At 36.1% G+C, this 72,089-nt stretch overlaps 4 protein-coding genes across 14 annotated transcripts in view; all 4 read left to right on the top strand.

The window, feature by feature from the left end:
• The window catches only part of LOC136229507 (putative disease resistance protein RGA3), a 3,292-nt gene extending 2,655 nt beyond the window's left edge, over nt 1-637 (top strand). For all 3 annotated transcript variants that reach the window (XM_066018348.1, XM_066018347.1, XM_066018345.1), the window contains one exon: nt 1-637. This exon is cut by the window's left edge. The gene's annotated coding sequence lies outside the window, so the exon portion shown is untranslated.
• Nucleotides 638-36,411: 35,774 nt separating this feature from the next.
• On the top strand, nt 36,412-46,923 carry LOC136229437 (pentatricopeptide repeat-containing protein At2g20710, mitochondrial-like). 8 transcript variants are annotated; one of them, XM_066018222.1, is made up of 5 exons: nt 36,412-36,799; nt 38,792-41,067; nt 41,152-41,202; nt 41,369-41,538; nt 44,874-46,923. In XM_066018222.1, exons 1-2 carry the CDS (start codon nt 36,512-36,514, stop codon nt 40,241-40,243), a joined length of 1,740 nt encoding a protein of 579 aa, XP_065874294.1. In that variant the 5' UTR covers nt 36,412-36,511; the 3' UTR covers nt 40,244-41,067; nt 41,152-41,202; nt 41,369-41,538; nt 44,874-46,923. The 8 variants fall into 8 exon arrangements, with proteins under 8 accessions (XP_065874294.1, XP_065874292.1, XP_065874289.1 ...); XM_066018220.1 differs by having other exon boundaries at nt 38,792-41,081; XM_066018217.1 differs by having other exon boundaries at nt 38,792-41,202; nt 44,874-44,929; nt 46,765-46,923.
• Nucleotides 46,924-50,000: 3,077 nt separating this feature from the next.
• LOC136229960 (pentatricopeptide repeat-containing protein At2g20710, mitochondrial-like) lies at nt 50,001-55,508 on the top strand. Of its 2 annotated transcripts, none has more exons than XM_066018841.1 (2): nt 50,001-50,395; nt 54,008-55,508. In XM_066018841.1, the coding sequence occupies exons 1-2, from the start codon at nt 50,102-50,104 to the stop codon at nt 55,412-55,414; spliced, it is 1,701 nt and encodes a 566-aa protein (XP_065874913.1). In that variant the 5' UTR covers nt 50,001-50,101; the 3' UTR covers nt 55,415-55,508. The 2 variants fall into 2 exon arrangements, with proteins under 2 accessions (XP_065874913.1, XP_065874915.1); XM_066018843.1 differs by having other exon boundaries at nt 50,195-50,395; nt 54,055-55,508.
• An 11,314-nt stretch (nt 55,509-66,822) lies between these two features.
• On the top strand, nt 66,823-71,247 carry LOC136230281 (pentatricopeptide repeat-containing protein At2g20710, mitochondrial-like). The gene is made up of 2 exons (XM_066019300.1): nt 66,823-67,128; nt 69,322-71,247. Exon 2 carries the CDS (start codon nt 69,334-69,336, stop codon nt 70,726-70,728), a length of 1,395 nt encoding a protein of 464 aa, XP_065875372.1. The 5' UTR covers nt 66,823-67,128; nt 69,322-69,333; the 3' UTR covers nt 70,729-71,247.
• The last annotated feature ends 842 nt before the right edge of the window (nt 71,248-72,089 follow it).

The raw sequence follows: 72,089 nt of genomic DNA, 5'->3' as shown, positions 1-72,089 counted from the left end.
CAAATAGTTTATCCATGCTGTCCAGGGGATTTCAACCATCCGTGATGGAACTTGGTGCAACCGTTCGCACTCCCACCAATCCACTTTGCTCGGGACAATGTTGTGCAAGCTTCAATTTCCAAGCAAGATGTTCTAATGACTTCAAATTCCTGATGTTGTCTGTAACTTTCTTCATATTCTCACAGTAATCTAAATAAAGACAAGCCAGTCTTTCCATAGGTTCAACAATTTCTGGGAAACTTTCGAGTTTTGTGCATTGAGAGAGTGAGAATTTCAAGAGACTTGAGCTTGCTGATGCTGCCTGCTTGGTAGACTTACAAGCTATGAAGCACGGACTCTTCCCCGGGGTCGCCGTGGCCATGTCGGACTTGCCGGACTCGGGGACTCGCCGGGACTCGGCGGAGACACGGCGGTGTCATGGGACACGGATGGGACTCGGCAGGGACACGGATAGGATTCGGCGGGACACGGCGGGGACTCGGCTAATGGTGAAAATATGTAAAAATTTATGACTTTTTTTTTTTTAAATCTTTTAAAACCTATGGTTCAATTACAAAATTTGACAAAAAAAACCTAATCTGCATCTAATTCTCACCTGTGTATCGTGATTATAAACGCTTAGAGCTTCTTTATCTTCTTTCTTTGATTTGTTTTGTGATTTAGCAAGTTTTTTTTATATATTTTATATCTAATATATATAGAATTTGTCGTCCCGCCGCACCTGTGTCTCATATTTTCTAAAAATGCCGTTTGCCGTGTCCGCACCCGTGTCCGCATCCGTATCCGCACCCGAGTCGGTGCTTCATAGCTTACAAGCTTATTGCAGCGTATCATCTCCAAGATCTCAAGGCTTGTGAGAGATTATATGGAGGAGGGAACCTGTTTTATAAGAGATATAATTCTCTTATATTCATAGGCACATTACAACAAGGTTTGTGATATTTGAGGCAGTTCAATACAACAAGATAAAACGTCATTGCCAACTCTTCAGAAAGATATTCAAAGATATTCAAGAGTGGGTTGAGAGGAAGTTTCACTTTATCTTTGGAGTTTAAGAGATTGTTTTATTTACGAATAGGCGAGAGTAAGTGTAATTATATATCTTTGTTTGTTTTGAAGTATAATTGAAGAGCATAGTAAGTGAGGGTAGATGAAAATGAACTTTTGGTAAAAAAAAATTATACTCTAAATTGAAGGGGAATCATAATACTATTTTATATGTAATTACAGTATTAAACCATCATTTATCTTACATTTTATTCAAATATAATACGTTATTTCATATACACCTTCATCTTACATTACTTTACTTTAATTACACTACATCCAAATAATGCCTAAAGAGAAATTAGACAAAAGAATTTTAATATTGTAAGATGATCCATTCCTACAAAAGGCATCAAAGTCTAATTGCAGCAACGAAAGAAAGATGTTAAAAGTATTTTCCAAGTAAAAAGTATTTCATGTTTAATATTAGAGGTGACAATTTGTGATATGAGATGATAACGTGACATAACATGGCATGATTTTATATAGATTTTGTTACGAGTTAAACGTGTTAATTGTGTAGTGTTAGCAATAACAATTAATAAAGAAACAAAAACATAAATAGAATAATCCATTATGACACATGACAAGGTTAATCTAATAGTTCAATCCGACATTTGCATTCAGTATAAGAGTATTTCTCTAGTTTATTGTTAAAGATTTGTAAAAGGCTTTAACTTATAGAACTTTTGACCTCACTATGCTGATAACTCTTTTAGATGGCGGTTCAAAACCGTCGTCCCCAAAAAATATAAATTGTTGCAGGATTCGCTGTCGTCTGATGGATCTTCAGATGATGGTTGGGTTCTGTCATGTGAAGGAACCACATATTGTTGAAACACCTTTCCACAAGATTTTGATTTGACAAAATCATCCATGATTAAGAGGCAATTAAATTCAATACGCTTTGATTTAATTGTACTAATATGTTTGTTCAATGTTGAGTGCAAAAGTATATACATAAATAAATAAGACAGGTTAAAAGTCAGCATACGCCAAAGCTGAGTAAAACTGAACTCAGCATAAACGGATAAACGCTGAAGTAAAGCAGAACTCAGCATGTGAAGTTCCATTCAGATCTATCAGAACGAAGCTGACTAAATCAAAAGACAATCTCATCATCCAAACAGGACCTCAGCATAAACGTTGAACATCTTACAGAAAATGAATAAAGCTGAGTGGAGTAGAACTTAGCGCCAGAAGCTTCCTCAAAAGGTATCAGAATTAAACTGACTAGAAGACTCCTTCAGAAATATACAAACAAGAACGGAGCTGACTAAGAAGAAACTCAGCATGAAGAATGTGCATTCGAAGAAAACGAATGAAGCTGAGTATCAATCAAATAGCCTGAACATTCCGTTTATTAGAAGACAAAGTCTGCCGATGATCTACACCAATGATTGAAGCCTCGATAATACAAAGAAGGCAAATTCCAAGAATCATGGGACGTCGGATTATTGGTAAAAGACAACTGTCACTAAAAGACAAAGACTGAAGGAAGAAGACAAATCTGACGCCTGAAGAAATCAGAGAAAAGGGATGGAGGTACAGTCTGGAGGCAACCTGCAAATGTTCCCCAAAAGAGCCGTTTTGGATTCAACGACTACATCATATTCAAAGGATCCAAATACCAGATCCTTCATCTATAAAAGGACAATGAGAGTTCTTGGATACATATAGAAGAAAAAAAAAACAGAAGCATCAAAAGAAGAAAAATACAAGAGAGAAAATCTCAAAAGCACTCAACAACAAAAGAAATCTTACACCAAACTTTCTATTCTTTGTGTAAATGCTAGATTGATTGTCTATAATCATCTAAAGTGTTCTTTACCTGATAAAGAACAGTTCGTTCATCAATTGTTATATTGAGAGTGTATGCTGAGTGCTTGGTTGTAAGCATTCAGTGGTAGAAAAATCTGAGTGCTTGGTTGTAAGCATTAAGTGGTAGAGAAATCTAAGTATTGGGTTGTAGTGCTTAGTAGGAGCTGAGTGGACGAATAGAGGACATACTCTTGCATACTCACTGCCTTGTAAAGGGTTTGTGCTCTACCTTGAAAGAGCTCAGTATTGGATTGAAAATCCCAGGAGGAACTGGGGATTGGACGTAGGCAGAGAGGCCGAACCAGGATAAGTCGTGCTGAGTAATTTCTAAACCTTCTATCTCAATATAAATATATATGTGCATGTGTTGCTTGTAAGAGTTACTCCGATCATAAATTGTCAAAACTGAAACTGAGTAGATATTGAGTGCTGAGTTAGAAACTGACTCTTTAAGTGTCATTTCCTAACTCTCAAGTCAAGCAGTCTTAGTCAGCATAAGGACTAAAACTGTCTGACTAATCATTCACCCGTGCTGACCAACACACTGAGTTATCAAACTCATAAAATAACTTTAAGTCAGCATAATTAAAAGCGAAAAAGTTACATTAGTTCCTAGCCCCTCCCCCTTGGAACTAATCACTAGGGACCAACAAGTGGTATCAGAGCCTAAGCTCTCTACTCAAAGATCTAACAATCTTGAGCTGATCCCAAAAAAATGGGTGAAAACAGCACTCGTTTCCTCCCAGGAAACCAAACAACACAGATAATCACTAGACCTCCCCTATTCTTTGGGTCTAATTATACATTTTGGAAGAATAGGATGAAGAACTTTATTCAAGCCACAAATATGAGTGCATGGCTTGCAATAGTTCAAGGTCCACACATACCTTATAAAACTGTTGACAATGAGAAAGTTATCAAGAGTGAAACTGAGTGGACAGAGGATGACCTCAGAAAATTACAAAATAATGCTTCGGCTATCAATATGCTTCACTGTGCTCTAGATGCTGCAAAATACAATAAGATTTCAGGTTGTGAGTCAGCACAGGAAATCTGGAAAAAGCTGGAAGTAACTTATGAAGGCACCAGCAAGGTCAAGGAATCCAAAGTGAACCAACACATGCGATTGTACGAGCTGTTCGAGATGACCGACAATGAGGACATCTCAGCAATGAATGCCAGGTTCACCAACATAATAAATGAGCTTAAAAGACTCGGCAAGAATTTCACTGAAGAAGAACAAGTGAAGAAGATCTTACGAAGTCTTCCCAAAAGCTGGCAAGCCAAGAAGACAGCTGTAGAGGAAGCTCAGGACCTGACCACATACAAATTTGATGAGCTGATCGGATCCTTGCTGACTCATGAAATTTCTATGAAAAACTTTGAAGCTAAAGATAAATCTGAGGATAAGAAACAAAAATCACTGGTGATGAAAGCTGACTCCACAGAAGGTGAGTCAACTGATGATGAGGAAATGGCCATGTTTACTAGAAAAATGAAAAAGCTGTTCAGAAGAAATGAAAGAAATAGTAAGCGGCCATACAAGAAAGGAGACAGATATAAAGCTGAGCCCAGTGACACCAGATACAAAAAGGACAGCTCCAAGCCTGTCACATGTTATGAATGCCATCAAATTGGGCATATTAAGTCAAGCTGTCCTAGTCTGAAGAAAGACAAGAATGGAAGCAAAAAGGCAATGATGGCCACGTGGAGTGATAGTGATGAATCAACATCATCCGAAGCTGAGCAAAATGAAACAGCCAACATATGTTTCATGGAAGATGATGGAGCTGACCAATATCAATCTGAGCAAGCCGACCTCTCTGAAGATTCTGAGCAGGAGAAAAACAACAATGAGGTAACATCCTTGCTTTTACTTAGAAAGGAAATGGTAAATGCCCTGAGTGACTTATATACACTAATTAAGAAGTGTAACAAAAGAAGTAAGGCACTCAGCAGGCGATGTGACGAGATTGAGGAGATCAAACTAAGTGATCTTCGATATCTCCTCCAGGACAACTCAGACTTGCATACCAACATGCGAATCTTACATAAGTTTGTCACAGAGGTTCAAACTGAGTCAAGAAGACTTAGAAAGGATGTCACAACCTTACAGAACCTAATAAACGGTTCAACTAAGAATAAATCCCATGCTGTGTACTCAGGTACTGGTCAGCATAAACAGTTCACTCAATGTAGCTGTTGTGGGAAGAAAGGACACACAAATGTTGTGTGCTGGCATAACAAACAGACTATCCAATGTGACTTCTGTGGTAAGAAAGGTCATACCACCAAAGTATGCTGGCATGCTCAGCACAACAATGCTGACCATACTCAATATCGCCCTCAAAGGGTAGCTATGTGTGGCTTTTGTGGTAAAAGTGGCCATACTACAAATGTATGTCGTCACAAGTTAAAATATGATTTTGCACCTGTTTACACTAACAAGAAAGGACCCAAAAAGGATTGGGTACCTAAAAATGAATAGTTTAAAATGCAGGTCAGCTTGACATGCGTGGAAAAATCAAAACTCTGGTATATAGACAGCGCATGCTCAAGACACATGACAGGTGATGAAACGCAGTTCATCACACTAGAGCTTAAACGAGGAGGTAGTGTAAGCTTTGGAGACAACAAAAAGGGCAAGATAGTCGGCTCAGGAACTATCGGAGGTAACCCTAAAATTGAGTCAGTCTCCTTAGTTAAAGGTCTCAAGTATAATCTTCTAAGCGTAGCTCAGCTTTGCAAGAGTGGAAGGAAGGTTATCTTTGATGATGCTAAATGTCAAATACTCGAGGGAAAAACAAATGATTTAATTTTAACAGCCCCTCGTATAGAGAATGTTTACATGTTGAATTTAGAAAAAGAATTTTCAAAAAGTATATGCTTGGTGTCAAAAGAGGACAACTCCTGGCTATGACATAGGAGACTTGGGCATGTCAGCATGGATCTCCTTGCCAAACTAGCTAGAAAGCAATTAGTTGATGGATTACCAAAATTAAAGTATGAAAAAGATCAACTTTGTAATGCTTGTCAGCAAGGTAAACAAATCAAAAAGTCATTCCATAGCAAAAAGGTTGTCTCAACCAAAAGACCATTGGAATTACTACATTTGGATCTTTTCGGACCTATCCAGCTACTCAGCTTGGGAGGTAAGAAATTTTCCTTAGTTATTGTAGATGATTTCTCTAGGTATACTTGGGTTATCTTGCTAAGTAGCAAAGATGAGACATTTGAGGTGTTTACCATATTAGTCAAAAAACTTGAAAAGGAAAAAGACCTAAGAGTAGCTCACATTAGAAGTGACAACGGAGGAGAATTCAAAAACCAATGGTTTGATGAATTCTGTGAAACTAATGGTATTGACCATAATTTCTCTGCCCCTAGAACTCCTCAACAAAATGGAGTTGTTGAAAGGAAAAATAGGACAATAGTAGAAATCGCTAGGACAATGCTGAGTGAAAATAGGCTTCCAAAGTACTTTTGGGGAGAAGCTGTCAATACAGCATGTTATATATTGAATAGGGCATTGGTAAGACCTATATTAAAGAAAACCCCTTATGAACTTTGGAAAGGACGAAAGCCTAATATTGGATACTTTCGTGCCTTTGGGTGTAAATGTTTTATACTCAACACTAAGGATAATCTGGCAAAATTTGATGCCAAAGTTGACGAAGCGATCTTTTTGGGATACTCAATAAACAGTAAAGCATATAGGATCTATAATAAAAGGACTCAGGTTGTAGAAGAGTCAGTCCATGTAGATTTCGATGAAACTGACCCTGCAGGAAGAACAACTCAACACACAGAGGAAGAACCTAACTCAGCTCCTGCTGACCAGAATGGACATGATGAATCATCAATTCAAGAACTGACCAAAGGTAAAATAAAAAATGAAATTACCTTTGCTGACCAATTTGTCCCTGCAGAGATTATAAAAACACCTATTCCAAACAACTCAACATTACCCAAGGAGATAAAAATTCCAAGAGGACACTCAGAGAAGTCCATTCTTGATGATGCAAGCAACAAAGTAATGACCAGAGATCAGCTTAGGAAGTTCCTTAGCAACGTTGATTTTGTATCAGTACATGAACCAAAGAACTTTGCTGATGCTGAACATGATGAGTATTGGATCAACGCTATGCAAGAAAAGCTCGATCAATTCACAAGAAATGAGGGGGATGCCATTTCCTTGGAAACTGTCTAGTTTCATGGTTCAGCAAGAAGCAGTCATCTGTTGCTCTGTCTACAACTGAAGCTGTGTTACTCAAGTCCTATAAAGCAACAACTTGAGGATTATGAAGTAATAACGGAGACAATAAAGATCAAATGTGACAACAAGAGTGCCATTGATCTATCAAAGAATCCAATCTAACACAGCAGAATGAAGCATGTCAGCATAAGGCATCACTTCATCAGAGATCACGTACTAAAGAGTGAGATCAAGCTGACTTTTGTACCAACAGATGAACAGCTCGCAGATATCTTCACTAAGCCATTGGCTCGTGAACAATTCAACATACTAAGGGAAGGTATCGGTATGTCTAATCCTCCTCAATAATCCTGAGTATCTGAATAAATGTTGAGTGATTGTCATGCTGACTGATATCAATCTAGTGACTGCTGCACATTTAGCTTAATAATCTATGCTGAGTAGTTATAAAGGCTAAGTGAATATTCTTGCTGAGTAGATAGACTTATTGAGTAATTACCTTATGCTGAGTAAATGTACATGCTATGTGATGAACGTATGATGAGTCACGAAGAGATAGGAAATTCATCTCCGAAGAATTAAATACTCAGTATCATATTCGATTCATATTCTAGCAAACTGAGTAAGTGTCCACTTGCACCAATAAACAATGACACGTGTAACAAATCATACATAGGAAAACGCAAGCAATGATGAATACCCATGCGCCGAACCTGTCATAAATGGCAGAATCCTTGTCGATTAGAGTCCCAAGATGAAGATGGTCAGTTCATTAATGATTAGAATCTCTATAAGTAGTGGAAGGATCCCCACTCATTGCCCTTCACGCCTACGATTCTCTGAAATCGAATTCTCCTCACTCCCTAAACCTTAAAAACCTTTCTCGATAACAATGGCTTCCGGCAAGAATGAAACCCCTAACCTCACCACTCAGCCTGGCCAAACCTCTGACAAAACTACTCAAGCTGACCTCGCTGGCTCTTCGAGGCAAATCGAAAGGAATATGATCAAGGTTCACCAAAGGGTCAATAACTTGGAAGTATTGAAATGCAGATGGTTCTCTCCAAGTTTCGTCACTTCAGAGAAACTGTTCTGTGACTGGATCGAGAAGAATAAATGGACCGGTCTCTTCTCGCTCGCCGGAAAAACGTACCCCAGGCTAGTCAAGGAATTTTACTCTAACCTGCTTGTTGATGAGGATGATCCTGACCACTTGGAGACTACAGTCAAAGGTCAGAAAATCACTATAACCCCTGCCTATCTAGCTACTTTGCTTGATTTACCAAACGAAGGAATAGAATTTAGGACAACAAAAAAGAAGATACCAAAAGAAAAACTTGACAAGATCAAGGGGTTCTGCAAACCCAAGGATCATAAAGGGGAAATACCCAGCACGTGTATGGGGCAAGACCAAAAGATGGCTCACTACATGCTGACCAACTTCATCTTCGCCAAACTCAATTCAGTCTCTTCTGCCTCAAATTTTGAACAGTGCTTCATATGGCACATGTTGACCTACACTCCACTCAACATGCCCGTCTTTATGGTTGGGGCTCTTCAACGCAGTGTAAAGAAGCTCAGGCTAGGGTCTTTAATCACAAAGATCATTGAGGACAAACAGATTGAAACAATCAATGAAACTGACACTGAGGGAAGCGAGATCACAGCAGCTCTGCTGGTAGGACTGTTGCACAGTCAACCATTAAAGGGATATGAAGAAGTTGCTGGTGATGAAGCTGAGCTAGACACTGAGCCTGAACATGAGCCTAAGAAAGAAGTGGAAGTTCATGCTGAGTCACCTAAGGAAAAGAAGACGAAGAAGAGAAAGAGCATTGAAACATGCGCTAAAGACATACATGTTGTCCCAAAGAAAGTGAGACTAGTGTCTCAAGAAAAGGTAAAAGCTGACAAAGCTAAGGAAAAAGCTGAGGCAGAAAAGAGAAAAAGGCTAGAAGAACCTGAAGATGAAGAAGAGGATATTTCAGAATCCCCTTTGATGAAAAGGAAGAAGATCAATTCCTTAAAACCAGTTGAAGCTGATCCCCTAGATAGGGGTGTATCGTCCAAAGGTCATGGAACTGACCTAGAAAAGGAAGCTGAGAAAGCAGCTGAGCAACAAGCTGCGAAAACCATTGAAAGGGAAGCTGAGACAGACACTCATATTGAGGAAAATGTCCACACTGAGCATGAAGAACATACTAACATTGAGCAAACTCAGAGCGATATGGAGCAAAGAGATGACGAAGACGAAAATGCTGGTGTTAAGGGTCATGCTGAGCACTTACTCATGGTTGAGGAGACAGTTAATACTGATGAGGAAAACATTGATGCTGATCCTTCTCCTCCCAAGGAACAAAAGCTCAAGCGGCTTAAGAAGAAAGCCCATAAAATTCAAGTCATTGACTTTCTTGCAGATTCTCCTCCTCCAGAACAATTCACTGAGCTACAGTTCGCTTATTTTGCAAACGACCCTGAGTCTCCCATAAAGGAAAAACAAGCCTCTGTTACTCAGGATGAGGAACAAGCCAAAACCCTTGAAGATCCAAATCCAACTGTTCAAGAAAGAACAAACATTGCCTCAACTTCACCCACTCAGGATGAGCATGTCAACATGACTAATCAAACTTCACCATCAACTCAGCCTGCTAACAACTCAGTTCCTGAAGGCAATATGCACCAAAGTCCAGTCATCAATCAAGGTGATCATTCTGGCAAAGAGCAAACTCCTCCACCATCAAGCTCAATTCCAGTCTCAGAGACTAATGAGGCTCAATTTACCTACTTGAATGTCACTGAGTCAGGTCGACGCATCATTGCATCTGCTCAGTCCTTGTTTCAAGAATTGCAACCTCCTCAAGCTGACACTGCTAGACCTTCTGATACTGAGTCCTCCCCACTACCTGGCATCACTCAGCTTCTCAATGAGATAAAGGGACTCAAGGATCTCGTAAGTGTTATGACCACCATTCAAACTCAGCAACCACGGTAAGATCAAATCACAAAGCTGACTGAATTGGTTCTCACTCTGGTAAACCATCTAAATTCACTTGAAGGTAGAATTCAACAACTATCCGAAGCAAATCCAGGGTATGCCACTTCTGCTGACCTTCAAGGCTGTTTTGCCAAGTTAACTACGGAACTGACCAAATCAAGCGTGCCTAGCAATGCTGAATCTGCCACCTCTGCTGAACTTCAAGAATGCTTTTCCAAGCTTCATGCTGAGCTGACTAGTACGCGTGACTTAGTATCTTCCTCCTCGCAGTGTACAATTGACCAACTGAGTGAAGCCGTCAGCCTACTGAATCTCCACAAAGCACAGATGGATGTTGATCCGATCTCTAACAGTGAACTTTTGAGCTTTTCTCAGACAATTATAAAGGAGATGAGAATCAACAATGCCCAGCGCATATTTTATGACTCTGCCTTGCTAAAAATGTATCACCAATCTTTCGGTCAGCTCACAAGCTCCCTCACATGGCTTAGCAAATCTCATCAATGCATGATCAGCATGATTAGAAGTTCTCTTCGGGTTCCTCAACATGTCCAAGATGACAGTGTTCCGATCATTGATGGCTTGCGCGAAAGCACCTTAAGGCTCCAGCGTTACGCAACTCACCTCTCTGCCCATGCTCGCACTGACACATTCATTTATAAACCTGATGATGGCAAAACGGGGGAGACAAGTCAAGGAGGAACTCAGCCTGCAGGAAATGCCTCAGGAAGTAAAGACAAAGGTAAAGGAATAGCTAAAGCCGATCACCAAGCTAAGAAGAAGAAGAACTAGACATAGTCTAGTAACTGATTAGCACTTAGCATAGAAATCCTCACATCTGTGTTTGCTTTATTTTCTTGTTTAATCTATGCCAAGTACCATTTCCTCAAACATAGTCGATAAAATTGAACAAACAAGTTAAGAAGTAAAACATACTTCTAATATTTTTGAAAGCTGACTTAAAATTCGAAAAGTTCAGATCTTGAAAAATCCAACAGTAAACTAAGTCAGTATACACAAATGTCTTAAAAATAATTCAATTAAATCTTAGAAGGTTTAGAATTAAGTTAAGACAATATGTGCATCCCTTACGGGGGAGTCATTTCAAAAATAATTCAATCATGGGGTAACTTATAACTGAGTTCCATAATCATGTATTTTGCCAACATCAAAATGGGGGAGTTTGTTGAAACACCTTTCCACAAGATTTTGATTTGACAAAATCATCCATGATTAAGAGGCAATTAAATTTAATACGCTTTGATTTAATTGTACTAATATGTTTGTTCAATGTTGAGTGCAAAAGTATATACATAAATAAATAAGACAGGTTAAAAGTCGGCATACGCCAAAGCTGAGTAAAACTGAACTCAGCATAAACAGATAAACGCTGAAGTAAAGCAGAACTCAGCATGTGAAGTTCCATTCAGATCTATCAGAACGAAGCTGACTAAATCAGAAGACAATCTCATCATCCAAACAGGACCTCAGCATAAACGTTGAACATCTTACAGAAAATGAATAAAGCTGAGTGGAGTAGAACTTAGCGCCAGAAGCTTCCTCAAAAGGTATCAGAATTAAACTGACTAGAAGACTCCTTCAGAAATATACAAACAAGAACGGAGCTGACTAAGAAGACACTCAGCATGAAGAATGTGCATTCGAAGAAAACGAATGAAGCTGAGTATCAATCAAATAGCCTGAACATTCCGTTTATTAGAAGACAAAGTCTGCCGATGATCTACACCAATGATTGAAGCCTCGATAATACAAAGAAGGCAAATTCCAAGAATCATGGGACGTCGGATTATTGGTAAAAGACAACTATCACTAAAAGACAAAGACTGAAGGAAGAAGACAAATCTGACGCCTGAAGAAATCAGAGAAAATGGATGGAGGTACAGTCTGGAGGCAACCTGCAAATGTTCCCCAAAAGAGCCATTTTGGATTCAACGGCTACATCATATTCAAAGGATCCAAATACCAGATCCTTCATCTATAAAAGGACAATGAGAGTTCTTGGATACATATAGAAGAAAAAAAAACAGAAGCATCAAAAGAAGAAAAATACAAGAGAGAAAAATCTCAAAAGCACTCAACAACAAAAGAAATCTTACACCAAACTTTCTATTCTTTGTGTAAATGCTAGATTGATTGTCTGTAATCATCTAAAGTGTTCTTTACCTGATAAAGAATAGTTCGTTCATCAATTGTTATATTGAGAGTGTATGCTGAGTGCTTGGTTGTAAGCATTCAGTGGTAGAAAAATCTGAGTGCTTGGTTGTAAGCATTCAGTGGTAGAGAAATCTAAGTACTGGGTTGTAGTGCTTAGTAGGAGCTGAGTAGACGAATAGAGGACATACTCTTGCATACTCACTGCCTTGTAAAGGGTTTGTGCTCTACCTTGAAAGAGCTCAGTATTGGATTGAAAATCCCAGGAGGAACTGGGGACTGGACGTAGGCAGAGAGGTCGAACCAGGATAAGTCGTGCTAAGTAATTTCTAAACCTTTTCTCTCAATATAAATATATATGTGCATGTGTTGCTTGTAAGAGTTACTCCGATCATAAATTGTCAAAACTGAAACTGAGTAGATATTGAGTGCTGAGTTAGAAACTGACTCTTTAATTGTCATTTCCTAACTCTCAAGTCAAGCAGTCTTAGTCAGCATAAGGACTAAAACTGTCTGACTAATCATTCACCTGTGCTGACCAACACGTTGAGTTATCAAACTCATAAAATAACTTTAAGTCAGCATAATTAAAAGCGAAAAAGTTACATTAGTTCCTAACCCCCCCCCCTTGGAACTAATCACTAGGGACCAACACATATGACATAAGTCTATTGGTACGCTGTAATATTACTCGTGTTCCGATGATAGCTTATTATTACAGTCACCTATATGAATGAATAAAAGATACAAATAACAAAATCATTAATATAAACAAGTTAAAAACATTATATGTAAGGATAAGGTACCAAAATGGGCTTATGGTTTTTGGGAAAGTATCAATTTAGGTTCCACATATAAAATAGCACCAATATAGGTTTAACGTTTAAAAAATGGTATCAATTTAGGCCTCGATAACGGATTGTAAGGAGTGAGAAATACCATTTTTGTGGAGTTAAGAAAGTAAATAGGACATTCTATGAGTTTGAGGGGTGATGGGTAAATGGACAAGTTGATGGGGTGGGAAATACCACTTTTATGGAGTTAAGGGGGTAAATAGGATATTCGATGAGTTTGAGGGGTAAAATGACCAATTTGGACAAGTTAAGAGGGCTGGATGAGCATTAGGCCTTTAAAAAAATGATACATATGAGAATAAAATAATTAACTTAGAACAACTAATTCCCTGAATTTGTCAGTATAGATTGACTCTCTGAACTTTGATAGTGTCTCACCAGCTTCCTACTTACTATCATGAGTTACCTGAACTTGTCTATAAAAGTACATTAACTCCCTGAATTTTGCAGGTGTCTCGCTAGCTCCCTAAACTTGTTTATTCCGTAACAACTAATACAAAAACCATAATACTAACTCTCGATCCTCATCCATTCGACCTCTCATACTTGCAACACTAACTATTATAATAGGTTAAAAGAGGTGGAGACAGGGGGACCCATGAGGCTCGGGCCCCTATGCTCACTGGAACCACCATGTCCATAAGTAGTTTCGACCCTCTCTTGTCTCCACGAAATTTAAGGCAGTGGTGGTTTTGACCCTCTGTTTCCAAGAGATAATGATCGAGTGCTGAATTAGCACCCAAAATTGGTCCACATCATGTTAGACCCTCTCTGAATCCATAATTCCAAATCTGGAAACAAACAAACTAAATCAGGGGGATAATAAAATTGTTTTTATTTCACGTGCGTGTAAAGGGAACTGTGCTACAGTTTGAAAATATATATATATATGAGAATAAAATAATTAACTTAGAACAATCTAAAATATAGTGATCCCTAAACTTGCTAATTATATAACAACTAAATACAAAAACTGTAATACTAACTCTTGATCCTCATTCATTAGGCTGGCTGGCAGCGTGTACAACACAAGCTCATCCCGTTATGTGTTTTTAATTCTATAAATAAATGAGGTTGTCAGGACTAGAACCCTCGACGGTTTGGTCCTACAGACTGTAATACCATGTCATGGAACTAATACAACTAAAAACTCAAACCGATAGTTAACGCACAATTGTAGATTTTATACTGATATTTATACTAATTGGATTACGGGGTAGCAAATATTTCGAAACAAGAAGAGAATGAAGATGGAAATAAAGATAATATCGAAAGAATTAATCAAGCCATCTTCTCCAACACCATATCATCTCCGCCATCTTCAATTTTCCTATCTTGATCAACTCCTTCCCCACATTTTCGTGCCGTATATTTATTTCTACCCTAAAATTTACAGTATTAACAACTCAGAAAGATGTAAGCTATTGAAGAACTCATTATCACAGGTTTTAACTATATTCTACCTAATTGCAGGGCGTGTTAAGAACTCCCATATAGACTGCAATGACGAAGGTCTCCTATTCGTGGGAGCCAAAGTTAATTGTCAAGTCTCTGATATTCTTCGAGATCGGAACATTAATAACAACTACTGTTTTGTTCCTACCCGGCTCAATTAATTGCTTCCGCTAAAATTATCGCAATACCTCCAACAGGCAGGTTATTGCCAGATCACCTTCATCAGTTGTGGTGGAATAGCCATTTCAGTTTCATTGTCACATAAAGTTTGTGACTATTTGTCATTCATTACATTCCTAAACTGTTGGACCGCCATTGCTAGATGAGACACAGACAAGAGCCCTTTTATGATTAACAATATTCCTCCTTTTGGTGCAGCTATGCTCTTTCCGCCTATGGACGCATTTGGCGTTGATCACAACGTATTGAAAGCCAAGGAAAAACTCGTGGCCAAGGCATTCATGTTCGGTAATGCTGCAATTGCAGAACTAGAAGCTCAATATACCGCGATTAATGGCAGAAGTTTGTCGCGTGTGGAGGCGTTAACCGACTTTATCTGCAGTCGATTCATGGATCCGCCATTGCCCATGTTTTCCTTTGGGAACTATTCGATTCCCCATGATTCAACATCAAGTGTAAACGCGGAGTTTATAAAGAAGCTTCAAAACAAGGATGAACAGATAAATTTCTTGAAGAGAGAACGTACGAAAATTTTGGATTGGGAAAACCTTTATGGACAACAATAACTCCAATGTCTACCAGGAATGTTATCCTTTTTACTTCCAACAGAAGATGTGGGTTGGGTATGGAGGCATTGGTTACTTTAAAGAAGGAAGACATGGCTAAGTTTGAGCTCGATAATCAGCCTTTTCAACATGTTTCAACTCCACCATTGAAACTAGATGCTCATTCAAGGTTGTGATTATTCAAATTATATGTTTTTCTTATAGTGATTTTCGTTTTGGTTTTCAACTATGTTGCACACACTCCCTTTAGTACCGTTTCTATGTTTCGTGTTTGTGGTTGAAATGCTATTTTTGTTATGGGTCCAGTCCATATTTAAAGTCCATTTATTATTATTTTTGGCTTCTTTGAGAAGCTTAGGTTAAGATATATTTAAGTGAATGAGTTGCCATTATTGAGATAAGTAAAGGAAGAAGAAAAGTCACACAAAAGAAGAAATTCGTTTTTGCTTCTCTTATAGCAGGCTAGTCTCCGTTTTTGTGGATTCCTGAAGATTGAACCGTCTGATCGTAACGAGTTTTGGACAGGAGCTCTAGACATATTGTTCCTTGTTCTCGCCGTTTTGATTATCGTTCGGAGGTCTAGAAGGTCTGTTCGGGTTTGGGACAGATTGGTTGTCAGATTATCTCTTTTGTTGTATTTGTTTTCTTCTTGTGATTTCTTATTGTTCATGATTGTTGTTGATGGATTATAAACTTTTGTAAGAATTTGTTGGATTTGTTTTGCCCTCAATTTTATCATAATAAGAGAAGAATGATGGACTCCTGAAAAGTCCAGTGGTTTTTACTCTTCACACCGAAGAGGTTTTCCACGTATAAATCGTGTATTCTTTGGTTACGTTTATTCTTCCGTTCTTGCTGGTTTATTTGCTATTTTTTGTTGGAGTATTGGATTGTGCTGTGGTTGATTGTCTTGAAGATTGATTCTTATGGTTATTGTTGTTAATATTGTATCTGTATTTTTGGGTCCTTCAATTTTGTGAAGGTTATGTTTTAAAAATAAGGTTTTTCGTATGTGTTTCTAAGTCCAAGTTGGTGTCCATAGTCGTGCAACATAGGTTTTCAACAAAATAAATAAATAAAATTGGGTTTTATGTGTTCTTAGTATTATCATTAATTACAAACTCAACCGTTAAGATATGTTTGTTTCGATAATTTGTGGAATCCAACTTTTTATTGTTAAAAAATATTAAGTATTCAACCTTTTCATATACTAGTTTGTTATCTCATGCAGTGTGCGCAGTGGCGAATCCAGGATTTGAGGGGGAGCAAAATTCTACGTAAAAAAAATTTAGATAAAAAATGTAAAATTGTTCAATTTTTGGTGATGAAAAATGCAAAATCGTTCAATTGTCATGCATTATTTTCATGATTTTTTTTGATAAAAAACGTAAATTATAATGTTTCCGACTCGTAATCATCCATTTTTGGGATTCTCGGGTTGTTACGCATCAAATATCCCTAACGTTTTGGGTCAGGTGCAATTTTACCCCTAACATCTAAAATTCGTTTTTTAAATTTTGAATTTTTTTTTAAAGAAAAAGCCTAAACGGATGCGCCACTCAGTTCCATCATACGGTGGAACGAGCGCGGAACCCAGTTCCACCTTACGGTGGAATGGGTACGCCACCTGTTCCACCCGATGGTGGAACGGGTGCGCCATACTTTCCACCTTACGGTGGAAAGTATGGCCTACGACGTTGCCACCACGGGCGGAACGAACAGTTCGTCCGTTCCGCCCGTGGTGGCAACAGCGTCGGAGTTCCGTTTAGGCAAAAAAAAAAAAAAGGTTCCGCCTCCGATTTCGGAGGCGGAACCCGTGATTTCGGACATATTTTTTTTAAAAAAAAACTTATCAGAAGATTCATTAAGCCTTTTCCCCTTCCTTCCTTTGGCGGTATGTCGTTTTAGGTCGGGTTTTATGAAAAGATTCAAAAGCTAGAGAGGATTTGAGAGTTTTTGGTTATTGGTTTGAAATTGTGAGGAGGGCATAAATGTCAAAAGAGTGCGGTGGAAAGTATAACTTTTGCGGTATATAGCAATACCCATATTACAATTAGGTGCACATTCGGAACACCTCAAACACACGAAACCCATTTATTATTAAAAATATAAGAAAAAGTTTAATACATAACTAAATAGCCCAAAAAGAGCCAAAACTAACTGTTTGGCTCTTTCGTGGGAAATTACGGGAGTGCCAGATAATTATAGTATTATCAAACTATGGAGTGAAATTGAGTGCGCTTGCTAACTTCTAATTATCAAAACGATTGTAAGGAATAAAGAGACCGTAAAATTCCTAAGATTCGATTATCAGAACAATACCGACCTTACAGAAAATGGTTGAACAATAAATAAAATAAAAATGTACTGGAAGTTGGAATGAACTTTACACTTGAAAATTAAATCTAGGGAAACAATCGAGAATTGTAAAAATGCTGAAGTCTAGAGATAATTTGCTAGAGTTTTTGGTAGTTGTTGTTGAGTTGATTCATTGGTTGGTTGGATGGGCTCATTTCATCGTGATTCCTTCCATTTATAAATGTTGGAGGTAACTTCCTGCTTGTTTCCACTAATCTACGTTCTCCACCATATTGAGTAACCTCCACTTTAACTTTCATGATGGATTGATACGTACACTTTCTGATTGTTCCTGCTTTTTAATTGGCTCACGAAAACACGTTAAAATATTAGCTGACACTTGGTTCTCCTATGTTTACTTTAAGTTCCCCCTGATGTCCACTATAGGAAGTTGATTTCCCATGAGGTACATTATGATTTCCCATGAGGTACACTACATGATTTCCCATATGTTTACTTTAAGTCCCCCCTGATGTCCACTATAGGAAGTTGATTTCCCATGAGGTACACTATGATTTCCCATGAGGTACACTACATGATTTCCCATATGTTTACTTTAAGTCTCCCCCTGATGTCCACTATAGGAAGTTGGTTTCCCACGAGGTACACTATGATTTCCCATAAGGTACACTACATGGTTTCCCCTAATGTAGACCATGGTTTCCCCTAAGGTACACCGTCTAGGAAGTTGGTACAGTATTTTAGATGTTTCTCTTGAGGGAAACTGAGGTTCAATCTAGGAAATCCTAAGTGAACGATGTACTAGGAAAATATGAAAATTTTCCCGAAATGAAAAGTTTCCTAAATAGGCCTTTTAAGAAAAAGTTTCCTAAAATGTTCTTTTAAGAAAAAGTTTTCTAAAAAGAAAAGTTTATCTCATGAAAAAGAGTAAACCAAAGTATGCAATAAAAAAACTTTATTTTTGGTGCAAACAATTGCCCCCCTCAAGCATAAATTTGAGGAACGTAAATTTCATGCTTGATTCTTCAAAAGCCGTGGTGTCAGCTTTTAAAAGTGTTGCATGATAACTCTTTAGGTGACACAAAATATATAGGCCGTGGAGTCAGCCTTTGTATCACCTTCATACTAATATCTCATTTCCTCAATCAGAGGAATTCTCACCAGCCTCAACTTCACCTCTTAATTCTCCATTGACTTAGCATCTCATCGCTGCTTTTTTTTCTTGGCTTGTGAAACTCAAAGTGGCCAACTTGACGGAGGCCATACTCATATAGTTTTTGGACAGCTTCTCGGATGATCTCCGCAGTAACTAGGGGAATCTATTGAGGGCTGCCAATCTGTTGGTGAACATAAGACACATTAGGAATTCTAGTGTTTCTCCTGTTTCCTCTGTGGTTGCACCCCATCTCTCCAATGATATGGTGGCCTCCTGTCTCCTCGTGATATGAAGCTGTATGGGAGGTAAGATTAGTGTTTTCAAAACATTGAGGAGCAGGTGACTTACTAGAATTTTCTTGGCCTGCAGAACTAGGGGCCTTATTTGAGACAACTTCCTCCCTCAAATGTGGAATCTGACACTTCTCAGCGATGGACACACCACATCCTTCATTGGACTCCAATGAGCCTTGAGGAACATGGTTTCCTCCACTCTTGATGCTCCCTAGCTGTGATAGCTTCTCGAGTATCTTGTCCATCTTCTGATTCATATCGCTCCTTAGAGCTTCCAGATTCTTTTCAATGGAATTGAAATGTCTATGCAAGAATTGTGAATTTTGGATCTCTCTAGAGATCCAAGTGTGTCCTCTAGGGTTAACATTATTTTCCCCTTCAATTCCTCCCACCATATGTGGAATATTGCATGTTGCCATGATCTCTTCTTCTTTAGAGTTGGCTGCTGCATGATCTTTGCTTTTCTTATCATTTTCCTTTGGCGGTATTGTGATTCGGTCCCACCGAGCGTGCCAATTTTTGTTTGGCTCTTTTGTGAGTCCCACCGAGTGTGCCAATTTTTGTTTGGCTCTTTTGTGGGAAATTGCGGGCGTGCCAGATAATTATAGTATTATCAAACTATGGAATGAAATTGAGTACGCTTTCTAACTTCTAATTATCAAAACGATTGTATGGAATAAAAGATACCGTAAAATTCCAAAGATTCGATTATCAAAACGATACCGACCTTACACAAACGATTGAACAACAAATAAAAATAAAATTGTAATGGAAAAGATGAATGAACTTGAACTTGAATGAAAATTGAATCTAAGGGAACAATTGAGAATTGTAAAAAATGCTGAAGTCTAAAGATAATTGGCTAGAGTTTTGCTTGGGTTTGTTGATTTGGTTAATTGGTTGATCAATTGATTGGTTGGGCTGATTTCATCGTGATTCCTTCCATTTACAAATGTTGGAGGTAACTTCCTGCTTGTTTCCACTAATCCACGTTCTCCACCACATTGAGTAACCTCCACTTTAACTTCCATGATGGATTGATACGTACACTTTCTGATTGTTCCTGCTTTTTAATTGGCTCACGAAAACACGTTAAAATATTAGCTGGCACTTGGTTCCCCTATGTTTACTTTAAGTTCCCCATGATGTCCACTATAGGAAGTTGATTTCCCATGAGGTACACTATGATTTTACATGAGGTACACTACATGATTTCCCATATGTTTACTTTAAGTCCCCTTGATGTCCACTATAGGAAGTTGATTTCCCATGAGGTACACTATGATTTCCCATGAGGTACACTACATGAATTCCCATATGTTTACTTTAAGTCCCCCCCTGATGTCCGCTATAGAAAGTTGGTTTCCCACGAGGTACACTATGATTTCCCATGAGGTACGCACTATATGGTTTCCCCTAAGGTAGACCATGGTTTCCCCTAAGATACACCGTCTAGGAAGTTGGTACAGTATTTTAGATGTTTCTCTTGAGGAAAACTGAGGTTCAATCTAGGAAATTCTAAGTGAACGATGTACTAGGAAAATATGAAAAGTTTCCTAAACAGGCCTTTTAAGAAAAAGTTTCCTAAAATGTTCTTTTAAGAAAAAGTTTCCTAAAAAGAAAAGTTTATCCCATGAAAAAGAGTAAACCAAAGTATGCAATAAAAAAACTTTATTTTTGGTGCAAACACTAAGAAAACCGAAAGTGGTTTAATCCACACATATCATCGTTGTTAATAAAAGCAATACAAAACTCTAGTGCGAAGCTTTACTAGGTAAACTCGAGAGAAGTGAAACCATTTCTTGCTAGAATATTTGCAACCCGATTTCATTCTTTAAAAAGATGAGTTACGATACGACCAACTATATCTAGAGCACAAAGAGAGATATTGCATCTAATCTTGTCGAATTTCACATGGCACCATGGGAGATTGGATTGAAAAAGATGAACAACATAAGAAGAATCAAGCTATAGTAAAGGGACCTGAAATAATTAAAAAGAGGAGAAAAAATTTGCATACCAACAATAATTGCCAAAACTACAGTCCTTCTTTGACGAATCCTCAAACGAAAATAACCTCTAATTTCGTCTACTTAACATATTGGCTCGAATTTGCACTAGTAGAAAATTGAACTTGAACGACAGTTCTTTTCCCTTATTTGCGTCGATTCTCCAATTGGTGCCAATAAAGCTTGGTGTCAGTCATCAACCAACGCCAAAGACAATACCTTTGGCGTGGGTTGTGGTGATCACTAACCAATAATCTTTGTAGAGTCGTTCGGTTTAGGTTTTGTTTGGATGAAGTGTAATTAAAGTAAGGTAATTTAATGTGAAGTAAGTAAGGTGTATGAAATACCTTGTTGTGTTTGTATGGAAACTAAGGTAAATGATAGTTTAATAATGTAATTATATATAAAATTATTATTATATTATTTCATTTGTATAAATAAAATAAAATATAAAGGATAATTTTGGATGAAAAAGATATATACCATGATTTATCTCTAATTTAGGGTGTAAAAAAAATTACCCAAAATTCACCATAACCCATCCTCACTTACTATACTCTTCAATTACACCTCAAAATAAATTATCTAATTACACTTACCCTCACATATCTTCAAATACCATCATCCAAATAATCTCTTAAGAAAATAGATCCCAAATTTTAGTCATTATGGTCGGTTGTTGAAAGTAACTAACCCTATACCTATTTATTAGGATCAGTTATGAAAGCAAGTGACCCTAATGATATCTATGTGTCTAGGGGTTTAGGCCTTAATGGTTACATTAACTAATTTGTGACAATAGAAACTAAAATAAAATTGATATCTTAAAAAATTATTAGTCACAACACAATCTTAAAAAGGGAGCCCAACAAAAAGTCTTTCATATTAACCTTTTTTTTTTTAGTAAAGTCAACAGTAGAGAGGCAGATTGTCGAACATCCCAACTATATTGGCACCCCCGACTTAACCCACGAGCTCATAGCTGATATTATTAAAAGAATAAAAAAATAAAAGAACATACAAATAGTGTAGCCTAGGTAAATCAGAGTTACAGTAAAAAGAACAATAGAGAATGGGATCCCACCACTGTAAACAAGAACGAGCCCTACGATAGTTTGCTAAAACGTCAGCCACCTGGTTCCCTTCTCTATAAACGTGTGAGACCATGAAAGCCATCTCCTCTAAGTGACCCAAACATCTAAGCCATTATTGACGTACCTGCCATGTGACAGAGGAAATACGGGAACGGAAAAGTGTGACAACATATGTTGAATTGCTCTCAAGCCATAACTAAGTCCATCCCCTAGTGAAGGCTGCTTGGATGGTGAAAATGGCATCTCTCAAGTCATCCATAAAAGAGAAACTGAAAGATAAAGGGAAAGCCAAAGATCCCAAGAGCTCACTTTGCGAACCCCGGAAAACACCCCCAGAACCAGCTTATTAAGACGAGCTTATTACAAAGCAATTTGTGATAAAATATTTAGTCACTATATGTATATTATGACAGATCATGTATATGTTGCGACAAATATTTTCACCATAGCAAAATCTTTTTTCATAGTGCAAAGAAAAAATGACAAACTCCCCAAGTAGTTGTAGTTGAAGAATAAGGATACCCTCTTCGGATCCTTGCTTATGTTAGTAGGCTTGATTGTTCAGTTACACTACTTTTCTGATGGTGGGTATGCAGTAATTTGTTGAAATTCTTTCGTATCCTGGTCTTGACGAAAACAATATATTGTTCCATGTTTGTCTAGAGAGTCGGAGTATCATTCTATTGTGTCTGCAACCTATCATATTAGTTAGATTTAAATGTTGATGAGTGAAATTTGTTTTTCGCTGAGTATCCTCCCAATCTATGGCGTGACATCTCAGTGCCATTTATCGTACTGCTAACTTGGTTTTCCATCTAATTGGTAAATATAACAATACATACTAATTTAAATTAGGGAAAAGTACAAAAATAAACCTTGTAGTTACACCTATTTTCGATCGACACCCTTGTGGTTTAAAAGTTTACAAAATGCTACCTTGAGATTCATTCCGCTAGCAAACGCATACCAAATTGACTAACGGTGTTAAAAATCAAAGGAAAAAGAGTTAATTTGATCCTTATATTTATTTATTTTATAAATTTGGTCCTTATATTTATTTATTTTATAAATTAACCCTTCTTATGATCTAATTATCACAAAAAAACCCCAAAATAAAAAATAAAAATCAATTAAACCATCTTTTCCATCTCTCTAATTTCTTACTTGTTTTTCTTTCTTTCTCTTCTCTCTTAATTTTTCTCTCTTTTAAAAGCAATTACTTTTGAGAGTATGAGATGAAGTTGAAAATCGAACATGATAAGATGATTCATATGCTCTTTGATCCAGTATTGAGCACTCTTTTTCTATGTTTATCAAATACGAAAGCAGCAGAAACCGGTGAAGTTGCATCATTCTCACTGTTTTGGATTAATTCAAGTACAGATTATGCATAGAAAGCTCATTCATAATCATTCATGATTACCGACGATGTCTAAGAACCACACTCAAATTTCTCCAATGATACAGTCCTTGAAATCACAGCTCCAACTTCTTCTACTTCTCTATCTTGTAAGTCCTTCTTTGATTTCACTGGTTTTACTTTTCCGAATGTGGGGAGGTAAATACAAAGAGGACTGCATTCGAATTCCTCCTCATGGTGATGATTTCCATTGATGATCTTCTGCACTTCTGGTAATTTGGTCCTCACTTGAACATCATTTGGTTTAGTGAATTGAAAATCAAGTTCATCCACCGGTGAAGATGACGACCACCACCGTCCTTCTGCGCAAGACTTGCTTCTTCGCAAATCTAATTCATCTTGCTCTGTAATAACTGAATTTCCGTAACCTAGACGGTCGATTTGACGAGGGGATGCTTGGCTTTCATGTTTCCATTTCTTTCTTAAGAGAGACAACCTGAATCTAGGGGAATTTGGGAGGCTGTAGCTTATGACTGGTGATTTCAGAGGTGGTGGTCCGTCCGGAGGACTTACCACCGGCGGCAACATTAAATTGAAGCTAGGTTCTCTCCTCGATGATTCTCTTAAAGATATTGGATCCACCGATATCTGTTTCTCCTTAATTTGCATGTTCTGGTTTCTCGAGTGGCAACACTAAATCAATTTCTTGAATTGATTTGAGAGAGAGAAAAATCAAGAGAGACGAAAGAGAAAGAAGAAAAAAATAAAAAATTAAAGAGAGATAGAAAATATGGTTTAATTGATTTTTATTTTTTATTTTGGGGTTTGTTTGTTATAATTATATAATAAGGGAGTTAATTTATAAAATAAATAAATATAGAGATCAAATTAACTCTTTTCCCTTTGACTTTTAACACCATGAGTCAATTTGGTATGTGTTTGCGGAATGAACCTCAAGTTACCATTTTGTAAACTTTTAAACCACAAGGGTGCCGATCGACAACAGGTGTAACCACAAGGTTTATTTTTGTACTTTTCCCTTTAAATTATAAAAAATAGGGAAAAGTACAAAAATAAACCTTGTGGTTGCAACTATTTTTGATCGGCACCATTATGGTTTAAAAATTTACAAACTAGTACCTTGAGGTTCATTCCGTTAGCAAGTATAGGTCAAATTGACTAACGGTGTTAAAAGTCAAAAGGAAAAGAGTTAATTTTATCCTTATATTTATTTATTTTATAAATTAACGCTCCTTATTGTTACACCTGACCCAAATCGGCATCGGGTATGAATGAAAAATAGGACAACAAACGTCTATTGGTCTGAAACATGAATCTATTTTCTAATGGATAAAAATTTATTTGGACTACCTAAAGTTTATTAATTATTTGGCTTGGACTCGATAATTCTATCGAGCTTCCTACGTATCCCGAACATCTTTTAATATTTAAACCGGGAATCAAAGCCACATAGTTCTACCTATTATATGTAGTTCTAATAGGTGATTCTCTTAGCTTATTAACTCGTTTTAACTTATTGACATGTTGATTGATACACTATTAACTTAATTGTATACTTCACTTTGTTACTATATAATTTATATTTATGAAAATCATTTTATCAAAACAAATCAAATTAAATAACCGTTTTATCAAATTAACCCATGAACGAATAAACGTTTTATCAAACCAATTCGTAATCAAATAAATGTTTTATCAAACCAAATTTGTAATCAATCAAACTCGTAATCAATCGAACTCGTAATTAATCAAGTCGTAAAATCTTATATCAAAATCAACTCATAACCGAAAACATTAAACCTTATATCCATTTTAGAGTTTCTCCTCTTACGTAGCAATCCATAACCACACATATCAATTCAATAACCACATAGTCGAGACGTCTCTTTAACCTTGCCTAATCCCGTATTGGTCTTACCCAACACTTCGCTGTCAATACCCGACTAGGTCTTTAGACTATGTACACAGGTAGTGAGGGCACTGAACATGGTCTTCAAATATCAAAACCACCCGTCCGGATTACTCTAGATTGATATATATAAAATCATAAATCACAATATGCTCAAATCTCTTCTTACAATCAAACTTCCAATTAATTCCATAACCGTAAAACCATTTGGCATCAATTGACTATTTTCGCAAAAATAATCACAATCATTAAAATCAAATAATCTTTTAATATAACTAAAATTGTTAAAAATTCGTATAAAAACATCAATTCATAATTTAATCGAACTCCAAGAATTAAATAGCTCAAAATATTGTATCGATAAAATTTAATATCATTAAAAGCAAATATTCTTAATAAAATTTAATATCGTTACCGAAACAAAAATTCTAAACTGAATAATTAATTAGGACTATGAATCCTATTCGACTCGTTAAACCGCGTTAAGCTACTCAAATATATTTGTCCTAATTTTATATTCAAATTCAAATATCGGTGTTAGTCATTCTAATTTATAACTTATTTTAACTCGACAATTTCAAGTCACTAAAATATTATACAATTAACTTAAAACTAAATTTTAAACCAAACACTTTTATTGGACTATTTTCATACATTTTTATCGAACTATTCTTGTTTATCACCAGAATAGTTACGTGGAACACTAGACCGGTATAATTAATTTAGTCCGAATATATCATTACACTCATGACACTACTAAGAGTCTATCGTTACAAATTTTTATCTTCAAATTTGTTGTAATTATCTAAATCTATAAATATTCGAATTTTAACCATTTAAACTAACACTGTTAATTCCGACCAAAGGTTCAGTTAGACTCGTTAACTCGTTATATTAGGATGACTGACTTGGACTAATCTTATATTCAACTTTTTTTGGTACAAATTTTACATTCTACTTTATACCGACTCTAATTGGTAAATATCAGTGTTAATCATTCTCGACAAATTACGGTTGCTCAAACTATTTTATTAAGAAAATTTAAAATAACCGAAATATTCTTATTGAATTATTTTCAATCGTTGAGATATTAATTTTAACCCGACTTAGCTGTTTTAGGATTCATTAAACCTTTAAACTCGTGACACTGCTAAGAATCTATTAATACCGAATTTCACGTTATTAAATCTAAAGGACAACTAGTCTAAAATTTATATTTTTGTTAGTAATTGATAGACGCTAAAACATTAATCATAAATCTATTAAAATTTGACGAAAGTATCGAAACTAAACGTACTTAAAATCATACCTACAACATTTTAACAATAATTTAGGTATAAAATTTCATTACCGAAATGTCGTTGTCGGTCACCGAAAATTAATCGGTATATGATCCGTTCACAACTGATCGCGAAACATCATCGTCGGTCACCGAAAATCAATCGGTATATGATCCGTTGACAGGTACTAGTTCACGTCGTTGTCCGAAATGCAATAATAGTTGTTTCGTACCGTATTTCTTCATGATTTGATATATCGACATCTAAATGCCCAATATCCATAACCTCAAAACAAGCTAATATTTGCTTTTATGTATATATATTCCTAAGGATTTGTAACTCTACCTCACCATTCTTCCTCTCCTTTCATGTTGGTATCTTCCTTTTTTTTTCATTTTCATAACTTTCCTATATATTCCCCATTATTTCTCCCATCCCTCTTAATTTATAATTACATAAGTGATATATATGGTTTTTCTTTTGTTTGAAAATGGATTGTAAATTGTTAAAATATAGACCCATGGCTTTTAAATATTCAAAATGGTGACATGTATCTAGGACATGTGTCTTACCACATGCTTCTCATAATAATTTTAATTAATTTATAATTATATTAATATTATGGTTATATTACATGTGTATTTATCCACACATGTTACTAATTACCATATCTTTTAATTATTTATAATAAAATAAATTTGAAATTTAATTATAAATTCGTATATATACAATTTGGGAATTGATAAAATATCAATTTTGATCCTTTTAATTTGTAAATTTTTATAAAACTTTACCCAAACCTTTTAATTTATATCTAAAAACATTAAATTGAATCTATAATATATTTAAATTTATAAATAATTCACAATATCTATTTCAATAAAATATAAATTTTAGACACGGATGTTACACTTATTATCACAAACAAACCACAAAATAAAAAATTATCGTAATGTCTTGAATCAGTATAACACATTACGACAGGAAGCAATTGGGGTATATCTTGTTTTCTATTCAGAGTAGTATTGTGTTTCGGTTTTCTACTTGGATTCAGAATCGTGGGGACATTGTGGGTTCATGGGTTCCTAGTCGGATTAGGTCGTGGGTTCCAAATCAGATTAGGTTAGATAGGGTATTATAAATACTCCATTATGTAAACCTAATTTATAATTTGCTTTTTACCTCCTAATAATACTATTCTCCTTCTGCTCGTGGACTAGCCAACACAACGTTGGTGAACCACGTAAATCTGTGTTTTTCGATTTCTTGTTTATTTATCTTTCGTTAATTCTGCATACTAAACTGGTATCTGAGCTTTTGGTTTCCGATTCGGTGTTTTGTTATCTAGAGAGAAAGATGTCTGCTATGAACGTGAAGATCGAAAAGTTTACTGAGAGAAATAGTTTCAGTCTATGGAAGATCAAAATGCGGGCTTTGTTAAAACAACAAGGTCTGTGGATGCTGTTGAAGAAGGCAATGGGAGAAGTCACTGTTGAGATGGCGATTCTGGAAGAAAATGCACATTCGACAATTATGTTGTGCCTCGCAGATGATGTCATCACCGAGGTTTCAGACGAAGTGACTGTGTTGAGCGATTTCCGCAAGTGCACGGCTTCGCTTGTAGTAATAAAAAGATATTGATCCCACATTGAACGCTTTTTCACAAAAACTTATTTTGATACAGTTTAAATGCGTCTTTAGGTTTATTTAATAGATAATCGTTAATTGAATTGGATTTGAGATTGAATTAATAAGAATCAGATTAGAATTATATGTTAGAATGTTAGAAATCAATTCTGTCTTGAGAACATATTACAAGACAAAAACATTTAGCGTTTAAAAATAAGAGAAGAGTTGAACTCGTTTGCATTAAGCAAAGATATTAACTTTAAACTTTGTAAAAATTATAAGTGTGTAATAAATGTAAATTCTTTCAATTAAAAGGCTTTGAACCGTATAGAATCCCCCTGATGTTGAGTAGATTTCTACCTTAACCAAGTTTATACTTATTTCTGACAAGTCGACAAAACGATCATATCATCCATAAGAATGAACTTGCTCAAGTGTTCAACAAAGTTTCCTTGTAAATATATGAATTAAATTCGTTTTAATGAAAACACCAGAATTTTACTTCAGATTAATTACCAAAGTAACTACATAAAAATATATTGAATTGCATGAACTTTTATTAGATGAATTGTGAATTGATACAAGTTTACAGAGAACATTAAACATGAAAGAATTCGAAACGACATTCGAGTTCTGGGTCATCAATCCTTTCCTCAAACCTCGTTAGAGTTTGTCAGGCTCCGGGGTCGCATCCGCTGCTTGATCTTCTCACTGAATCTTCGGAATAGAGATGATGTTTCTTCTACTGAAATATAAACTAGTCTTCGAACAGATCTTAATCTAAATCTAATTGCTACTGTGTTTGTAAGTAATCTAAGAACAATTTGTGTATATCAGATTGCTTTTACAAGAAAGAAATCTAACTCTGAATCGTTTTGACTCAGAATTTCTACATAATTTCTGCACTTAATCTTAATTAATCTAACTCTCTCTAACTCTGAAATCAACTCTTTATTTATAGATGTTGAAGAGTCGTGTTTAAGGGTCTTGTCCGCTCCGAAGAGACGTTTCTATCCACCCGAACAGACGTGATTCTTTGAATTAAAACATGTGAAAGTTGTGCTAACAAAATCTCTGATGCTACCGAGATCATGGAATCCCTGTCAAGATTAGGGGAGTAAATTTTGGTCTTTGGAACGCAAGGAGAGGTGCTCGGATTTAGCGTGTAAGGGAATCCCGGTCGCGACACGGGATCTTTTTCCCAAATCCATATTCGTTCCCGTCCTTCGTATCGGTACGCTGATTTTCCTCGTCTTTTGGCTCGTAACTTAGGGGTTTTCCTTCATTTTTGACATGTTTTCATTCCTATTTGGATTTTACCAAATATTTAGGTACCTTGCATGAAAGAAACATATTCGGACGTAAAAATACTCTAAATAGATATAAATAGCATAATTTTATAACAAAACTGATGTAAATATTAATGATATTTTAGATATATTTTGGGCTTAACAGACTGCTAGTGGTCTATGGATGAAGTTAGAGAGCTTATACATGACAAAATCTCTAACAAATAAACTTCTTCTGAAACAACGTCTATTTGGCCTGCGAATGCAGGAAGGTACGCAACTCAGGGATCATTTAGATCAATTGAACACATTATTATTAGAATTACGTAATATTGATGTGAAAATTGAAGATGATCGATGCTGCTTTGATTTTGTTAGTGTCTTTACTGCTTTAATATGAGAATTTTGTTCAATTATTTGTTGTTGGTAAAGATACTGTGACTCTGGAAAAAGTTAGGTCATCTCTTCATAGCAGGGAGTTGCACCATAAGGTGAAAAATACAGGTATGGATAATAAGGCCTCTGGACTATTTGCCAGCGGTAGTAAGGAAAAAGGTAACGGTGGAAAGACGAAGTCTAAGAAGTCGTTCTCAAAAGGTCCCAAGCCAGACGATGCATGTAGCTACTGTAAGGAGAAAGGACATTGGAAAACTGATTGTCCAAAGAAAAAGAAGAAATCAGAAAATCAATCAGGTTCTACTGCTGTAGCAGATGGTGACACCAGCTCTGAAAACGATATTGCTCTAGTTGCTGATGGGCACACTCATCACTCTTATGTGTGGGTTCTTGATCCAGGAGCACCTTATCATATTTGTCCAAGGAAAGAGTGGTTTTCAACTTATAAGCAGGTAGATGGAGGTAGAATTTCAATGGCTACTAGTCATGTCTGCAAGGCGGTTGGAATAGGCTCGATCAAGTTAAAGACATATGATGGCAAGTTCTGGACGTTGAACGAAGTCAGACATTTTCTGTTAATGACGAAGAATCTGATATCTCTAAGTCTACTAGACAACATAGGTCTTAGTTGGTTAGGAAAAGATGGAGTTTTGCATGTCTGTAAAGGTTCTGATGTGATTCTGAAAGGTGTGAAGCATGGTACTTTGTATTTCCTGCAAGGTTCCACTGTTACAGGTTCAACTGATATTGCATCGTTAGAGATTCACTAGGAAGATATGACAAAGCTATGGCATATGAGACTTGGTCATATGGGTGAAAAAGGAATGCAGATTCTATCAATGGATGATATTCTTGGTGGCCATAAAGTCAAGAGTATGGAGTTTTGTGAACACTATATCTTTGGGAAACTACATCGCAGCAAGTTTCCCAAAGCTATTCACATAACAAAAGGCACACTTGATTACATCCACTCTGATTGTTGGGGTCCATCTCGAGTTGAGTCTTTAGGAGGTCACGGGTATTTTGTGTCTCTGGTTGTTGATTATTCAAGGATGACTTAACTCATCATGATGAAGCATAAAAGTAAAGCTTTCAAGAATTTCAAGCAGTGGAAAACATTGGTGGAAAACCAAACAGGAAAGAAGATAAAGAGGTTGCGAACTGATAATGGTCTGGAATTCTGCTCGTCTGAGTTTGATCAGTTCTGTACGAATGAAGGGATTGCTCGACATCACATAGTCAGGAATACACCACAACAGAATGGTGTAGATGTACAAATGAACCAGACATTACTAGAGAGAGCGAGGTGCATGCTCTCTAACGCTAGTTTAAATAGAAGATTCTGGACTGAAGTGGTGAACACAACATGTTATCTGATTAACCGCAGACCACACACCGACATATAGTTCAAGATGCCCATAAATATATGGTCAGGAAAGGTTGCTCATTACTCAAATTTGAAAGATTTTTGGCGCACAGTGTACTATCATGTTAATGAGGGTAAGCTAGAGCCAATAGCCAAGAAAGGAGTGTTGGTAGGCTATGGAGATGGAGTTAAAGGCTTCAGGATCTGGTCTCCATCAGAGAAAAGGGTCATTCTGAGCAGAAATGTAGTCTTTGATGAAAAATTTATGCTTAGACCCACTATAAATCCTACAACTACATCAGAAACTGGCATTGATAAACAGGTGGAGCTTCATGTCATACAGAGTGAGAGTGGTTTGAAGGAACAAGAGTCAGAAGTAGAAATTGAGCTACCAAAATCTACACCATCAGTTTCTCAACCATCTAAAGATACACATCGTAGCTTAGCTCAAGATCGACCAATGAAGTTTGGAGTTGGTCCATCTAAGAGGTATGGTTTTGAGGACATGGTGGGCTATGCATTACAGGTTGCTGAAGAGGTGGACACTCGTGAACCATCAACTTACAAAGAAGCTGTTTCAGGCACCGATTCTGAGAAATGGCTTGCTGCTATGAGAGATGAGATGGATTCCCTTCATAAGAATCAAATACGGGATTTAGTCATACCACCTATAGGGAGAAAGATTATTACTTGCAAGTGGGTTCTCAATATGAAGGAAAGGATATCACCTGTAGAGAGAGTCAAGTATAAGGCTAGAGTTGTTGCTAGAGATTTCAATCAGAGGGAGGGAGTGGATTATAATGAGATATTCTCACCAGTAGTCAGACACGCCTCTATTAGAGTGTTGCTAGCTATAGTTACACATCAGGATTTGGAGCTTGAGCAACTTGATGTAAAGACAACCTTTTTGCATGGAGATTTGGAGGAAGAGATATACATGATCCAACTAGATGGTTTCCAGATTCCTAGAAAGGAGAATTATGTTTGCATGTTGAATAAGTCCTTGTATAGACTTAAGCAGTCTCCTAGGCAGTGGTATAAGAGGTTTGACAGCTACATGATGCAGCTGAGCTACACCAGAAGCCCATATGATTATTGTGTCTATTACAATAAACTGGAAGATGGGATTTTTATCTACTTGGTGTTGTATGTAGATGATATATTGATAGCTGCAAGGAAGAAGCACGACATTCAGAAGTTGAAGGGTCTTCTCAACGCAGATTTCAAGATGAAGGATTTAGGTGCAGCACGAAAATTTTTAGGAATAGAGATTTACAGGGACAGAAGCAAAAGGAAGCTTTTTCTGTCATAGAAGGGCTACATTCAAAAGATTTTGTTAAGATTTGGCATGTCTACCGTAAAGTCCATAGATACTCCTAGTCTTGCAAGTGCACATCTATCTATTGCTTTTGCATCTAAGTCGGCTGAAGAGAAGGAGTACATGTCTCGAGTTCCCTATGATAGTGCAGTAGAAAGCTTAATGTATGCAATGGTCTGCACTAGACCTAATCTTGCACAATCTGTTAGTGTTGTTAACATGTTTATGGGTGAATCTGGGAAGGAGCATTGGCAAGCCGTGAAGAGGATCTTTCGGTACCTAAAAGATACATCTGACGTTGGTCTCATTTATGGAGGTGATACAAAGTGTTTGGTGACAGGGTTTTCAGACTCTGATTATACTGAAGATGTTGACAATAGAAGATCTATGACTTGTTATATTTTCACTCTTGGAGGTTCAGTTGTCAGTTGGAAAGCTACTTTGCAGCCTACAGTGATTTTGTCTACTACGAAAGTAGAGTATATGGAATTGACTAAAGCTGCTAAAGAGGGGATTTGGCTTAAAGGACTAGTTAGTGATCTTGGTTTACATCATGATCAGGCTACAGTGTATTGTGACAGTTTGAGTGCAATCTGTTTAGCCAAGGATCAGGTTCATCATAAGAGGACGAAGCATATAGATGTGATGTATCATTTTCTGAGAAGCGAGAAGAGGATAAAGGTGAAGAAGGTAGGCACTGCTGACAATCATGCTGACATGTTTACCAAACCCGTCCCACAGAGAAAGTTTCAACACTGTTTGGACTTGCTAAACATCAGAGATTACTAGTTGCTTGTCAGCAACTTTGAGGCATAGAGAAAAGTCTCTTCATCTGGCGTTGTCATGGGTGCATCTGTTATATTTTCGGGAGGATTCAAGTCAACGTGAAAATTTATTGTAATGCCTTGAATCAGTATAACACACTACGATATGAAGCAACGGGGGTATATCTTGTTTCCTATTAGGAGCAGTATTATGTTCCAATTTTCTACTTAGATTCGGAATCGTGGGGACATCGTGGGTTCATGGGTTCTTAGTCGGATTAGGTCATGAGTTCCAAGTCGGATTAGGTTAGATTGGGTATTATAAATACTCCATTATGTAAACCTAATTTGTAATCTGATTTTCGCCTCCTAATAATATTATTCTCCTTCTGCCCGTGGACGAGCCAACACAACGTTGGTGAACCACGTAAATCTATGTTTTTCGATTGCTTGTTTATTTATCTTTCGTTAATTCCACACAACAAAAATAAAAATCAATTACACCATTTTTTCCATCTCTCTTTAATAAAAAAATCAGAACACACCCACTTTCCCTCTCTAAAAAAATAGATTAGTAATGTTATAATGAGTGATACTTATTAACATTTCTATTGAAGTTAGGGCTAGCTCAAAGTTGATAAATACCCTTTAGACACGCGAAATTCCCACCCGCTATTCAATACTTATTAACGTTTCAACCCGTGAATTACTATACCCAGCCTCAAATTCCCACCCCTAGCCCCGTGAAAAGACCGAAATACCCTTTAGACAATTTTTAGAATTCTCAAATCCTCTCAAACAACCTAAACTCTCTTTAATCTAATCCAGACTAATTTATCAATAAAAACATGGATCGGTAAAGGAAATGGACCTATGATACGTATTTCCGTTTAATTTTGATGTTTTTTGGACGTTTTTTGCATCGAATTTTGTTGTTATTCAAAATCGGAATCGGGACATGAGGCGTGTGGAGATCACGCCGTCACATCTGGTGCGGCGTATGAACATCACACCGCACCACAAGTGAAGGTGTGATAGCCTCACGCCTCACCACAGGTGATGGCGTGATATTCATACGTCGTCACTTGTGGTGCGGCGTGATGTTCATACGCCCTCACAATGGTGACGGCGTGATGCCCATACACCCGTGTGGCGTATGGTCAATTTTTTTTTTTAAATTTAGTTGAATTTAATTAAATTTTTGTTATTTTTAATTTGTTTAATGTAGTTTAACTAAATTTTTATATTCTAAATTTAATTTGTTTAAGTTTAGTTGTTGTAAATTTTATTTTGTTTAACTAAATTTTTATTTTGCTAATTTATTTTGTTAATTTTAGTTAATATTTATTCATGAACTTATATTATTGTTACGAGTTTTAATTAAAATTGTATGTTATTTACAAGTTTTAATTAAAATTGTGTAGTTTGAACACGCAACATGTATTTACGGGTTGAATAGCATACTAATTTTTTTTGCCCTCCCGACACGCGGGCGTGTGGCTATTACGCCCCACCGTGAGGTCGGACGTGTGGCTATCACGCCTCACCGTGTGGTAGGACGTGATGGCCACACGCCACACCGTGTGGCCGGGCATGATAGCTACACGCCCGACCACAAAGTGAGGCGTGATAGCCACACGCCCGTATGACAGGAAGGCAAAAAAAAAAGAGGCTTTTTCCACCAAAAACCAATGAAAAGGCATTTTCGGCCTTTCACGGGATTATGGGTGAAAATTTGTGGCTAAGTATAACAACACCCTCTAAAAAAGGCCAGTTTAAAGTATATAAGAGTCATCTAATTTTTACTCCTAACTCACCATATTTTGGTTCTTGTGAACTAAAAAATAGAGTGATTTCTAGGAGGTTAAAGAAATTGAACACTCAATTGTCTACAGCTTTAATTAATGGCAATGGTCGGATTCTTGACTGGATCTCATGAGATTTTCCAAATCAAACTTATAATTCGCCATCGTTTGATTGTATTTTAGACAAGTAAAAACTATACGTTTAATCTTTTAGAGGTATGTTCAGACATTTGTAGTTCCACGTGGCAGGGTTTAACCCTTCCAAACCTCCAAAATTGATGGTACAAAAATTTTAAAAAAATTACAATAAAATCAACCCGTCCAAATTTTGTTCTCCCAACCCTCTTTCACTCACCCTCCTAAACGGCTCTACAATCAAGCTCTAAGGGTTCGTTTGGTATGTCGTAATGCAATGTAATGTAATCAAAGTTGTAATGTAATCAAATTTGTAATGTAATGTAATAGAATGATGATTCTATTACAATGTTTGGTTGACAAATAAAAACAAAATGATAGAATGTAATAACCATCACAATACTTATGTTTTCCTAAATAAATGTAATTATAAAATTTTATTTACATAATTAAAATAAACGAACAATATGAAAACATGAAAAATGAGAAAAACGTGAAAAGCATAAAACACGGAAAATGGAAAAAAAATTTGAATCGAAATCAAATATAAAAATATATTAACTGAAATCAATAAATTAATGAATAGTTTTTCGTTTTTTAGTTTCCATTTTCACCGTTTTTTGTTTTTTTTTTTATTTTTTGCGTTTTTTTTCGTTTTCAATTTTCCATGTTTTTCTCTTTTTGTGTTTTTAATAAGGATAAAATGTGAGATTTGATAAATGACAGGTTAGATTGAGGTTTAAAAATAAGAATTAGAATTACATGCTTTGGATGTAATGGGAATTCAAATCATTTTTCTATGTAACGAGGATTACAAGACTTGTTGATCAAAATTTAACTAATGATTTTTCCATTCCATTATAACAAATTTACAACATGTAACTAAACATGATAATTAACCAAACATGATAATGAACGTGACGGTGATTCCATTATGAATCCCATTACATCTTAAGAAACGGGGGCAAGGAAACCAAAGGCATATAAGATCGCAGTCTAACTTCACTTCAAATGGTGAAACAGTAGCTGTTTTTTCCCTCTCTAGCTTCGAACCATATAACGAAGATGAACCTGCTTGTGCGATTGAATTCATACCTATGGCGTCGTGGCCATCGATTGTTGAGGGCCGAATTAGTTTCAATCGATGCAGTAACTCGTTCCTTTTCTTCCTCTGTGACTCCTACGGACTCTTTGCCTCTGATGCGTAAACTCTCTAGGCCAGTAAATCCTTCCGTCTCGATTGTTCCAATTCTCCAGCAATGGGTCGACGAAGGAAAAAATCTAAACCTAGATGAACTTCAGAACTCTATCAGGGTGCTTTGCAAGCATCGCCGCTACAAGCACGCCCTTCAGGTATAGCATTTCTCTATTTTGTTTACTCTCATTCCCAATTTGATAGCTTTAATTTTGTGGGGGATTCTCTGAATTGCTGCATTGTTTTAATTAAGTGAAAATTTGTGGTTTCTTCAGTGTGAGTACTGAGTAGTCGTGATGTTTGCTTAAACAGTGATCATTTCTGTTAAGTTGCTCGAAGTTTGGTCCTACCAGAGAAAATGGAGAAAGATTTAGCCCTGAACTATAAAAAATGTTTGCGTTTTTGTATACTTGCCTATTATTTTGTGACATTAACCCTCTGGTCTATCATAGTTGGTCCAATTTAGACCGAAATTAGCAGGTATACAAGGAGATATGTTAAATGTTTGTGTTTGTTGATTCCTAATGGCAACACAACTTTTATAATATTTAGTCACTCAATATGCTTAGTTGCCTCTATTTCATATTCTAGAACCACTTGTTTCCACTTGTTTCGCGGCTTCTACAAACTTGGAGAGTATAAGTTCTTCTTGACCCGATTAACAATCATATAACGTGCAATATGACGGATATCTTTATGTATGTGCTAATTTCCGTCTAAATTGGACTAGGATGTGATTGATTGTTGTTCTTCATGGACAAAATAATAGGCCAAGGGCAAATGCAAACATTTTTTATAGGTTAGGCCAAATAATGCCTTAAGCCTATAAAGTTCACAAATTGATACTGTGATTTCCAATTACTAAAGGGTTTCTTTTCTTTGTCATCCCTAATTTTGATATTGCTAATTTCATGTTTTATTAGTTCTAAAGTTATTGATGGAAATATGGTTTCACTAATGATGATTTGCGGTCCCTAGTTAAGTGATTCTGTTGTTCTAGTTGTTGTAATTGTATTTTTGAAGCCTTTTGAGTGAATCCATATTTCATGGAAACTTTGATTTTAAAGCATTTCACATTTACACATTTTGTACGAAACATTTAGAGGCACATTTGTGTGTTTTAAAAAACTTAGAAACTCATAAACATTTAGAGTCACATTTCTGTGTTTTAAAAACTTGGAAACTCCTTATGTCAAACTCGTTTCCTAGAATGCAATATGTTTTCACAAGTCAATGCCAATCACATGTTCATTAAATTCCGGGTAAATTACACCTATGGCCACTGAACTTTACCCATTTTAACATTGTGGCCACTGAACTTTACACTTTTTAACACCGGTGGCCACTCAACGCCTCAAAACGGCTGCTGACGGCCTCATTTAGGTGTTGTTTGGTTAGGAGAGAGAGAGTGAATTTTTAGAGAGAGAAAACTCCAAAGAGGTGATTTTGGAAAATAAAAAATGTGGTTTCATGGTAAATGTCGTTCTCAACAACTTTAATTCTTGAATATTTTCATTTTGAGGTCGTTAACGGTCATTTTGAGGAGTTAGTTAGAGTTGAGTGGCTACCGGTGTTAAAAAGTGTAAAGTTCAGTGGCTATACCATTAATAATTGAAGTTCAGTGGCCACAATGTTAAAATGGGTAAAGTTCAGTGGCCATGGGTGTACTTTACCCATTAAATTCCTAATATTTTTGCATAAATCACATTCATGACCCTTATAGCACTACTTATATTATGGCCCTTAAACTTCATTTATTGATAAACATCCATAAACCTTACATTCTATAATATTAAAGTCCAAATCAATAGAACTCCATTAAAAATCAACGAAATGATGAGGATAAAATAAATATTTGACTATAATTTTGAGGTTAAGAAATGAAGTTTAGGGGTAATAGTGTTAGTAGCTCCTACAGTCCAGGAGCCATGAATGTAGCTATATATATAATTGAACATACATTTAAAGCAAAATTATATGTTTATATTTTTATTATATTTATTATTTCCATGTTTCCCTTTCCTATAGTTTTTTCAAATATCTTTTCCTAGTTTCTGTTTTCGCTTCAGTTTCTGTATCTATTTCTATTTCCATGTGTGGGAATTATATGATTATAAAATTTAGGAATTGTCTGTCTTTTTTTATCTTAGATATCAGATTGGATGATTGAGAAAAACTGTTACAACTTATCGGCCGGAGATGGTGCAATTCGGTTGGGTTTGATCTCAAGAGTTCATGGTTTAGAAAGAGCTGAGAAGTATTTCAACAGCATTTCTGCTAGTTTAAGTAACTACAAGATCTATGGTTCTCTTTTAACTTGCTATGTAAATGCTAAACAAGAGGAAAAAGCAGAGGCCTTGATGCAAAAAATGAAGGATATGGGTTTTGTTAGAGAACAGTATGTTTACACTGAAATGCTAAAACTCTATTCTCAATTAGGTAAACAAGAGAAATTCGAAGCACTTGTAAAGGAGATGGAAGAAAAAGGCATCGAATTTAACAGCATCACGTACACGATTCGGTTGCATGCTTACACTGCCTGTTCCGACATTGAGGGTATGGAGACACTTCTGATGAAGATGGAGGCTGATCCCCTTGTGAAAGTGGACTTTTATGTTTATTCTGTTGCAGCAAACGGTTACTTGAAAGCTGGCCTTCTTGACAAAGCTTCGACGATGTTGAAGAAATCGGAGCAGCTGATTCACCGCAACTCGAGAAGGTTTAATTATGAAGTTCTCTTAAAACAATATGCTGCTGTTGGGAAAAAAGCCGATGTCTATCGCATTTGGGAACTGTATAAGCAGATGGAGAGGCAATTCAACACAGGCTATATAAGCATGATAAGTTCATTACTTCAACTCAATGATCTGGGCGGTGCTGAGATGATATGGGAGGAGTGGGAATCTAAGAAAACTCTTTTCGACATTCGCATACCGAATTTGATGATCAATGCTTATGCCGAAAAGGGTTCTTTGGAAAAAGCTGAGGCGTGCATGGAAAAGATAGTGAAAAGAGAGAAGGAGCCAAATGCTATCTCATGGGATAACTTAGCAGTTGGATATTTACAAGGCGGTCAGATGCCGAAAGCAGTAGAAATGATAAAGAAAGCGATTTTAACGAGCAAACCGGGATGGATACCCAGGATTGATACTTTAACAAAATGTCTGGAGTATTTGAGAAGTTCGGGAGAGGAGGAAGCAGCGGATGAGCTTTTGAAGACGATGAACGAGCAAAGTCGTTTCGAAACTGGTACCTCATGGATTCATTTGGCAGCTGCAAATCTACTGAGTGGTGAGACTACAGAAGCAGTAGAAATGGTGAAAAAAGCGATTTTAGCGAGCACACAAGAAACGCAAACGAGGTTCTATACATTGGCTACATTTCTTAAGCATTTGAAAGGGCATGGCAAAGAAGCAGCAGCGGAAGAGCTTTTGAAGATGATTAACCAGCACTGTCATTTCTCAAGATTGACTTACAGTAGATTGGTTAGTTGTGTATATGATGAGAAACTTAAAACTGAACCACTTTACCAGATGGAGGATGATCAGAATTTCGGAACTGGTTTCCGGATAAGGAGTGCTCATGGAAGCATGGGAAATTAGTTCTATCTATCCTTTTTTTTTTTTTTTCTGTTTACAGAATTGCTGGTTTGAAGTTATCTAAGCTTCTTTTTCTTGTTAAGTCATGATATAGTGAAGATATGTTCAAAAACTCAATTGCTAATCACTAAGTTACCTAAAATATGAGCTACTAGGGCACTTGCACAAGGGATAGCAATGGTGCGGGGATGAATGTAGGTCGGGGATTCTCTATTCCCAATGAGGATCCGCCTTGAGACACTAGTAGAGAAATGGCTTGTAGCTACGCCATAGTAGCCACGGTTGTATCTAGTAACCGTAGCTAAAGGTCATTGGAGTCAGTTATTTTAAATAACCGACACCTATTGGCGTCGGTTTATTGAAAAAACCGATTCTAAATGTCCTGTTGTAGGATCTCAGGTGTGTTTTTGAGGGTCATTGGCATTGGTTTTTCCAAATAACCGACGCCAATGACTAAATAATTAGAGTCGGTTTAAATTGAACTGAAGCCAATTAGGCTCATTGGCGTCGGTTTTTAACCTAACCGACGCCAATGACCCTCTTTAGAGTCGGTTATTAACCGACTCTAAAGACTTGATATATATTGAAAAGTTAACGCTTCGTCTTGCATTTTGCTTCTTTCTTCTTCCTTGCCCTAAAGACCCATTTACACTTCCTTGCCTAAAGACCCATTCACATTTCCTTTCCTAAAGACCCATTCACACTCTGCATTCTTCTTCAAGTTGGTGTTCGTTGATTTCGAGTTGGTGTTTGTTGATTTCTTCGTGTTCGTTCGTTGGTGTTGGCGTTGGCGTTGGAGTTTGTTTTCGTGTTCGATCGATGAAATGGTGCCGTGTTCTGAGTGAGAGATAAGTACTTCTTTGTTCTCCATTTCCTTTTAGCTCTTCTAACTCTCTTTTTTCTCTGTTCAGATCTCAAACATTTAAAGGCGAGCTTAGATTTTCTGGGTATTGCGAATCCAGGTGCGTTTTTATTTGGGTTTATTTGGGTACAACAGCAGCTCGCTTAATAAGTTCTGTAGATTTCAAGACATATTGGTACAACAGCAGCTCGTTTTTATTTGAGTTTATTTGGGTACAGCAGCTCATCATTGTTATCTTGGTTAATGTTTTCTATTAATTTCTGTAGATTGCAAGATATATTACTTGATATACTCTTAATGAATTCTATCCTATCATCATGATTCATGGCTGCCGAACCAGTAGAAATTGAAACAAGGGTGATTGGATTTTGTGTTTGAAGTTATATGAGGGAGAGCAGACATAATTTGATCATGAATGAAGTCTGCATTAACAAAGGTAACTTCGATTCCATTTTCAGCTGATTTGTATGCAAACTTCTGATCTTGTTTGCTTCAAAACTACTGGGTTAGTGTTCTGAGTTTCTAGATGATTGTGCTAAAATTACCTCGAAAAATCTGTTAGTATTTATTTGGGGAAAACACTCTTATAGGATTAATGTTGCATAAAAATGTTCTTTTTCAGCAAAATTTCCGATACTTCATGTCAACCCATTTAATTCATGTCTTCACGTGTTAATACATGTCTATTTCATTTAATTAATTGTGTTAAACGTGCAAGTAAACCCTTGTCAACCCATTTAATTCATGTCTTCACGTGTTAATACATTCATTAAATGAGTTGTATCAGAGTTAGACATGGAGTTACTATGTTTGATCAACATAACACCATTATAATATACAAACCCAGTTTGACAGCACTCAAAAACCTTTGGATTTTACCTTTTTCTATATGATACCTCAGGATTTTACTTGGATGTACATACAATTGAGCCCCATAAATAATGTTAACTGCAAGTGGGATAAAGGGTGCCCACAACACCTGGTGGACCAAAGACCAACAACTGCTTCAACTCCTTCGATACTTGAGCCCCATAAATCATGTTAACTGCCTTGTCTAAAGGACGCACAACATTTATAAGCAGTAAAAATATTAATGAATACAATAATAGACTTGTCACTTTGGGATAATGGGTCAGCTTGGCCCTTCCATTGTTGTTAGAATCGTACAAGTCGACACGACTCGTACGATTCGATTCATGAAGAATTCGACTCGTATCTATGGTACGACTCGAAAGCTTCATGAATCGGCCGAATCGGTGGTGTCTCGGCCGAATCGGCCGAGTCGCCCAATTTGGTCGATTCAGGCCACCATTTATAAAAAAAAACTGTTTTTCAATTTTTAACAACTCAAAAACGTACAGCAGAAGAAGTTCTGAGCAAGATGACTCTTTACTTTGCAAAAACAAAAAAGCGTATAGAAGTTATGAAATAGAAATAGTTTCAATTAAATGACTCTTCACCTTACAAATTCCAAAACCTTCCCTCTTCTTTTCTATTGATTTGTTATTATCTTCTTTCTATTTTCTACGTTCGGTCTGTCTCTACTTTCTTTTGATAACTTGATATAATTTCTATTTAGATATTAAACTTGCATTTTTAGACTAATATTTAAAGTTAAATATGGTTAATATTTTATTTTTTATAGTATTTTGAATTTGATCCGAATCGCCACGAGTCCTGATTCGCAAAATGAGATTTCGAATCACGAGTCCAAATATATTCAGTTTTATTTGGACTAATTTGACACGAGATCCGAATCGCCACGAGTCCTGATTCCCAAATTGAATTTTAGATATCAACTCAGATCTAAAGTTGGCAATATTTGACAAATGGGCCCAAATACATTCAGTTTTATTTGGACTAATTTGACAAATATTGCCAACTTCGGGATGGAGTTGATACCTAAACTTCGATTTGGGCAATACCGATGGTGTCTACTAACTTCACCTTGATTCATTAAAACTCAATCCCAGCATGTTACAGAAATGGACAAATAACTTCATAATAATGGAGTCTGCTAAATGATAAACTCTTGATCAACTAGCTTTTCTCCCTCAGAAATCCAAGTGATGATTCAATTCAATTTATCACATCAACTTTTCATTGCTATAAGAAAATTACCAAATACAACTACGAATAAGTCGATCAGATGAACAGTGATCATGGTGTGCATATCCAAATTTTTATCTTAAACCTTTAATTTTAATAGTATGAATACTAACACCATGCAACATGCACACACATAATAATGGCTCTGAGTTCCTTGCAATTCTGTTCTTTTCCCATATTTTATGTTTGTATAGATCCATTTGCTCTATTTCCTAATTCATCATTTTGTGCACTACCTTTGGTCCATGAGTACAAGCCCCTAAACTGATGCAATAATTCAAATCAGTTCTAACATCCATTAGATGAAAAGGAACATGTATTCAGAGAACAGTCAGTAGCAGATTTTCGCTATTAGAGAACTGTTTAAGAAAATATGTGATTCAAAATTAAAAAGAGTATTTTGACATCATCATGTGGATCAATCATTAATTAGTCAACTAGATATTACCCAAAGCAATAGAGGTTTGAACCATTTTTCTCCCGGATAAGTGACAGCAAAATCCCTAACCTAGTATTAGTATTAGACGAAGAGCGCTTGATGCGCCGGTTAGAAGGATTGAAGAGTGGCAAAGGGATGCAATGGTGAGGGGTAGGGGAAGGCCTAAGCAAACTTGGAAGAGGGTGATTGAGAGTGTTATGGGTTTATTGGGGATTGAGGAAAATATGGTAGTGGATAGGACGGAGTGGAGGGAGAGAATTTATGTCGCTGACACGATTTGATTTCACAGTTTCATATGACGGTTTATGTTAGCCAACCCTGAATCATTTCGGGACTAAGGCTTTGTTGTTGTTTTGCTGTAGTACAAGTTATAAACTATTTTGACATTGAAGTGTTTTTTTTTCCGTTAGTTATGAGAGCTAAGTTAATTTGGATGAAGACTCAGTTTTACATGAGTTTTAGCCAGTTTCGTCTAATTTCACGTACTTTACAAATTAAAATCAACTGTACTGCGTTTAAGCTTCATTTCCTAATCTAACAGTAAAAGCTCCACCAGGGACTATGAAAAGCATGTCACCTTGTTTTTGGCCTGATTTTATGTACTCCACGTGCCCTGCTATTTCCCAACTTGGGATTGTATTTTTTGCTGTTACTACTGTTCCTTTCATTTCTGATGCTTTTGGTCCGTACTTGAAGTTCCCATTTGGTAATAGTCCCAAAATTATTTAAATTTTATAAATTCAACCACATTTGTTTTCATGAATGAGTCGGTTCAGTTCATTATATTATAAATATAGAATATTTGGTGTTCTGTTTTCTTAACAACATCAGGAATTCCACAGGCAATAGAAAAGAGCAATGTGCTCTTGATGGGTCTCATTATATGCTCTTTACCTATGTTGCGGACACTTCTAAGTTAGAAGCTTTTTTGCCGTGTCCATTTTCGTTTCCCATGTCCGTTTCCGTGTCCATGCCCCGTTTCTGTGTCCGTGTCCGTACAACATAGCTCTTTACACATTGCAAACAGAGTTTTACCTTTAGCATATTTAGTGATGAAAAACCACCACCTGCTGCATTTTTATAGTAGCCCTTATAAACCAAAATCTCTATAGTCAATTTGTAAACCAAAATCTCCACTTGCTATTCAATTCCTTCTGTTCTCATTTTCTGTAATTGATTTCGAATGGATTTGTTTTAAATTTGTTATGACTTTTCATTTGCAGATTCTGATAGTAGTTCCTCAAGATATTGTTCAGATACAAGTGCATAAGAAGAGTTAGTAAGGCTCTGTTCTTTTAACTGAAATTAAGTAAACTGAACTGAATGCCGAATAAATATAATTATAATAAATAATGATGAATTATATATAAATAATTATAATTAGAATAAATAATGATAAATTACTGAATGTTGAATTGAATGCTGAATTGAATGCTGAAACTGAACGCTAAACTGAACTGAATGCTACTGATACCGAAATTAAGTGACAAAGAACAGGGCCTAAGGTAGGGAACACTGTTCTTTTTCATTTCATTGTGTCCCTTGTTTCTCTCCATGACCTTTGCAATATTCAAATATTAGACTGTCCCCTGAAATAAATCTCTCCATATAAACCCCTAAACCCTAAACTCTATAAACCCCTAAATCCTAAACCCCAACACCATATCTTAAACCTAAACCGTGAACCCCTAAACCATATAAACCCTTAAACCCTGAACCCCTAATATAAGCCCCTAACATTATTGTGAAGTTTGTGTTTACATGTGTGTGTGTGATGGGTTTGTCTGCGTATGTTGTTTTTCTGTGGCTTGATGCTGGTTTCGGTATACTATGTTGTTTTTCTCTGTTTTTTGGTCATTAGACCCGAGTCTTATATGGTTGTATGCGGTTTTTCTTTCTATTTATAATTTTGAAGATTCTGAATTGGTTTTGCTTATGCTTATAGTCAATGGGTTTCAGGGATCCTTGCCATTCCTATTGCAGGTTTGGATTAAAAAACAAAAAAACAAAACAAATACCCTTCTCTAGATATGGGCAGTTATAATTTCTTTAAGACTGCTCTCATGATCAATTATTTATGTAGGAATTTTGAACAAATGGCACATTAGTAGCTATTCTGCAAGAATTTAACATACTTCATGAAATTGATCAAGTTGGTTATACCGAAGTTTTCCTATATTGTGTAGCTCATAAGAGATTTTTGTTGGAGATTTAGTTTATATGTGCGTGTGTGATCAGGTTATATTGTGTGGAAGTTGAAGTTAAACTTTAGTTTGGTTTCTATAATGTTTTATTATTTCTATATGGCTTAATACATCTTTTGCCTCCAAAAAGCTTGATTGGCCCCTGAACTTTTTCAAAGTGTCCCGATAGCTCCCTCAACTTGCATAAAATGTTCAGTTAGCCCCCTAAACTTGCGTATAATGTAATCAATTGATCACTCGGTTGCAAAAAAGTAAGTTAAATGCGGAAGCTGTATTCCACGCATCTTAGAATGTTATTACATAATTCAAAAATAGATTAAAAATGAAGTTATTGCTTACTCAACTGTATAATTTGTCTTCTCTAATCTAAGAACCGTATACCCCGATTTCGGTCATTTTACTTTTTTTTAAGACTCGTGCAATACATATTCCGCATTTAACTTATTTTTTTTTACAACCGAGTGATCAATTGATTACATTTTGCGCAAGTTCAGGAGGCTAACTGGACATTTTATGCAAGTTGAGGGGGCTATCGGAACATTTTGAAAGTTCAAGGGTCAATCAAGCTTTTTGGACAAGTTCATGGGGCAAATGATGTATTAAGCCTTTCTATATTGTGTCTATCAAGATTTGTTTTGCATTTGTGAAATATTGTTTGCTAATTTTGTAATTCTTAACCAATCCTTAAAAATTATAGATGAGATATTTGAAAGATATAAACAAATGGAAAAGGTCATGTGAACTGCTGTTAATAGATGGATTGTTTTGGGGCTGTAAGTTGTAACCGATTGTTGGAGTTTATTTTGACTCGGAGATATGCATTGTTGAACCTATGTTTTGGTATTCGTTGTAGTGAATCTGCTCTTAATTAATGCTAGCATTCCTTTAACGGTAATTAGTCTATTTTCAGGGAAATCACAATAGTGATATGAGAAGAGGGCAGGATTTTAACACTGCAGTTATGTATAACATCCTGCTATAGAGAGTATGTTAGAGTTGAAATAAGTATATGTTTTTTTTTTCAATATTGAATCAAAGCTTGGATATATATAGCACGTTAATTACCATATATTTGTGTACATTTTTATTAATTTTTCATTTAATTTCAGTAATACAGCAAGATGAATCTCGATTACAGTAAATCACTGAGGCTAATTAATATCATTTACCATTAATTACATTAATATAGCAGGAAAAATAATAGAGCAGGTTCAAATTGAATCTCCTGCTGTTGGGAAGCCGTTAAACAATAGAATTAAGGTTGGTGGTTTGAATAACCGATGTTAAAAATGAAGGCATTAGAGTTGGTTCCACACAATTGACTCTAATGACCCTCCTTTAGCGTTGGTTGTTCGTCACAGCCGATAAAAATCAACGCAATCTGACACTGCTCATTCCAATCTACTGATTGTTGCTTCTTTAACAGCTTAAATATAGGCTCATAGACTGTCGTGAGGTGAGGAATGAACCTGCTGACGTATTGAAGAGAGCCTAGAAAAGACTACTTCTTTCTCTATCTTAGGTGCATGTATATATGTGATTGTCTTGATTTTGTTCGGATCCATCTCTATACGCTTTTGACTGATGATGTGGCCTTTCAGCTTCCCGGAGGTAATCCCAAACATGCACTTCTTCGGGTTCACTCGGAAATTATACTTCTTAATGTGAGTTAAGAACTTGTCTAACATAGTGTGATGCTCCTCGTGAGTCATGGACTTAATGAGCATGTCATCGATGTACACCTCCATTTAGGGATCATATCATGTAGGATTGCAGTCACAACTCTCTGATAAGTTGCCCTCACATTCTTCATCCCAAATGGCCTAACCCGATAGTAGTATGTCCCCCATTATGTGATGAAAGATGTATTCAGCTTATCGAGCACATTCATAAGGATCTGATTATAACCAGAAGCCATCTGTCACACCCGACCCTAAACGACCTCAATCGGCATCGGGCATGAAATAGAAAGATCATAATCAAAACGGACGTGACACCATCCATGACCATGAATGAATACATTTCCACCTTAGCTTCATTGTCAATTAGGACATCAATGTGTGGAAGTGGGAAGTCATCGAGGATGTGTTGTTTAGATCTCGGAAATCTACACAAACTTGGACTCTTCCATCCTTCTTTGCCACATTAACAATGTTAGCCAACCACTCCGGGCACTAAACCACTTCAATGAACTTGACTGCAAACTGTTTCGCTATCTCATCCTTTACCAATGATGTCCATTCTGGTCTAAGTCGTTTCAACTTCTGTTTGACCTCTTTGAACTTTGGATCGGCTGGGATGTGATGCTCTGCAATTTCTCTGTTTATCCGTAGCAGAGTCACCACTATGAGCGCTCAGAACTTTTGAAAAGGCCGATTTTAAATGTAAGTACATTGTCACTTAACGTTGTCTTAGGACGTCGTTTGACGGGTCCCTTTCGATGCATGTTTCTTATTTATTTTGTTGTGGGTTGTGCCACATTATGATTAGCCTTTTTTTTATCATGTTTTTAGGCTAATGCAATTTATCAGAGTCGCCATCCGGGAAAATAAACAAATGGCACGCCTGCTCACATAATGTCCATATTTTTAGAGATGAGTTTGCGAATTATCATATGACAAGGGTTTGATTAATAAACTTATACAATTGACTACTGTTCAAATACCAACTATATCTAGCCCATTTTCGATTTTGTATACATTCACCATGTAATTTGTAGAAAGCGATAAATAAACGCAGAATTATAAATTACATCCTAATTTTCACATAAAAATTCCTATACATTTGTTCCAGTTTGAAACAAATCTATTAAACCAGCAAGACAAATAAACATTAGTTGCGGGATATTAGGACCCGTTTTCAGATTTATATTATAATGTCTGATTCGTTAAAATAGGATTCAATCAGATTCTATAGTTCTAGCACATCAGAATGACATTCAATTCGTATCCTAGATATGTTTATTCTAGTGGGTTAATTTTATTCCTAAACTATCTTTTATCTCGTGATTAACTGAATTTTACATCTTAAACAATTAAATGGTCATTTTAATCTATTGGAAGAAACATAATGAAAACAACAACTACAACCCAAATCTGAAATAAAACAAAGCGAGTAGAAATTTTAGGCGTCTGGACCCATAGCCGATTAGCAATGGTAGATGGTCGATCGACTATGTTGGTGGCCGATCGACCATCTTCACGGATGCCCAGGAATTTTACTCGAATCATGTAGACAACAGTGACATGGAACGAATCTAAACACATTTACACATCTTAAGGAGAGCTTTTAAACCTTTCAGAGAGTTACCTTTTGAGCTTTGAGCCAGCTTTGAGAAGAGGTAGATTCACGAACGCAATCAAGCAGGAACTGAGAACCGAAACCCGCGAACAGTGACTTAAACTGGTGAAATTGGTTACAAACACGATGAAATGGTTTCAATATGTGAAACCTTTCCTTGCTTATTACAACAATTATTAACCCAAGAAAAATCAATAAAAATCAATAAGAAATCTCTGCCTTTCTTCTTTCTCTCTCTAAACGCTCTATAATTTTTTAAGCTCTCTCTAACTTCTGAATTTCCCCTCTTGGACTTCTAAACCCTAACTCCTATTGTACAATTCATGTCTTACTCTCTTGTCAACTATCCAGAGCTTGCCTTGAATTTCAAGAAGTTGTGGGAAAAATTGCACAACTAACAACATAACCGATCGGTCACCTGCGAGGGCCGATTAGCCATGACCTTTTTAAAAAATTAATTTCATTTAATTACGTGTCATCTGATTCATCCATGGACGACCAACCATGGTGCATCAAAAACCTCTAAAATTTACAAGAGTCTCGAGTTTCGGTTCGTGATTCCGTACGACGCGACGTAGAGTCCATCTGTAATATGCTGAGCAAAAGCAACTTAATTTCATCACTAGGTTCGGAAACGTCCGTGCTCACGGTACTTCGTTTCTAGATTAGCTAATAAGATGACACATTGTATTGCTTTTCTCTTGCTTGAAACTTCTTTAGTAGGATTCATCTATTGATTCTTAAATAAAGTTTTCAAAAAGAATAAGAAAGAATCTAGTTTCCAAAAAAAATATATCTTAGAATATTTGAAATTCAATTTTTTTTTAACAAATCCTTTAAAAAAAATTAGGTAAATGAAAAACCCGAAGGCATAGAAGATCGCAGTCTAACTTCACTCGTACTGCTGAAACAGTAGCCGTTTCTACTCTCTAGGTTAGAATGATCTAATGAAGATGAACCTGCTTGTGCGATTGAATTCATACCTATGCCGTCGTAGCCATCGATTGTTGACGGCCGAATTAGTTTCAATCGATGCAGTAACTCGTTCCTTTTCTTCCTCTGTGACTCCTACGGACTCTTTGCCTCTTCTGCGTAAACTCTCTAGGCCAGTAAGTCCTTCCGTCTCGATTGTTCCAATTCTCCAGCAATGGGCCGACGAAGGAAAAAACCTAAACCTATATGAACTTCAGAACTCTATCAAGGTGCTTCGCAAGTACCGCCGCTACAACCACGCCCTTCAGGTATATCATTTCTCTATTTGTTTACTCTCATTCTCAATTCGATAGCTTGGATTTTGTGGGCGATTCTCTGAATTGTTGCATTGTTTTAATTAAGTGAGAATTTGTGGTTTCTTCAGTGCGAGTAGTGAGTAGTCGTGGTGTTTGTTTAAACTGTTCGAAATTGGTCCTTCCAGAGAAAATAGAGAAAGATTTAGCCGTGAACTATAAAAAATGTTTGCATTTGTATACGTACCTGTTATTTTGTGGCAAGTATATGAGGGGACCTGTTAAATGTTTGTGTTTTTTGATTGCTTAATTGCAACACAACTTTTATAATATTTGGCCAATATGCTTAGTTGTCTCAATTTTCATATGATATTTCATATCCAAGAATCACTTGTTTCTCCGCTTCTCTAAACTTGGAGAATATAAGTTCTTCTCCACCCGATTAGCAATCATGTCATGTGCAATTTAACGGATCTCTTTATATACGTACTAATTTCCAAATTTGATTGATTGTTATACTTCATGGACTAAATGTGATTGATTGCTATATGTCAAGAATAGGTTAGGGGGCAAATGCAAACATTTTTTATAGGTGAGGCCAAATAATACCTTAAGCCTATGAAGTTTACAAATTGATATACTGTAAAGGGTTTCTTTTCTTTGTCATCCCTAATTTTGATATTGCTAATTTGATGTTTTATTAGTTCTGAAGTTATTGATGGAAATTTGGTTTCCCTAATGAAGTTAAGGGATTCTGTTGTTCTAGTTGTTGGAGTTGTATTTTTGAAGCCTTTTATGTGAATCCATATTTCATGGAAACTATGATTTTAAAGCATTTCAAATTTACATATTCTGTACGAAACTTTTAGAGTCACATTTCTGTGTTTTAAAAAACTTGGAAACTCGTTTTATGAAACTCGTTTCCTAGAATGCAATATGTTTCACATGTCAATGCTAATCTAATCACATGTTCATTAAATTCATAATACTTTTGTGTAAATCACATTTATGACCTTTAAGCTATGGCATTACTAATATTATAACCCCTAAACTTCATTTATGGATAAAAATCCTTAAACTTTACATTCTATAATATTAAAGTCCAAAACAGTAGAACTCCATTCAAAAATCAACGAAATGATGAGGATAGAATAAATATTTGACTATAATTTATGGTGGCATGGATTGAAAAATTTATTGATGTTGCCAAACTTGTTCAGGTCATCATTTCGCTAACTTTTTTACGGATTTATGTTGATTTGGACTCTAATGTTACTTCATTGTAAAGTTCAAGGATTTTCATGTTAAGAAATTAAGTTTAGGGGCCATAATGCTAGTAGCTCCTATAGTCCAGAGCCATGAATGTAACTTCATATATATATACAACTGAACATACATTCCTTAAAAATTTATTTACATGTATTATATTTTTATTATATTTAGGCATAAACTACTATTTGGCCCCCGATTTGTCCAAAATTTTGTCATTTGGCCCCTAACATATCCCAATTGGTGAAATTTCACCCAATTTGGATAGAGATAGAGACTTAACAGAATGGTTATTCCATTGACACGTGGCTGTATTTTGACAATTGGACTTGATAGATTTTAGTTTAGGGATTTGTTTTTTACTTCTTTTTCTTTTATTAAAATCTAATTAATTATTTTCACATAAGAAAATTTATGTGACAAAAATCTTTAAGACATGCCATGTGTCAATTCTAGGTGTCAAAATATCACCACGTGTCAAGGGGATAACGGTTTTGTCAAGTCTCCAAACAAATCGGGTAAAATTTCTTCAATTGAGATAGGTTAGGGGCCAAATGTGACAAAATAATAGGTAGAGGCCAAATCACAAAAAAATTTCTATACTTTTGCTTCAAATATCTTTTCCCTGTTTTCGTTTCAGTTTCCGTATCTATTTCGATTTCCATGTGTGGGAATTATATGATTATAAAATTTAGGAATAGTCAAATACATGAATATCATAATTAAGTATAAAATTACAACTAAATCATATTACCAAACTTAACTCTTAATATGTCATTATTTTCTATGTATTATGATTTTACACCACAACAACAACAACAACAACAAAGCCTTAGTCCCGAAATGATTCGGGGTCGGCTAACATGAACCATCATATAAAACCGTGAAAATCAAGTCGTGTCAGCGACACAGATTCGCTCCCTCCACTCCGTCCTATCCACTACCATATTTTCCTCAATTCCCAATAAACTCATATCACTCTCGATCACCCTCCTCCAAGTTTGCTTAGGTCTTCCCCTACCCCTCACCACTACATCCCTTTGCCACTCTTCGGTTCTCCTAACCGGCGCATCAAGCGCTCTACGTCTCACATGGCCAAACCACCTTAGTCGGTTTTCTCTCATTTTATTCTCAATAGATGTGACCCCTACTTTTGTCCTAATTATTTCATTACGCACCCGGTTCTTTCTCGTGTGACCACACATCCATCTCAACATACGCATCTCCGCCACCGACATCTTATGGATGTGGCAGTGTTTCACTGCCCAACACTCCGTACCATATAACAATGCTGGTCTAATTGCCGTCCGGTAGAATTTTCCCTTCAATCTATTAGGCATGCCGGGATCACAAAGGAAACCTGTAGCACTCTTCCACTTCGACCAACCAGCTTTAATCCTATGGGCAACATCTCCATCTACTTCTCCATCCGTTTGGATAATAGATCCTAAATACCGGAAGCAATCCGAGGCCTGAACAACTCTCCCATCTAGGGTGATTGTCCCTGCCTCCCTACTCCTACGGCCGCTAAACTTACACTCCAAATATTCTGTCTTACTTCGACTCAACTTAAAGCCTCTAGATTCTAGAGTTTGCCTCCATAGTTCCAACTTCATCTCCACTCCTTCTTTCGTCTCATCAACCAACACAATATCATCTGCAAACAGCATGCACCATGGTATACCATCTTGAAGTGAACTTGTTAGTTCATCCATAACGATGGCAAAAAGAAATGGGCTTAGTGCGGAACCTTGATGCACTCCAATCGTAATAGGAAACTCTTCAGTTTTCCCAACACTAGTACGTACACTCGTGCATACTCCCTCATACATGTCCTTTATGATGTCAATATATTTCCGCGAAATGCCTTTCCTTATCAAGGCCCACCAAAGTACTTCCCTTGGTACCTTATCATATGCTTTCTCCAAGTCAATGAAAACCATATGCAAGTCTTTCTTCTTATTTCGATAGTGCTCCATTAATTGTCTCATTAGATGGATGGCTTCCATAGTTGATCTTCCCGGCATAAAGCCAAACTGGTTTTCCGAGATCTTCACCGTCCTCCTTAGCCTTTGTTCAATCACTCGCTCCCAAAGTTTCATAGTGTGACTCATTAATTTGATTCCCCGATAGTTGGCACAATCTTGGACATCGCCTTTGTTCTAGACTCCAATTCATAAATCATAAACCCTAGAAAATATATTTTAGTCTTCTAATTTATAAATTATAATCCTTAAAATATGTTAAAAGTACTGATTGTACTAGTTTGACATAATCCAAAATTATGACTTGACATAGTTATAAATAATTTTTAAAAGTTGAATTTCTGTGTAATTTGTCTGTCTTTTTTTATCTTAGATATCAGATTGGATGATTGACAAAAACTGTTACAACTTATTGGCCAGAGATGCTGCAATTCGGTTGGATTTGATCTCAAAAGTTCATGGTTTAGAAAGAGCTGAGAAGTATTTCAACAGCATTTCTGCTAGTTTAAGTAACTACAAGATCTATGGTTCTCTTTTAAGTTGCTATGTAAATGCTAAGCAAGAGGAAAAAGCAGAGACCTTGATGCAAAAAATGAAGGATATGGGTTTTGTCAGAGATCAGTATGCTTACACTGGAATGCTAAATCTCTATTCTCAATTAGGTAAACACGAGAAATTCGAAGCACTTGTAAAGGAGATGGAAGAAAAAGGCATCGAATGTAACAGCATCACGTACACGATTCGGTTCCATGCTTACACTACCTGTTCCGACATTAAGGGTATGGAGACACTTCTGATGAAGATGGAGGCTGATCCCCTTGTGAAAGTGGACTTTTATGTTTATACAGTTGCAGCAAACGGTTACTTGAAAGCTGGCCTTCTTGACAAAGCTTCGGCAATGTTGAAGAAATCAGAGCAGCTGATTCTCCTCAACTCGAGAAGGTATAGTTATGAACTTCTCCTCAAACAATATGCTGATGTTGGGAAAAAAGCCGATGTCTATCGCATTTGGGAACTGTATAAGCAGATGGAGAGGCAATTCCACACAGGCTATATACGCGTGATAAGTTCATTACTTCAACTCGATGATCTGGACGGTGCTGAGATGATATGGGAGGAGTGGGAATCAAAGAAAACACTTTTCGACATTCGCATACCAAATTTGATGATCAATGCTTATTCTGAAAAGGGTTATTTGGAAAAAGCTGAGGCGTGCCTGGAAAAGATAGTGAAAAGGGAGAAGGAGCCAAATGCTATCTCATGGGATAACTTAGCAGTCGGATATTTACAAGGCAGTCAGATGCCGAAGGCAGTAGAAATGATAAAGAAAGCGATTTTAATGAGCAAACCGGGATGGATACCCAGGATTGATACTTTAACAAAATGTCTGGACTATTTGAGAAGTTCGGGAGAGGAGGAAGCTGCGGATGAGCTTTTGAAGACGATGAACGAGCAAAGTCGTTTCGAAACTGGTACCTCATGGGTTCATTTGGCAGCTGCAAATCTACTCAGTGGTCAGACTACAGAAGCAGTAGAAATGGTGAAAAAAGCGATTTTAGCGAGTACACCAGAAAGGCAAACGAGGTTCGATATTTTGGCTACATTTCTTAAGCATTTGAAAGGGCATGAAGGAGCAGCAGCAGAAGAGCTTTTGGAGATGATTAACCAGCACTGTCATTTCTCAAGATTAAATCACAGTAGATTGGTTAGTTGTGTATATGATGAGAAACTTAAAACTGAACCACTTTACCAGATGGAGGATGATCAGAATTTCGGTTAACCGGTTTCTGGATAAGGGGAGTCTCGATGAAAGCATGGGAAATTAGTTGTATCTATTAACATTATCTAAGCTTCTTTTTCTTGTTAAGTTATGATATGGTGAAGATATGTTCAAAAACTCAATTGCTAATCACTAATTTAATTGAAATATGTACAAGGGATAGCAATGGTGCGGGGATTCTCTAATCCCAATGAGGATCCGCCTCGAGAGGATGAAGATTCTCGAAATGGTCCCCTGTAGGGATGGGTCGAAGATTCTCGAAATGGTCCCATGTAGGGATGGGAATGGGGAATTTTTGTCCTCGATGCTAAAACAAGATGGAGACAGTTTCTTGTGTGAATTTCCATCCCCGTGTAGATTTCTATGAGAATTCTCATGAAATTCTTGATATACATATAATAATTTTATACTTTTATACTTAGTAAATTTAGGTATATTGTCTAAATTTTTGCTTTTCGGAAAGTGTAGGTTTACTCGTAATGTATAAAATTATAGTATAAATTTTATTCTTTATGTTTTCAAACAAGATCAATTTTACGTATACCTAATAGATTAGTTTAGTGCTATTTGACTTATTATTTAAATCTTTCAAACATAATTATTACTAACATAAACAATTTACCAAAATTACAATATTTATATTTGTTAGATACAAGTTCATAACAAATTTTTTTATATATATAAAATGTTTATTATGTTATTAAAATAGTTATAAACAGCTTGTTAAAATATATGAAGCTGTTTGAAATTATTGATAAACTTCTTTGAAAGATTCGATGTGATAGTCAAAATTGTTCAGATTTCATGTTAGATAAGGCTAAACTTATTCAAATTTCATGTTATTAGTAAACTTGATTTTGCTCAATATCAAGAACAAAACTGCAACATTTTCTATGCTTAGAGATAAAAGCTTTTTAAAAAGGGTAAATAATTTATTAGTCCTTTACTTTTTACTTAACACACCGTTTAGTCCTTTTATTTTGAAAAAAAAAAACATTATAAAGTCCTTAGCTTTTGCCAATATTAACCATTTGGTTGTTTTGTCTAGTTTTTTAGAGTTATAATCGTTATATTTTAGCATAAACAGATATATATAAAATAACAGAGTAACATGGTCAACTTGTATTGTACTGTGGTTGTCCTAAAAGCTAAGATATGTTCGGTTAAAAATCTAAAAAAATATATAAAAAGGACCACAAGATTAATATTGGCAAAAAGTAAGGACTTTAAAATGTGTTTTTCAAAATAGGGGGACTAAACAGTGTGTTAGGTAAAAACTAGGGGACTAATAAATCATTTACCCTTTTAAAAATGATAAGAGTATTTGCACCTTATCCCATAAATTTAAGGGAAAATTATAAAATTGGATCAAATGGGAGATTCATTTACATTTTTAACCCATTTACTCAACCTATTACATATCTAGACTATGTTTGTGTGGCTTTCCCAAAATACCATCACCCTTTCATCTTCTCTCTTCCCCTTTCCCTTTACACGAACAGTTGTTTTTCTCCAAATGATTCCCAGACCTTTGATCTTCCTCCCTTTCTTTAAATTTCGCGAAATCTACACCATTTCTCCACATCACCATGTATTTCTCTTCTTCCTCTCTACATCTCTTGATTCTTCATCTTTCTAATCCTAGAAAACAAAGCCATGGTTCTTCATCTTCCTGTTCATGCTTGTTCCTTGGTTTCTTTCTTCTTGTGACCATCGAAGAAATGGTTATTCTACGTTATTTTCATCATTTTTTCCAGTTTATCATATTGTTACGGGTGAAAGGCGCGAAAAATATAAGTATCTACTGTTTTCTCTGTGTTTTTCTAGAAAATCACTTCGCGTAGTCGATGATTTCGAGAAGATATGTGATGAGAAAGCGCCTAAAACATAACGATCTACTTAGCAAATCGATTATTTTGCAAAGTCTACGAGTAGAAAAGTTCATGATTTTTCACTCGCAGATTTCGCGAAATCATCGATTCGCTAAGTAGATCGTTATGTTTCAGACCTCGCAGACTTCGCGAAATCATTGATTGGCGAAGTAAAATCATCATCTTCCCTACACATTTATATTCGCATGCTTCGCGAATTCTCATTTGGCGAAGCCAAATCGTCATTTTTTCTGCCTAACAAGATTAAATTTTTCTGAATGTGGTTGAATACATAACTTCCCTTTCTGGAAGGCAGCGTACTGGGATGCAGGGTGTTGAAACACCTTTCCACGTGATTTTGATTTGACAAAACTATTTAAGTTAATCCCATGATTAAACAATTAAATTTAAGTGCTTTGATTTAATTGTACTAATGTGTTTGTTCAATGTTGAGTAAGTTAAACTAACAAGAACAGGAACCGAGAGTCTATAAAGAAAGACAGAACAAAGTCAGTATAAGCCAATCACACAGCAGAAGCTGAGTGGAACACAACTCAGCCACGTTAAAAGAAGAGTCTTCTACAGAATAACGCTTGAAGGCAAAGCCGATCAGAGAAGCCGAGTCAAATGTAACTCAGCCCCAACAAAGGAAATGTTAAAGGCAAAGCCAATCAGGTCAAGCTGAGTATCTGTCAGGACAGCGCCAATGATCCGTTAACTAGAAGACAAAGTCCGACACAGCTCTGCAACAATTCAGAAGTCTCAAAAATCCGCCTAGAGACCTTTTCGAGATGCATGGACCGTCTGACTTTTGGCAAAAAGACAAACCTGGCGCAAAGAGACAAACCTGGCACAAGAAGACGAATCTGACCCCTACTAAATCAGAAGACAGGATTGACCTGCAGCTCTGGAAGCTGACCACGTGATGATAAAGATGACCGTTCTACACACAACGGCTATTTGGAATTCAAATCATTGAAGACCAGAAATCATTATAAATAGACAAGCTCATCATTTGGAATTCATGACATATACAAGTATATACAGACAGAAAAGAAAATCTTCACAAAGTGAAAATCCAAAATAGAAGCTGTCTGGAAAAGAAAAAGCAAGCTTTTACACCAAATTCCTATCTCTGTGTAAAAGTCTAGAGTGAATTATATTCATCTAAAGTGTTCTTCATTTCGTGAGAACAATCTTATATCATTTATAAAGGTTAGAAGAGTGAAGCTGAGTACTCGGTTATAGTACTCAGTGGTAGAGAAAATCTGAGTGTTCGGTTATAGCGCTCAGTGGTAGATAGGATTGAGTAGACGAATAGAGGACGATACTCTTGCATACTCAGTTGCTATTGTAAACAGTTTGTGCTCTACCTTTAAAGAGCTCAGTAGTGGATTGACAAAGCCCGGAGGAATTCTGGGGACTGGACGTAGGCGGTGAGGCCGAACCAGGATAAGTCTGCTGAGTAATCTCTAACCCTTTCTCTTGATATATATGTATGTGTTGCTTGATTAAAATTACTCAGTAAATAATCTGTACAAGCCGACGCTGAGTAATCTGAGTGCTGAGTTGGAAACTGACTAAGTGTTACTTCCCAACTCACAATTGAAACAGCTCTAGTAAGTATCTGATTAAAGCTGTCTCACACCACAATCAGCCGTGCTGACCTGAAACTGAGTTAAATTATCAAACATTTAAATTAAGTCAGCATTATTAAGCGAAAAAGTTATATTAGTTCCTAACCCCCCCTTGAAACTAATCCTATTAAGTTACACGGGACCAACACAGGGGAGATGACTTTCCTTCATGTATAGGGAGAAATTTCCCTCAAGATTGGCCACATTTACTTTAAAATGATTGGTTAGGAGATATTATGCCAATCTTGGTGTGCACCATGGGAAACGTCCATCCCAAAAGATATGGACTTTCATTTATCATCCCAAAAAGTCTGGACTTCCAGTATAGGAAGAAATTTTCGTGCAGATTCGTCACGTTTACTTTGAAGTGATTTGTTATGAGTTTATTGTGGCAATCTTGTTGTAAATTTTGATAATGTTATGGTTTTAATGTTGTTATTGTCACAATCTTGTTGTAAATTTTGATAATATTATGATTTTAATGTTAGAATCCCTTGTTGTTTGGCCTTTTTTGTTATATACCACTTCATGAATTTTGTTAAGAACACGTCCAGATTTCGCATATGCGGATTAAAATGATTAACTAAACCAAACATTAGCTTCACATACTTCGCGAAATCAACGATTCGCGAAGTCAGACGGGAGGGAGACAACCGCGCCGTAAAATTACAAACATATTGAGGGTATTTTGAGAAAGTCACACAAACATAGTCTAGATATGTAATAGGTTGAATAAATGGGTTAAAAATATAAATGGGTCGCCCATTTGATCCAATTTTATAATTTTCCCTAAATTTAATTATAACAGTGATTACAAAATTTCCAAATATTATTTTTATTTATTAAAATATTGTATTATTATAATTAATTTTTAATTTAAAATTTAATTTAATATAAATTTAATATTTAAAATAATAATAATAAAATCTTTACAATGAAGAGAGATTTTTCTTGATGGTGTTCCTTTGGTCAGTCAAAATTGAATATAGTTTTATTAAAATACTAGAACAAAAATTAAATAATCCTAAATTGGAACTCTAATAATTTTAGTCCCAACTGTATTATTGAGCCAATAACTAAGGGCGTGTTTAGTTTATATGTTGTTGTTAGCTGATTAATTATGAGTGTTCGGTAAAATTATGATCAATTGTTGATGTTAGTATACAAATTGTCTAATTTGGATTTATCAACGGTCAAAACTAATAGTGTCAACCTAAAAGTTCTTAGTTTTGTTAATTACGAGATCTTTAGTTTTCTTTTAATAACAAAAAAACCACAAGCATCCATTTGTAAATTAACGAAACCACGTGATTGTATTTGGAATTTATGTAATAAAAAATACAGTACAAATTAATAAAATTAATTTAAATAACTAAATAAAAATAAAAAAATTTATTGGATGAGGTAAAACTTAATAGTGTTATAGAAATGATAATAAAAATGATAATCATTGCTATTGTATAAACACTACATTTTTCACGAAAAGCTCCAAAATGTTGTTGTTTTAATAAAAATGATAATCATTGCTATTGTATAAACACTACATTTTTATACGTCTTGGAGTAAAACGCTAACCGCTGCTTTGAAGAACATAGTTGTGAGCGACCGCGGAACCCGATTACCCTTTACTCCCGTGAGAGAGGATGGATTTTCGGCAAATGGAATTCCGTTTTTACACATCACCGTTACTTTCTGTTTTTAAGGACGACGCTTAGCGTGTCCCTTCCGGTATATGCATTCTTTTATATTTATACTTTAACCTTTTATCATGTTTTTAGATTAAAGTATTTATATCAGAGTTGCCACTCAAATTTAATGCTCGGGAACATGTCAAAAAGTTAGATAGCACACATGCTCACAATATGCTATCTCTTCAGAGTTAGGTTCGGGACTTAAACGGTTAAAGGGTCTGATTAAGAAACGCGTAGAGTTGTCTTTTATTAAAATATCATAATATTTCTATTCCAGATTCAGTTATATATCGTTTTGATCGTTCGAAAGCGATAAATAAATACTGAAATATAAATTATTACATCATTTTCACAAATGGCACGAATAGCCCTAATACATCAAATCTAGCCCTAGAAAATAAATCTATTAACCCTGCAAGACAATAAACATTAGTTGCGGGTGCTTTGAGACCCGTCTTTCAGATTTAAACTACGACGCCAAACTCGATCAAATAGGACTCATTTATTCCTAAGATCTAACACGTAGCATGCAATTATTCTGAAGCCTAATTTAGTCATCTAAATGGATTTTAATAGAAATACCCAAAATACCCCTATCCCGGGATTGCTTTTATCTTCATTTGTAAAAGTGGACAGAATGTATTAAATCTACTGAAAATGGAAATCTAAACTACCCGGACAAGAAAACAGGTTTCTGCATGAAAAGTTCATGTTACGGATCTGGGATGATCCCCGATCGGTAACAGGGGTCCTCGATCGAGGAAGGCATCCCTGATCGAGGATTTCCTTTCATGCAGACCCTCTATTTTAATGTCAGAACCAGAAAACAAGGGGAGAAATGTATAGAATTTAAGAAACAGGGAGCAAACAGTAGGGAACAGTCTTTTAAAATCCTTCAGATGTTACCTCTAAAACGTTTTTCTAGTTTTTGTGTTAGGTAGGCCGACATACGCGTGATTGTGACTTTGGGAAACAACCCGGACCCGTGCAACAAGCAATTTGAATGATCAGAATGTGGTATCCCATGAACTTGAACCGAAATTCACCGATTTAAAGGAGTTTTTGACCTAAAAGATCAATTTTGGAAGTTTAGTGACTTCAGAATTGATAATTAGTGAGGAACAGTTGTGATGAACGTGTTTCCTCGACTAATATGCTTGAAATAGTGTTGATTTTGGTTGTTTGAACCTTTGAAAATGGTTTATTTGGTAGAAATGGTGTGAAAAACCTCTCTTTTTCACTCACTTTCACTAGGTTTCAAGTGTTTTCACTCAATTTCACCTTCTTTTTTCTTCTTTTTTCTCTCTTTTTCTTTTTCAAAATATGTACTTCTGAAGTCCTCCCTCGTCTTGGAGTTTCTGGCTTTCTTGTAGTGGAGCTGGGATAAGAAACTGCCAGAAAACTAACTAAAAACTGCCCGAAACCGGCAAGGATCCCCGGACCCTCATCCCCGATCGTGGAATAAGTCCTCGATCGAAGATCCTTTTTTACTTCGAGTATTTTTTAATACAAAAAACGTTGAATTTGATAGAATAGAGTAAAGCAAGCTAAACCGACTCAGAAAACGGGGTTTGGGTCTTTAGCTCGTATATCACACATCGCGTCGTGTGAAGCCCATCTACACTAACTGTTAGCTAGAGTGTAACATAGACTCATCACTAGGGCCGAAAAAGTCTGTGCTCACAATAGTCTATCTTTTGATCTCTATTACATTTAACTGTTCATCTAGGAATTCTAGATTTTCAATATAGTCAGACTCAATGGGTTACTGAGCTAAGAACTATGCCACTTCTCTTCCTTTGATGACTTTCTTCGTGACGTATTCAATATCGAATTCAGATAGTAGAAGCAGGCATCTAGACAGTTGACCTACTAATGTTGGATCTTCATACAAATACTTCATAGGATCGACTATTGCAACTACTTGAACCCGATAGGACTGAAAGTAGTGTCTTAACTTCTTCGTGAACCATACCATCGCATCATAACTCTTCTCGACTATGGTGTATCTAGTTTCACAATCGAGGAGCTTTTTACCGAGGTAGTATATATCATGCTTCATTTTTCTTCTTGTTCTTGCACTAACATTGCCCCTACCGACGTCTCCTCTATAGCCACATACATAATCAGGGTTTTCCCAAGCATTGAAGGCTTCAAAAAAGGTGGATCGACTAGATACTTCTTGATTCTTTCGAATGCATTCTAACACTGCTCATTCCAATCTACTCATTATTGCTTCTTTAACAGCTTAAATATAGGCCCATAGACTATCGCGAGGCGAGAAATGAACCAGCTGGCGTATTAAAGAGAGCTAGAAAAGACCGGAGTTTTTTCTATGTCTTAGGTGCAAGCATATATGTGATTGCCTTGATTTTTTCTCGAATCTATCCTTATACCTTTTTTTACTGATGATGTGGCCTAGCAGCTTCCCGGAGGTAACCCCAAACATACACTTCTTCGGGTTGAATCAGAGATTATAATTCTCGATGTGAGTTGAGAACTTGTCAAAGATAGAGGGATGCTCCTCGTGAGTCATGGACTTAACGAGCATGTCATCAACATATACCTCTACTTCCTTAGGGATCATATAATGTAGGATTGCAATTACAACTCTCCAATAAGTTGCCCTCGCATTACTCAGCCCAAATGGCATAACCCGATAGCATTATGTCCCTCATTATGTGATGAAATATGTATTCACCTTGTCGAGCATATTCATAAGGATCTGATTGTAACCAGAAACCATCCATAAATGAATACATGGCTGCTCTAGCTGCATTGTCAATTAGGACATTGATGTGTGGAACTGGGAAGTTATCCTTTGAGGATGGCGTGTTTAGATCCTAGAAATCTAAAAAAACCTGGACTCTTCTGTCCATCTTTGCCATAAGAACAATGTTACCCAACCACTTCAAGTACTGAATGAATTCAATGAACTTGGCTGTAAAATGTTTCGTTATCTCATCATTTACCAATGTTGTCCTTTATGGTCTAAGTCGTCTCAACTTCTGTTTGAACTCTTTGAACTTTGGATCAGTTTGGATGTGATGCTCTGCAATTTCTCTATTTATCCCTAGCAATGTCGCCACTATGAGTGCTCAAACCTTTTGGAACAGCCAGTTTTAAATGCAAGTACACCGTTACTTAATGTTGTCTTATGACGTCGTTTTTCGGGTCTGTTCTGGTGCATGCTTCTTATTTATTTTGTTGTGGATTGTGCCACATTATGATTAGCCTTTTTATCATGTTTTTAGGCTAATGCAATTTATCAGAGTCGTCACCCTAGATTTATATCCATGAAAATAAACAGATGACGCACACGCTCACATAATGTCATCTCTTCAGAGATGGGTTCGCAAATTATCACATGGCAAGGGTTTGAATAATAAACTTATACAATTGACTTCTGTTAAAATACCAACTATAATCTAGTCTGTTTTCGATTTTATATACATTTGCCATGCAATTTGCAGAAAGCGATAAATAAATGCAGAATTATAAATTATATCCCAATTTTCATATAAAAATCTATACATTTGTTCTAGTCCTAACCAAATCTATTAAACTTGCAAAACAGATAAACATTAGTTATGGGACATTGGGATCCATCTTCGGATTTATACTACAATGCCAGAACTGAATCCTGTAAACAACAGCAACATGGAACGAATCTAAACACATTTAAACATCTTAAGGAGAGGTTTTAAACAATTCAGAGAGTTACCTTCTAAGCTTTCAGCCAGCTTTGAGAAGAGGCACATTCACAAACGCAATCAAACAGGAACTAGGATGAAATGGTTTCAATATGATAATTTGAAACCTTTCTTTGCCTTTTACAACAATTACTACCCTTGATTTGATGTTTTACCCAAGAAAAATCAATAAGAAATCTCTGTCTTTCTTTTCTCTCTGTAACAGCTTTGTAATTTCTTAAGCTCTCTAACCTTTGGATTTCTCCTCTTGAACTTCTGAACCCCAACTCTCCTTATAATATTCATGTCTTACTCTCTCTCTCTCTCCTTAACTCCAGAGAGTGTTTTGAATTCAGGGAGTTGTAGGAAAAAATCCCACAACTGACGACATAGTCAATCGGCCATGACCTATTCAGGAAATTAATTTCATTAATTATGTGGCATCTGACTCATCCGTGGACGATTAGCCATGGTGCATAACCGATCGGCCACGCTCTAAAAAAACCTCTAAAATTCACAAAAGTCCAAGGTCTCGTCCATGATTCCGTACGACGTGATGCAGGGTCCACTTGCAATATGTTGAGCAAAGACAACTTAATTTCATCACTAGATTTGGAAAAGCCCGTGCTCACAGTCCTTCGTTCCTAGATTAACTAATGGGGTGCCAGAATGTATTGCTCGTCAAGCCTTCTTTTATTGCTCATCTCTGGTTTGAGGCGTTTTTGGTAAGGATTCAACTCTTAATTCTTAAATGAAGTTATATTCCAACAAAATAAAAACCTTAGAATATTAGGCTTTAAATTACTCTCATTCAAAAAGATATATATATAAAAGAATTTACCAAATCATTTAAAAAAATTGGGTAAATGAAAACAGTAGCTGTTTCTATTCTCTAGGGTGGTGTTTGATAAAATTGAAAATTAAGTGCTGAAAAAATAAATACTGGATTTTAAGTGCTGAATATTATAAGTGCCGAAAATATTGAATGATTTAATTTATATAAAAATATTAGTTGATAATGTTTAACTTAAAATGTTAAGTTAAATATTTTGACTTATCAAAATAAGTGGTTTTTAACTTAATTAACTAATTTAAGTGATGGAGAAACAACTGTTATCAAACGCACTTAAATTAAATAAGTGCTTAATATTTTAAAGGATAAATTCCAAAAACAACATCTGTGGTTTCATGTTGTTCACAAAAAACCCCTGTGGTTTGTTTTTACCAAAAAAAAAGGACCGTGTTATACGCCGTTATACGAAATAAGGAAAATGACTTAACAGTGTTAAATCTGATGACATGGCAAGGGGCAAAATTGTCCGAATTAAAATAAAAAAATAAAATTAACAAAAAAGAAAAAAGAAAATTAAAATCATTAAAAAAACCCAAATCTTCTTCTGGGCCTTCTTCTTCTTCGCCTCCTTCTTTATCGTCGACCGCCATCAACGCCAGCAACGAACTCAAGGCCTTCTTCGCTCGTTTCACTTGGCCGTCTCCGATCGGTTGTTGCTCCAGAGTGGCGACGACGATTTCAGCGAATTTCAAGCACTGGCGGACGGAATCAACGCCGCTGGAAATTTTCGATTCCAAATTTCTGGAATCGATAAAAAAAAGAAAGAAAAAAAGATTGAAGCTTCCTTACCAGAAAACCCATATATTCCTCTTCCATCTCAAACAAACCATCTCTCAAAAAATATTGAAGCTTCCTTACCAGAAAACCCAAATATTTACGATTTTGCTGAAATCTGCAGAGCTACAAACAATTTCCCATCCAATCCTTTCTCTTCTTCCTCTTCATCCTCCTCTTGGCGCTGTCAAATTCGTCAGAAAGAAGTCATTCTCTTCCGTGGGAAATTCCACCACCGTGAACTAGTCGAACTGTCGGAGCTTCAGCAGCCGCTGTCCACCATCTGCAGAAGTCACCATAGCAGCTTAATCAAGCTTCTAGGTGTCGCAATTTCAGGAAATTATATTTATCTCGTGTATGATTAGCTAATTGTCTAAGAAATCGACAAAACCGTTCATAAAGTCTTCGCCAATCTTCCATCGTTAAAAGTAAATGCAACGTTCACCACCGAGAGGGGAGATCTGAAATTAAGGAGAAGGCACGCAGAGAAGATGAGTGAGCAATACGGTGCGTTAAGGGAGAAGCATTTGATGGCAGTCGGAAACGGGAAAGGATAGCTGCTGGAGACGCCGTACGATGGAGGAGACGTCGTCCAGAAGAAGGAGAAGAATTTAATTTTCTTTTTGTTTTTTTATTATTTATTTTAATTTTCTTTTTTCTTTTTTGTTATTTTTATTTTTTTATTTTAATTCGGACAATTTTGCCCCTTGCCACGTCATCAGATTTAACATTATTAAGTCATTTTCCTTATTTCGTGTAACGGCGTATAACACGGTCCTTTTTTTTTTTGTAAAAACAAACCACATGGATTTTTTGTGAACAACATAAACTCACAGGAGTTGTTTTTAAAATTTACCCTATTTTAAATTTAGCAATCAAGTGGTTTATCAAACAATACTCGAATGTGGATGAACTTGCTTGTGCGATTGAATTCATACCTATGCCGTCGTGGCCATCGATTGTTGACGGCCGAATCAGTTTCTATTGATGCATTAACTCGTTCCTTTTCTTCCTAGGTGTCTCCTACGGATTCTTTGCCTCTTCTGCGTAAACTCTCTAGGCCAGTAAGTCCTTCCGTCTCGATTGTTCCAATTCTCCAGCAATGGGTCGACGAAGGAAAAAACCTAAACCTATATGAACTCCAGACCTCTATCAGGGTGCTTCGCAAGTACCGCCGCTACAAGCACGCCCTTCAGGTATACCATTTCTCTATTTGTTTACTCTCATTCTCAATTCCATAGGTTTGATTTTGTGGGGGATTATCTGAATTTCTGCATTGTTTTAATTAAGGGAAAATTTGTGGTTTCTTCAGTGTAAGTACTGAGTAGTCGTGATGTTTGTTTAAACGGTGATAATTTATGTTAAGTGCTCGAAATTTGGTCCTTCCGGAGAAAATGGAGAAAGCTTTAGCCCTGAAATATAAATTTTTTTTTTGAGTTCGTATACTTACCTGTTATTTTGTGGCATTAACCCTTTCACTTGTCATATTTGGTCAAATTAGCAAGTATATAAGGAGAGCTACTAAATGTTTGTGTTTTTTGATTGCTAATTGCAACACAACTTTTATAATATTTGGCCAATATGCTTGCCTCACTTTTCATATGATATTTCATATCCAAGAATCACTTGTTTCTCCGCTTCTACAAACTTGGAGAATATCTCCACCCAATTAGCAATCATATCATGTGCAATTTAACTGATCTCTTTATATACGTACTAATTTCCAAATGTGATTGATTGTTATACTTCATGGACTAAATGTGATTGATTGTTATACTTCATGGAGTAAATGTGATTGATTGCTATATGTCAATAATAGGTTAGGGGGCAAATGCAAACGTTTTTTGTAGGTAAGGCCAAATAATACCTTAAGCCAATAAAGTTTACAAATAGATATACTGTAAATTGATGGAAATTTATTAGTTGTGATGTTATTACAAATAGATATACCTTAAACCTAATTTGATGTTTTATTAGTTGTGAAGTTATTGATGGAAATTTGGTTTCCCTAATGAAGTTAAGGGATTCTGTTGTTCTAGCTGTTGGAATTGTATTTTTGAAGCCTTTTATGTGAATCCATATTTCATGGAAACTTTGATTTGAAAGCATTTCACATTTACATTTTCTGTACGAAACTTTTAGAGTCACATTTTTGTGTTTTAAAAAACTTAGAAACTTGTAAACGTTTAGAGTCACGTTTCTGTGTTTTAAAAATGTTGTTCTCGTTTTATGAAACTCGTTTACTAGAATTTTAAAATACTTGTTTCCTAGAATGCAGTATGTTTTCACATGTCAATGCTAATCACATGTTCATGAAATTCCTAATATTTTTGTGTAAATCACATTCATGAGCTTTAAGCTATAGCATTACTAATATTATAACCCCTAAACTTCATTTATTGATAAAAATCCTTAAACTTTACATTCTACAATATTAAAGTCCAAATCAATACAACTTCATTAAAAAATCAACGAAATGACGAGGATAAGAATAAATATTTGACTGTAATTTATGGTGGCATGGATAAAAAAAGTTATGATGTTGCCAAACTTGTTCAGGTTATCATTTCGCTTTTTTTACGGATTTATGTTGATTTGGACTCTAATGTTACTTTATTGTATAGTTCAAGGATTTTATGTTAAGAAATTAAGTTTAGGGGCCATAATGTTAGTAGCTCCTATAGTCCAGAGCTATGAATATGTAACTTCATATATATATATATATATATATACAACTGAAGATACATTTCTTGAAAAATTATTTACATGTATATATTTTTATTATATTTTGGCATAAACTACTATTTGGCCCCCAATTTGTCCAAAATTTTGTCATTTGGCCCCTGACCTATCCCAATTGGTGAAATTTCACCCAATTTGGATAGAGACTTAACAGAATGGTTATTACACGTGACGATATTTTGACAATTGGACTTGATAGATTTTAGTTTAGGGATTTGTTTTTTACTTTTTTTTTCTTTTTTAAAATCTAGTTAATTATTTTCACATAAGAAAATTTACGTGGCAAAAAACTTTAAGACATGTCACGTGTCAAGTCTAGGTGTCAAAATATCACCACGTGTCAAGGGGATAACGGTTTTGTCAAGTCTCCATACAAATCGGGTGGAATTTCTGCTTGGGATAGGTTAGGGGCCAAATGTGACCAAATAATAGGTAGAGGCCAAATCACAAAATTTTGGATTTGTTAGGGGCCAAATAGCGCTTTAAGCCTTGTATTTATTATTTCCACGTCTCCGTTTCTATGCTTTTGCTTCAAATATCTTTTCCCAGTTTCTGTTTTCGTTTCAGTCTCCGTATCTATTTCTATTTCCATGTGTGGCAATGATATGATTATAAAATTTAGGAATTGACTGTCTTTTTTATCTTAGATATCAGATTGGATGATTGAGAAAAACTGTTACAACTTATCGGCCGGAGATGCTGCAATTCGGTTGGATTTGATCTCAAAAGTTCATGGTTTAGAAAAAGCTGAGAAGTATTTCATTAGCATTTCTGCTAGTTTACATAACTACAAGATCTATGGTTCTCTTTTAACTTGCTATGTACATGCTAAACAAGAGGAAAAAGCAGAGGCCTTGATGCAAAAAATGAAGGATATGGGTTTTGTCAGAGATCAGTATGCTTACACTGAAATGCTACATCTCTATTCTCAATTGGGTAAACACGAGAAACTCGAGGCACTTGTAAAGGAGATGGAAGAAAAAGGCATCGAATGTAACAGCATCACGTACACGGTTCGGTTGAATGCTTGCGCCTGTCCCGACATTGAGGGTATGGAGACACTTCTGATGAAGATGGAGGCTGATCCCCTTATGAAAATGGACTTTTATGCTTATTCTGTTGCAGCAAATGGTTACTTGAAAGCTGGCCTTCTCGACAAAGCTTCGACGATGTTGAAGAAATCGGAGCAGCTGATTCAGCGCAACTCGAGAAGGTATAATTATGAAGTTCTCTTAACACAATATGCTGCTGTTGGGAAAAAAGCCGATGTCTATCGCGTTTGGGAACTGTATAAGCAGATGGAGAGGCAATTCAACACAGGCTATATAAGCATGATAAGTTCATTACTTCAACTAGATGATCTGGGCGGTGCTGAGATGATATGGGAGGAGTGGGAATCTAAGAAAACTCTTTTCGACATTCGCATACCGAATTTGATGATCGATGCTTATTCCGAAAAGGGTTCTTTGGAAAAAGCTGAGGCATGCGTGGAAAAGATAGTGAAAAGAGAGAAGGAGCCAAATGCTAAATCATGGGATAACTTAGCAGTTGGATATTTACAAGGCGGTCAGATGCCAAAAGCAGTAGAAATGATAAAGAAAGCGATTTTAATGAGCAAACCGGGATGGATACCCAGGATTGATACTTTAACAAAATGTCTGGAGTATTTGAGAAGTTCGGGAGACGAGGAAGCAGCCGATGAGCTTTTGAAGACGATGAACGAGCAAAGTCGTTTCGAAACTGGTACCTCATGGGTTCATTTGGCAGCTGCAAATCTTCTGAGTGGTCAGACTACAGAAGCAGTAGAAATGGTGAAAAAAGCGATTTTAGCGAGTACACCAGAAAGGCAAACGAGGTTCGGTATTTTGGCTACATTTCTTAAGCATTTGAAAGGGCATGGGGAAGGAGCAGCAGCAGAAGAGCTTTTGGAGATGATTAACCAGCACTGTTATTTCTCAAGATTAAATTACAGTAGATTGGTTAGTTGCGTATATGATGAGAAACTTAAAACCGAACCACTTTACCAGATGGAGGATGATCAGAATTTCGGTTAACCGGTTTCCGGACAAGGGGAGCTCGATGGATGCTTGGGAAATTAGTTCTATCTACTGACATTATCTAAGCTTCTTTTTCTTGTTAAGTCATGATATGGTGAAGATATGTTCAAAAACTCAATTGCTAATCACTAATTTAATTGAAATATGGCACTTCCAGAAGGGATAGCAATGGTGCAGGGATTCTCTATTCCCAATGAGGATCCGCCTCGAGAGGATGAAGATTCTCAAAATGGTTCCCTGTAGGGATGGGAATGGAGAATTTTTTTGTCCTCGATGCTAAAACAAGATGGAGACAATATTCTCTTTCCCGTCTGAATTTCCATCCCCGTGTAGATTTCTATGAGAATTCTCATGAAATTCTTGATATACATATAATAATTTTATATTTAGTAAATTTAGGTATATTGTCCAAGTTTTAGCTTTTTGGAAAGTGTTGGTTTACTCATAATATATAAAATGATACAAATTTTATTCTCAATTTTATTTTTCTTAATAGAAAAGCTAAATATTAGTTTAGTGCTATTTGATTTATTATTTAAATGTCAAATTGAATCTTTCAAACATAATTATTACTAACATAAACAACTTACCAAAATTACAATATTTATATTTGTTAGATACATGTTCATAATAAAAAAAAAATTGTATAAAATATTTATTATGTTATTAAAATAGTTATAACATTTAGAACCCGGCGGAGGCTGGGATGTGGAGCTGATCAGCGGGCTATTTGTCCCAAGGGACTAGGCTCTCATTAGGAATATCCCTTTGGGTCGTAACCTGCATCTGGATGCTTGGTACTGTTGAAACACATTTCCACGAGATTTTGATTTGACAAAATAATTCATGATTAAGAGGCAATTAAATTTAAGTGCTTTGATTTAATTGTACTAATATGTTTGTTCGATGTTGAGTATAAATATATATCAAAAAGTAAGACAGGACAAAGTCAGCATAATATCACAGCACAAGCTGAGTGGAGTGTAACTCAGCATAATAGAAGAAAAGCCATCTTCAGGAGAAACGCATGATGATGAAGCTGAGTGAAATGCAACTCAGCATCAAGAGAAGAAAAGTCTTCTAAAAGCTTGCAGACGAAGCTGATCACGGAAGCTGAGTAAAGAACATAACTCAGGAATAAAGAACAAAATGCTATGTCAAAGAAGTCAAGCTGAGTGTTCGTCAGGACAGCATGAATGATCCGTTTGCTAGAAGACAAGATCCGACAACTGTCTGCACCAATAATAAAAACCTCGGAATTACGCACAGAGACAATTTTGAGATACATGGGTCAAACGTCCGTTAGCTAAAAGACGAAACCTGTACAAGAAGACAAACCTGCAAGAAGAAAACAAGCA

The sequence above is a fragment of the Euphorbia lathyris genome, chromosome 5, assembly GCF_963576675.1.
Source record: "Euphorbia lathyris chromosome 5, ddEupLath1.1, whole genome shotgun sequence".
Lineage (NCBI taxonomy): Eukaryota > Viridiplantae > Streptophyta > Magnoliopsida > Malpighiales > Euphorbiaceae > Euphorbia > Euphorbia lathyris.
Note: the sequence above shows the minus strand (reverse complement) of the source record. Positions and strands in the feature narration are given on the sequence as shown.

Excerpts from the sequence above, each read along its gene's own strand:
- LOC136229437 (XM_066018222.1), top strand. The coding sequence starts at position 36,512 with ATGAACCTGCTTGTGCGATTGAATTCATACCTATGGCGTCGTGGCCAT. Across the intron at positions 36,800-38,791 it reads GCTACAAGCACGCCCTTCAG|ATATCAGATTGGATGATTGA; the intron begins GTATAGCATTTC and ends TTTTTATCTTAG.
- LOC136229960 (XM_066018841.1), top strand. The coding sequence starts at position 50,102 with ATGAAGATGAACCTGCTTGTGCGATTGAATTCATACCTATGCCGTCGT. Across the intron at positions 50,396-54,007 it reads GCTACAACCACGCCCTTCAG|ATATCAGATTGGATGATTGA; the intron begins GTATATCATTTC and ends TTTTTATCTTAG.
- LOC136230281 (XM_066019300.1), top strand. The coding sequence starts at position 69,334 with ATGATTGAGAAAAACTGTTACAACTTATCGGCCGGAGATGCTGCAATT.